This window comes from Megalobrama amblycephala, linkage group LG21, assembly GCF_018812025.1.
Source record: "Megalobrama amblycephala isolate DHTTF-2021 linkage group LG21, ASM1881202v1, whole genome shotgun sequence".
Taxonomy (NCBI): Eukaryota; Metazoa; Chordata; class Actinopteri; order Cypriniformes; family Xenocyprididae; genus Megalobrama; species Megalobrama amblycephala.
The window spans coordinates 21,341,862-21,411,698 of NC_063064.1; the positions used below are offsets into that span (position 1 = coordinate 21,341,862).

Consider the following 69,837-nt stretch of genomic DNA (forward strand, 5'->3'; position numbering starts at 1 on the left):
ACACAGGCCAGGTTTTGAGGTCAACAGATAGCAGCGCCTTACATCAATGCAGCATACACACGCAACTCTTCCAACGCTCGTAAGCAAAGCTCCCAACATGAAAATATTTATGTAAGACATTCCATCAGTTTGCCTTGCAGCAATACCTCCAGAGGCAAATAACAGTTTGAACGAACACAGAGCGCTCAGATAACTAAAACGCCATCAGGCCACAATGACATCTTTATGTCTTGTATATAAAAACGGCTCTGCTGCACTGACCGTGCGTACATATTAAGATCAACACACATCCGTATGCGTATGCAGGCCAGGAGTCCGTCCTGGGTAAACCGTTTTGTTTGCAGAGAGCGAGCGAGCGTGTGCGTGCAGTAGGACAGGTGTGTGGGGCAGGTGCATGCAGTTGTCCCTGTGCTGTCATAGTGCTTTCACCTGCCACCCAGCAAACATCACAGTTACAAACCAGCGAGTCACTCCTATTCATGGGAAATGAAGCACCGCTCTTCCTGATAATGCATTTCAACAACTTCAAATAGTATGAGCTGTCAGATTACCAGTGCCAGTCTTTTTGACGCTTTGTAACTGTAGCGAATCCAAAACAAGTGAGCATGAATCAAAGTCTTTGTATAAACTTAAATTATTTTATTGAATGGAAATGATTTGGACAAATACAGAGACATGAAATGTATAAAAAAAAAATTGCACTGAACTCAAGTTTAATAAAAAATATCATGCATGAATTTTGGCGTCAGTAAAATGTGACATATTAAAGTTGATATGTCCACACGCATAGTGGACAGAATGTAAAAAATGAAAAAGATTGGTGGCTATTTACTGATACTGTCCTTTTCTTCACATCAGATAAAAATACAGATCATCACTTGAAAAAAAAAACAAAAAAAAACATTGAGGTATAAAAAAGAAAAAATTTTAAATTACAAAAAGTAGCATGGCTTTGGTTTAAATGTCCAATCACTAGTTTTAATAATACATAATGACAGGACTTCAATACTCTTTGGTAAACTGGAGTGCATTTAAAACTCAGTCCCTGTACAACAAAAGAAGTAATAAAGGAGACGGAGAATAAAAAAACAATGTGTTGAAAAGAAAAAACATCAGTAAAAACAAGCGATGAACCTTGCGCATGCAGGTTACAACCCACTAAAACCAACTAAAAAAAAAACAACAACAGTCAACTGTGGTCCATTACGACTCTCTCAAAGTGTGTTTCTAGAGAAATTGGCAGACGCCACCTGTTATCAGAGATGTGACGGTCAGGGCCAGGGCACCTGTTAGCACACTGCCTCCGCACCACAGAACAGCTGTCTGTCTGTGTGCATATGTTTGCGTGTGTGTGTGCGTGTATATGTGTGTGTGTGTGTGTGTGTCATGCTGAGAGACATACCCTACCATAGTGAGCCCACCCCCAACCTGACAGCAGCTGTCCCTGCTTCAGGACTCCTAGCTGAACAGCTATTATACTTTTAACATTCATAATTCCTTCATTTGAAGTATTTTGGTTAGAAATGGCATTCTGGAAATGTATCGACCATGTTTTGTTTGAGAAGTCCGCTTAAATGTCGCGTCATCCTTCTCCCGTTGCATACTGCGTCTATGCGCGGGTGTTGGGAGAAGAAGCACACGGTCATTATTATCTCACAAAGCACCGAGTCTTAGAGTACAATAAAATGGCTCCCGGTGTTCTCAGGCTGTAGAGGGACAGCAGCCGGCCGTGCTGTGTTTCTGCAGCAAGGACATGCGGCTGAAGGTGCGCGAGCAGGTGCTGCACTGGTATTTCTTCACGTCTGCGTGGGTCTGCAGGTGCGCGCGCAGGTTAGAACGGTCTGCGAAGGCACGGTTACAGTGTGTGCAGGAGAACGGACGCTCACCTGAGGGGGGAAAAAGAACAACTAGTAAAAACTACTGCTAAATATGCACTTGTAATCGTAAATGTCTGTTCTAAAAGTACATAGCTTTGTGAAAGTAGTCACATGGTAAACTGATTGAATCAACCACAAGCACACAAAATAAGTGGCTACTCAGCAAGGATGGTGATAACAAGTGCATTCTTGATCAACTTATCTTTGCTTATCTCTGCTCTCACACTAGTGATTGATAAGATTGTCCTATTGTTTCTTTGTTAAAAAGATGTCAACACAATGAGTGATCAATGGAAAGCAATTCTACTCGCGTGACTTGAGTGAATCACTAAACCAACAGTGTTGCATTAATGAGATTGTTGAGAAAAAAAGATTTCAGACTTACAAAAGATATTTACATATGCATTTCTTTTTTAAATATATGCAGCATAAACCATATTTGGTGCTAGTATCACAACATTTTAGGTGAGTGAACATTTTGTGAGTTTTACCTGTATGTGTGCGAATGTGTCCTCTTAACAGCCAGGGTCGGGAGAAGGCCTTTCCACAGGTGGGACAGACACATGGTAGTGTGTGAGAGCGGATGTGCATCTTTAGGGCACCGAGACTGTTGTATTCTTTAGGACAGTGCTTGCAGAAGAAGGCCGGTCGAGTGACAGGGACGGTGGCCTCGCTCTTGTCCTCTCTCTGTCCTGCCCTGTTCTTGTTGTTGCGTCTCGGCCTGCTGGTCTGTTGGGGGTGGTAGGTGTCTGAGGAATCTGGACTCGGTGGATCTGATGTACGTCCTTCATCTTCTTCCCCACTGCTGCTGCAGCTGACGCTGGACGGGGAGCTGAGGTCCAGTGGGCCCTGGCTAGTGGAAAGGGTGGATGTGGGATCGTGCAGGGAAGGTACCAAGCTGACATCCCAAACCAGTCCAGTGGTCAAGCAAGTCACTGGGAAGTCGTTGCTGACTGCTGGAAGTTCTGCTAGTGGGTATCTGTCTGGCAAAGTATCTGATGGGTGAGAGATGAAGAGAAAATAAGTAAAATCATAATAGACGTGATTTTTTTTAGACTTGGTATTTTACAATATAAGTGTTAGCCAGTGAAAAGCACAGGACACTCAGTTGCAACAGAAGTAGAAACTCAAAAAACACATGTGCATCTCGTATGCAACCAGATACAGGGAAGAAAGGGCGCTGTGTATAGATTGAAATTCCACAAGGGAAAAATGATCGAAATCCCGTTTTTGTATTCAAACGTTAGATTTCTATGTACATGAATATGTCCGATGACACAAATGCAATCCCCAGTTACTCTAAGAATAATTTAGGTTTCCGTTTTACATACTTTACGTTTCGAAATTAAAAAGAAAAGGGAGCAAAACTCACCGTTCTGACATTCCAGCTCACTGTAGTTTGGCCTCTTGCTGGTGAAATACTTTTTTACCAGGAAAGACCGAGGCATTTTGAACTCTTAAGTTTTAACAATCCAGTCCAATTATTTAAAATTCGCTGAAACGCTCCGCTTCAGATATAATCCTTAATATGTAGCGTCCTCGCCAATCCGCAGTTCTTCTTGTAACGTTAACACTGAACTGGACTACAATTAGTGAGTCTGTACTTATTTAAAATAGTCTGTCAGACTAAGTGGGTATACGTCCATTTGGACCCGCCCAAAAGAACAGCCTACAGCCATCGCTGTCGTCAGTGTTTCATTTAATTACCCAGCACTTGACTGCTGCCTAGGTGTGAATGTTCCAAAGCGCACTTCGCAGGTAATACACATAGGTGAATTGTTTAGTTCGTGCCTATCAAGATCAGGTAAATTAGCCATTCTAAATGCATTGTTTACTTCGCGGCTCCAAGCCAGTGTGTGTAAAAAGCCAGATCATTCATTTAAATTTAAGCTTTTGTGAAGGAACTGTTTGCCATTTCCAAAGTATGCATAATGAAGGATAATAGAATTAGCGTGTGCACCATAAATCTGTAGTCTATCAAAACACATATATGCCAGACCTGGTTTGTACAGATGTAGCGTTTAAGATAAGCTGTCGTCACGTTTTATTTTATCGTTAAGACCATTATATATCATACACTAAAATGTATGTGTTCTGGAGATGTTTTATTACCTAATATTGATGAGCTGACAAGTGCACGATGCACTTTTCAACAGATGTCAGGACGAGCCTGCAGTTAATTTGGTGTGTGAAAGTACAACTTTGATTATGGCTCCACCTTGTGGTAATAACATATAGTTATTTTGCGTTGTTTTAATGTTTTAAGTTTTTTTGATGAAGTACACTAAACGCAAAAATCTTAGCAGGCTCAAATATAGGCCTGTCATATTCTATTTAAATTATTTAATGTGACTTATTTCACTTTATTTTAAGATTAAATCTTTGAGTTTTTAGTCACTATCAATCATATTTGCATAAACCACGTTCGTTTTAATTATATTCAAGAATCATTTTAATTGTGTCCATATTTTTTTTATTTAAAAAGTGTTTAATCTTTCTACTATTCATAGAAAAGTCGTAATATTAATTAGAGGCCATACCCTGATAACAGTGCTGTAAAAAAAAAAAAAAGTTTGTGTGTTTGAGTGATTATCAAAATTAGTGGAAATGTTTACCATTTACTGTAATTAAAGGTGCATTTATTATATCATGCGGAAAGATTGATTAAAATGTTACACCATTGTCACTATTGACTCTTAATACATCTTTTTTCATACAGTGTAACGTTAAGTGTATAGTGACTCAGTTTTTAGTGTTCCACAGAAGAAAGCCAGCCATGTTGGTTAAGAAAAACATGAAGGTAAATTTCTCTGGCTGAACAATCGCTTTAAAATGTCTCCTTCATTAATTCCCACTGTCCGTTGCTGCGGCACATTCTGCAGTTTTCAAATTTTGTTGATTGATACGCCCCTCAACATGTTCAACTCTTTTCCTCCACAGCTGAACTGAAATCAGTTTAACTTCCAGTCGACGCTTGAGTTTTATAGTTTAATGTTAAAAACTGTTCCAAGGTCAGCTTTGGATGAAAAACGGATAATACGCCCAGTTAAATTCTGGCTCCACCTCTCGGTTTGTGTACGAATCTTATTGGACTAGCCCACAGCAGTGGGCGGAGCTACCTCTCAGGGCTTTTTTTGTTTTTATTATCAGCTGTTCGTTGGGATCTGTACTGCGGTGCTATAATTTGCATGGAATAAAAGCAAAAATAAACAAAACAAAAGAGCATATATTCTACACCTCTACCTCGGATTAAACTACCAAAGATTTATTTTTAACGAATTAGACGTCGGGAAATCGGTTGCTCTATAAAGAAGCAGGTATGTTTTACTTACCTATTTTAGCTATGTGAGAAAATCATTCGCAAATTGTTTTGTTTGTATGTATACAAATTTGTATGTATGCATACATGCTCGAACCATATTTCTTAATCATAATCTAGCCATATAACGCCGTTTACTGGTTCGTGATGTTTACAGTATTTGTCATATACATTTATTCTACAGCATATTTTTAGTTAGTGTGTATTTGTAGCCCATTGCACAAAATGTGAAATGATTTCCCCCTGTGTTTTCCTTGACTAGCGAAAAAGAGCAAAACAAACACACCAAAAACCATCCACATACAGTTAACGTTATTTGATAAATGCTGCCAAATGAACCCTAGCTGCGTTAAAAAATAAAAAATAAAACCTTGCAATTAAACCATTTCCACATGATGCAGATGCTGTGCTTTCAGAGAAAATGTAGGTATTGTTTTAATGGCACACCCCCCAGCTGGAGAACGACAGATGGACACCAACAATGGAGTTGGTCTCCAACAATGCACTCCCAAAATTCAGTTCATCTATCTTGGCCATATGAACAAATATCCCCAGAAATGGGTCTTAAATAGCAGTCACATTTAGAAAATGTCTTTGTTGATAACTAAACTGATGACTAAAACCACAGTGTTTACTGAATGTTTTGAATTTCTAAGTATGCATGGATGGGGAAACCCATTGTGTTTAGAAGTGCTTATTTCTTTCTTTTTAAATTCATCCCTACTTTATGCCAGGCCTGAAAAAATATGCTCTGATTTCAGAATAAAGCTTGACCTCAATATGAGTTATGAGTTTAAAATAGCTCGTAGCCTGATCCTGTCAGGTGTGGTTCCTAACCAAGCCTTGATTAGGGGATATAATTCAAAACAGAGACTATATCAAAGTGTTTGCACTTATAGTTTAATTTTTCCTTTACCAAAGGTCATTCTGCTGAGATCTGAGTTCTGCCAGCGAAGAAGTGTGAGACTCATACAATCAAACGTAATTTATAACCATGCTTCAACGGCTCACAAACCTGCTCTTTGGAAGCGTGAATGAAACAACTCAGGAACCAACTGTACCAAAACCAGGGTCTCCGGAAGTGGATGAGGAGGGCTGGCTTCTGGTCAGCGCAGCGGGTGAGTACAGAGACACAAATGTCTCGTATTTATATGAAGAAACATCCTAGCGTACATTTAAAATAACATGCATTAACATGGAGTCATTTGCATTCACAAAGAGATATGCAAAAATCTCTGTCATTAGTTACTGTGTTTTTTGTACATTCAATTATAGTGTTGTTTTGGACAAAACATTCTTCAAAACACCTCTAACTTTTTTTAGCACAAATAAGAGTTGTCTGTGTGATTGTGCCCATTAAACCTATAAAGCCTACTCTATCATATTTAATACAAAAGTCCTCTAAATGATCAACATTATGGAAACTTTACTGAAAACATCTCCCTTCAGGCCATTTTACTTTTTGGTTATATCCTCCTGACACCCAGATATGGAGTTTTGTCCTCTGTAGAGGACATTACATTTCTCTGAGACCGTAAATGTCACAGTTTTAAGTCTGGATGTCTTGTAAAGGCCACATTCAGGGCTTTTCAGAGATAAGAAAATGTTGGAAGTTTCACCATGAACACTCCCTCTCCTTGGTCTTTAAAAATGGCTGACATAAATTTAGTGATCAAATGTAACACCCTTATGGATATATTATAATATTTGACTAATATGACTAATTTTCAAATTGTTTGTCATAAATAAACATCTCAGGAAAATGTTTTGGGGTTTCGAATCAAAATATCAAAATACTAATATTTTGATAATAATCCCCAAAAAATTTGTATTTTAATAATTTATTAATAATAATCAAAATACTTTCTGTTACAAAACAGGACATTGATTTCATACATGTTCACTGTTTATTTCGTAGTTTAGGAGACACAACAAGTGAATAGGGAAAGAAATTATATATCAATATTCCTATGAAATACATTATTATGAAAATCTTGCCAATTATTACTCCAGTTATTACACTTCGTTTTTAATTATATATTGCCCCAAGAACACATGAATATACAAATTAGATACAGTGTATAGATACATTGTATATAATGGGGAAATATGTTTATGGCCATTTTACACATATATTGCATAAAGCAAAATGGTATAGAGAGAATCATCTTTATAAAAAGTGTGGTATAAAAAATCCTGAAACCTAAAAATGTATTGGCGATTTTTAAAAAAAATCCCATTGTTTTTGCCTTTTCATGTCTATTCACGTCTAGTCCTGGTGTCCTCTACAGAGGACATAGCATAACATATGAATAAAATATAATTTTTCAAAAACGTTATTTTCCCATTTTTTTCTTATGTAATTACATGAAAAAAAAATACTAAAGTCACAAAACTTTTTTTTTTCTGGTAGTCAGGAGGATATAAATATCTGCAGCTGCAGCAAATTGCATTCTTCTGCATAGTTTGGGGCTCTGAATAACACTGAGGAGTTTTTTTTTGTGTGTGAGATCCATATTCTCATCTCCTATATCATACTATATCTGTATATGATTATTTCATATATCAGGCTTTACAAGGTTTCATGGTAACTGTATTATTCTTTTCTGTAGATGGAGAGACATCCTCTGAACCCAATGAGGTTCAGTTGAAGATAGTAAGAACCCTGTCAAGCACTGAGAAAAGTGCTGCCAGCTTGGTCAGTGATGCAAGGTAAAACCAATACATCTGCTCAGAGATTGCAGTCAGTATCTCTGTGCTTCTGCTGTGAGGTTGCATTAACATTGACATTGACTGTAAGTATTGGATTCACTTAAAATGGTGTTTTGTTCTCTTTCTAAAGCATCGCAGAGCCAGAGGTCCCTGTTGCTCGAGGCAGTGGTCGAGTATCTCAGCGGTTGGTCTCTCAGTCTGGGGCTCTGGTCAAAGTCACACAGGTGGGCCGGATACAGCGGGCTCAGGCTCGGGCCAACCGCCACAATCTCGGCCGCAAATGCATTCAGCGCCAGAACCACATCCGTCAACGTGTTCCTCAACATTACTCTCGCAAACAGCGTGTGATCCTCCACCAGCCTGGCCGTCGCAATTTTAGTCACTAAAGATGCAGAGAGAGTCAACAAGCACGCAAGCACATGCAAGTACTTTGGTTCAAAATAAAAGCTTGATATAAAAATGTTTGAACCATTTTTTTTGTTATTTACAATGTAGGGTATAATAAACTCAGTGGCAGCTAAAATTATGCCTCCAAAAATTATTAGAAAATCTTTTTTACTTTCTAGTGTACTAGACTGTCATGCAGCAATAAAATTAAATGAAGGACTTTTGAATTCGTACGTGTTCTTTCATTGTAACGTTATTTATCTTATATAGATCATGTAGTGAAATCACTTTATTGTGGTGAAGACAATAAAGCAATGAGGTGCACAGTTATCTAGATCATTTCAGCCAGTTTACCTCATTGAAGGATTAGTCCACTTTTAAATACACTTTTCCTGATAAATTTACTCACCCCCATGTCAAGATGTTCATGTCTTTCTTTCGTCAGTCGAAAAGAAATGAAGGTTTTTGAGGAAAACATTCCAGGATTTTTCTCCTTACAGTGGATTTCAATGACTACCAACAGATTGAAGGTCAAAATTACAGTTTCAGTGCAGCTTCAAGGGCTTTAAACGATACCAGATGAGTAATAAGGGTCTTATCTAGCGAATCGATTGGTCATTTTCGAAAAAAATACAACCGTTTATGCTTTATAAACAAAATATCGCCTTGAACGTACTTTCCGCTTCCGCATTCTTCATAACGCTTACGCTGAATGTTCTACGCCTTCACTATTCTACTTACGGAAAGAACGCGGCGCCCGTTTCGTTTTTTTCCGTAACTTGAATAGGGAAGGCGTAGGACATTCAGCGTAAGCGTTATGAAGAATGCGGAAGCGGAAAGTACATTCAAGGCGATATTTTGTTTATAAAGCATAAACGGTTGTATTATTTTCGAAAATGACCGATCGATTCGCTAGATAAGACCCTTATTACTCATCTGGTATCGTTTAAAGCCCTTGAAGCTGCACTGAAACTGTAATTTTGACCTTCAATCTGTTGGTAGCCAATGAAATCCACTGTAAGGAGAAAAATCCTGAAATGTTTTCCTCAAAAACCTTCATTTCTTTTCGACTGACGAAAGAAAGACATGAACATCTTGGATGTCATGGGGGTGAGTAAATTTATCAGGAAAAGTGTATTTAAAAGTGGACTAATCCTTTAAGACAGATACTTACTTTTCAACTTATTCATAATAAATATACTCTGTTTCTAAGTTCGTGTACAAAGTATGTCATTGTCATGCAGTGCGCTATAATAACCACTAAGGGGCGCCCTTTTCTGCCTTTCTGTGGTCAAGATGTCCATAGTGTGGAAGAATGTCAACTCTATGAGGCATGACTGTCTCCAAGTGTGTATTACAAAGTAAAAGATCATATTCTTTCCCCACTCTACAATGAATACTATTTACACTGTTATGAGCTTTAGACGTTTTTAGTTCAACATTATAATATGTTGACATGTAGTTCTTGTATTAATCCCTATAGTTTACCAATTGTCATATATTCTCAACTATTTGTACCGGACATTTTCATATGATTTATGCTCTTAGAAATAATATGAATTTACATTCTTTTAGGGCTACAAGATACTTTGACTGCTTGTTGATCTTTTTCATGTTTTCCACACGATGAATATAATGTGGAACTAACAACGTTAGTGTGCTAAATGGTTTGCTGGATGTGAAATATTTAAGTTATTTTCCTTGTTTTTCAATCAGAATAGAGTATAAAGTTTGCAGCTCATTGGTTACTCTGGATTGTTTCTTTGTTTCTCGGCAAGGACATCATAGCCCTGCAGCATAAACATCACAGATTTCACAGAATGCAGGTGCTGTCATGTGAACTGGTCATTTGAGTGCATCCAAGACATAATCAAACCTGTAGCAGACCAAGATGGTGTTGCTACAGTATCCACTATCCACTTGAAGGACATTTGTTTCCATCTATGTGCAAAATCATTGTTGTGTCAACAATGCAGAATCACATGTTGCTAAATGTTTCATAATTATCTTGTACTACTAAAGTGCAAGTCTTAATAAGTAGGGAAATTATATAAAGGTCATCTTTACCAGTTACATAAAAATCTGTTAAAAGGACATGCTATCAGGCAAATCTAGTGAGCGCCTTCTTGCATTAACACACCTTAATACTTAAACATCGCCTGATCTGATGGGCTGCATGATAAATGTCAACTTATTTCAACTATGCCATGTGGCGTCTGTAGTCTGTTTTTTTTTTTCTCAGGGTGAATGTTCCCTGCAGTTTTATCTGTCAGAAAGTGATCAGAGAGCATAAAGCAGGTGATGCAATGCATGACTTAAGATGTTAACTCAGAGTTCAAAAGGGTTCATGTTTCTACATATAAGGAGGCCGTTTTTTTTGTTGTTGCTGAAACATGTCTGAAGATTTATAAAATGAATCCATTTGTTCATGGAAAATTTCTGGGGTTTGCAGAACTGTAATTTGCATGCATTTTTTTACATAGTCAAATAAAATATCATATTTATGTCATATTATAATGCTCTTCCCGACAGGGCAGAATGGGTTAAGATCATTCCATAAGAATATCAGAAAAAAAGAGGTAAACTGAAAATTAAAACCGTTTAGTTAGTGCTCTTTTTTGCAACAAATTTTAATTCAGGGTAATGAAGTGCCAAAAGATGAATATTTTAAGGAATATTATGCAAGATTTTCAAATTAACTTATGTTATAGTTCTCAGCTGGAGGAACTATGAGGAAGCAAAACATATTTTCCAGCAATTTGAACAGATGGAATGTTGAATAGTTTGAACAACAGCTGCCTTAGTTTATTTCTTTAATCCAGTAGTAGAGACTTTAAAAGTCTCCTTTTTGGGCAGTTTAAAATATATTCATCATGAACGTGGATTGTTATACTTAAAAAGAAATATATTTAATAAACCTTTTTATTTAGAATTATGTTTTTTTCTACATTTCTACATGCTTTCTTATATTTTCAGTTAAATTAAGACATTTCTTTTGTGGACACAGAAGTATAAATGTTGCATTCACGTCTATCTCATATCTCCTTGCATACTGAACTGATCTGTAGTCATCAAATTCTTACCTTTTATAATGACTAATACAAAGTTTTTGACAAGCTACAAAACAAGTTCATCAAGTGTTCAGACACTCAGACATTCAAGATCTGGTGCTTTCAACCCGAGTATATGAATACAAAAGCATGTGCATGTGCAGACTTTTGAATAGGTGCTCAAAATGTATTTTCTTTTCAATTGTCTTTAAATCAAGTGCACATTTCTGGCTTGCTTAGCATTTTTAAAGGCGTCAAAGGTGTATCCCAAAAGTACACTTGGTCTCATAGAGGTGTATTACATGTATTTCACTCATTTATCGTTTCTTTAAAATCAAGTCTACCAATAAGTGGGACCTGAAGCATCAACAAGGCCAACACACTACTGTCCGTTAAAGATGAAAACAACCATGTTCTCAGATAAAGTAACTTACTTTATTATTGTTTGTATATTTTAACATTTATTCATTTCTAAGTGAGCAACGTATAACAGTTAATAAAGAAATCTGCAATCTTTACATTGCAAAAAAAAAAAAAAAAAAAAAAACACTGCATATATGGTAAATACTATATGGCTGTAATATTGTTGTTATTGTTTTAAAAATGCATATTATGTTTATTATTAATGATTGTGCACCTCCAAAACCAGAAATAAAGTATTAATTAATAATTGGTTTGCTATATAGGTTATTGGAACACTTAAAAAACAAAATATAATCTGTATTGGTCATTCTAAAAAAATCTCAATAATCTTATAGATCAATGCAAATGTCTAAAAATCAATACATTTACTATATAAATAAACCACTGCATACAAAACAATTGGTATTACACTTTTTGTATTACTCATTTCCCGGTTTGCACAGATGGACATCTTTAGTGTCACATGTCATCAAAGAAATATCCATGACATCACGACTGCAGATAACCGACTCCTCTCTGTCTTGATAAGGCGACTTCTGAAGCAAACACTCATCATTTAACATGGAACTGGACAAGGAACAACAGGAGAGCTACTTTATTGTAGTGAGGAGAACCAAGAAGGGCTTATCTCGCGGGGCGATTGGGCGCGCGGATGCGGAGACAGCAGCAGGAGAACTCATAGGAATGGTTTATGGAGGAAGTGGCAGTGCTAGGAGCAGTGGCGCGGTGAAGAAACAGGACACATACCCGCTCTCACGCCATCAAGCTCAGCTACTTTTGTTCGTTTCTCCTGCCAGCAGGCGACTGGAACTCCTGAGCAACGTCCAGCTCTTCAGTGCAATTTGTGACCTTGCTCAGGATGATCTTGTAGTGGTCAAACACAAGAAGGACTTTCAACCATGCCTGGTCAAAAATCTGATTCAGATAGGCAAGAAGGACAAACCAGGAGTCTTGCAAATGCTGGGATTTGAGCTGGACTTGGTGGTGAGGAAAGGCATCTTTTGCTGCCGTTTTGTCCTCCATTAATTCATATGCTAAAATATTGAATGAAATGACAGTAATGATTAATTAGTATATATATTTTATTATTGTATATAAATTATTATTTAAAAATAAATTATACTAAAGTAATATTCATTATTGGACACTAAAATTGTTCAGACATTACACACAATTTTTATACAAAAATTTGCACACAAAAAAAGAGGAAATGTTTGCGTGTAGTTTTACTTTAATGGGAAAATCCCTTATCAAAATCTGAATCAACATGATGTGACTGTGTACTTTTACATAATCTGAACATGCACTTTTCAACTGTGACGTAACTGTCAACCTCTTGAACGCATAGACAAAATACTTGAAATGCAAAGAAAATAGTCACGTGAAAGGCGTAAAGAATCCACTTGATCTGCTGACATGCAGTTGAATTTCTTCACAGGACACTGAGCGGGATATTTTGACGAAGAAGACTGTCCCTCTTCCCTTCTTCAGTGCAGCTGACATTGTCCAGGTGGCTCCGTCACATTTAAACACCAGGCAGCCGCTGAGAGTCAGCACTGATTTGGGTCAGTTGCTCACCTTTTTAGCCCTTAAAAACATTGAAAGTCTTAAAGGGATATAGTTCACCCAAAAATGAAAATTTGATGTTTATCTGCTTAACCCCAGGGCATCCAAGATGTAGGTGACTTTGTTTCTTCAGTAGAACACAAATTATGATTTTTAACTCCAACCGTTGCGGGTCTGTCAGTCGTATAATGCATGTCAATGGGAACTTTGTCTATAAGAGTAAAAAAACATGCACAGACAAATCCAAGTTAAACCCTGCGGCTCGTGACGACATGTTGAAAAATGATATAAATACTATTCGGTTTCTCGCACAAACCGATCGTTTCGTGTCTTAGGACATCAATGTGTCGTCACGAGCCGCAGGGTTTAATTTGGATTTGTCTGTGCATGTTTTTTTTTTACTCTTATAGACAAAGTTCCCATTGACACGCATTATACGACTGACAGACGGCAACGGTTGGAGTTAAAATCATCATTTGTGTTCTACTGAAGAAACAAAGTCACCTACATCTTGGATGCCCTGAGGGTAAGCAGATAAACATCAAATTTTCATTTTTGGGTGAACTATCCCTTTAAGGATTTTGGATCAGGGTGCTGTTGTAGATTAAAAGAGATGACTAGACTGCGGAAAAGATTGTTATCTTAAACCGGAAGGACCGTCAGTCTCAAATCTTGAACAATTCATAGCATCTATCATGCTTTATACCAAGATTTAATGGGGTCATTCATATGACTTGAGGAATGTCAGGTGATGATATCTGCAGTAATATGATTTACATGTTTTCCCCTTTTAAGGTTTGAACAGGAAAGCAGTGTCACGCATATATTCCATGCCAGCTCTCAACTCACGCAATGCAAAAAAAGGAAGTATCTTATCCAACAAGGATATGGCTAACTCCATTAAGGCCTTGTCCCATTATTCTTTGGAGGTGGGGTCCATGGCAGAGGTCATATCTTTGAATGGACTGAAAGTGTATGGGGTGATCAGATGGATTGGAGTTCCAGTTGGAAAGAAACATTACTGGGCAGGACTTGAGCTGGTGAGCATCTATATTTTTTTTCTTTCAATACAGAGCATGTGGCGATTATGTTGTGTTTTGTGCAAACAAATAAAAAAAAAATCTCTCAAATCCTTTCAGGACACTGAAGCGACGACTTGTTCGGATGGGACGCTTGGTACGAAACGGTATTTCACCTGTGAAGGAAACAAAGCCTTGTTTGTGCCACTGACCAACTGCAAACCAGACAGTAGATTTCTGTTCAATCCGAATGAGAATGAGAAACCACTTGAACCTCCTTCAGGTGAGGCCATTCAATCCACTTCTAGAAACAGTCTGAATGTTAAAGAATTTTTTTTTTTTACATTAAAAAAAAAAGTACTTTTTTTCCCTCTTAGTCATACTCCTGGAAGATTTGGATGAAGATGTTCCCCCTGTTGCCGAGCAAGATGTTTTGTCTCATCTGGTGGGCAGAATGAGGGGAATCCAAGGTCACTTCAACTCCTGCTATCTAGATGCCACTCTCTTTAGGTAAGCATCTCAAGAAATGTATGTTATTTCACGTTTCATTTTTTTTTTGTTTGCATGTGCTGATGCATTTTCTTTTTTCTCTCTGCTTTTACAGTCTCTTCACGTCATCCACAGGTTTCAACAGAATGTTTAACAGATCAGCAGATAGTGAGGAAGGCATTTCACACATTTTAAGACGGGACATTGTGAACTGTTTACGCCGGTAAATCTCTAAAACCCCTTGATGTATGTGTGATAGTACATAAGAAAGTGACATAACAAAACTAATGCACAGCCATATTTGTAGAGCTTGAGTAAACACTCTTCATATGGGCATGTGTGTTTATAGTCATCAGGGTACTCGCAGTTCATTTCATATGACCTCTGCCTCTCTCGACAGATCGGGCTTTGTTCCAGCTGAGAGTGTGATGAAGTTTCGTAAACAGCTGGGCTGCAAATCTTTTGCTACAGAGGAGAAAGGTATTACTTGTCACATAGCGGCCATTACTTTTTTGATGTTGAGCTGCACGTTTTTCATCTATGGCTTAGAGGGAACGTTACACTGAGCACTAAAATATTTTACCTGCTATTTCCTTCAGATCCAGAGGAGTTCATCACCCTACTGCTAAAGGATGTTTTACACATAGAGCCATTGCTCAAAATCAGGTTTGTGTCATTTGCACTGCTTGTCCGTCACTCCAGATTTGTTTATTTGAGAAACATTACTCTGTTTTGACATTTTACACAACTCGTGAATGAATATGTTTTGCACACAGGGGTTAAAAAGTATTTTTAATACTTAAAAATACACTTAATAATATACATAGTTCTATCATGAAACTCTAGATGGCGCAGGCTGATGGGTCTTAAAGGGTTAGTTCACTCAAAAATTAAAATTCTGTCATTTATTACTTACCCTCATGTCGTTCCACACCGGTAAGACCTTCGTTCATCTTCGGAACACAAATTAAGATATTTTAGTTGAAATCCGATGGCTCCGTGAGGCCTGCATAGGGAGCAATGTCATTTCCCCTCTCAAGATCCATAAATGTACTAAAAACATATTTAAATCAGTTCATGTGAGTACAGTGGTTCAATATTAATATTATAAAGCAACAAGAATATTTTTTGTGCACCAAAAAAAAAACAAAATAACGTTATTTAGTGATGGCCGATTTCAAAACACTGCTTCATTAAGCTTCGGAGCGTTATGAATCTTTTGTGTCGAATCATGATTCGGATCGTGTGTCAAACCGACAAACTGCTGAAATCACGTGACTTTGGCGCTCCGAACCGCTGATTCGACACAAAAGATTCATAACGCTCTGAAGCTTAATGAAGCAGTGTTTTGAAATCGGCCATCACTAAATAACGTTATTTTGTTTTTTTTTTGGTGCACAAAAAATATTCTTGTTGCTTTATAATATTAATATTGAACCACTGTACTCACATGAACTGATTTAAATATGTTTTTAGTACATTAAAGGATTTTGAGAGAGGAAATGTCATTGCTCCCTATGCAGGCCTCACTGAGCCATCGGATTTCACCAAAAATATCTTAATTTGTGTTCCGAAGATGAACGAAGGTCTTACAGGTGTGGAACGCCATGAGGGTGAGTAATTAATGACATTATTTTCATTTTTGGGTAAACTAACCCTTTAATGCCAGCTGATGATAATTACAGCATTAGAAATTATGCTGAAAATGTAGCTTTGCCATCACAGAAATAAATTACATTTTAAAAAATCTTATTTATATATCACAATATTGCCTTTTTACTGTATTTTGTATCAAATAAATGCAGCCATGGTGAGATTAAGAGACTTTCAAAAACAAAAAAGAATTCACTGACCCCATTCTCCCAGATCTCTTTTAAACGGTGATGTAGATTGTGTGTAAACAAGCTTAAACTGTATATTTTAACACCTGTGTGTTGTTTTTAGGTCACATGGAGAGTTGTCACAGGATGCCTATACACATCAGATCATTGTAGAGAAGAATCAGGTGGGAGCCGTGCCTTCAGTTCAACAGCTGCTTGAGATGTCTTTAGTATCAAGTGATCTGAAGTTTGAAGAGGTTTGTTAATTTCTAAATTAGATTATTATTTAATATATTACAGTTTGCATACCTAGTAGAGATATATTGTAAACAGAAGTATGCATTATTAATCAAACATTTTTTACTTTAGATTCCATCTTGCCTTATAGTTCAGATGCCACGATTTGGAAAGAAGTTCAAGATGTTCCCTAAAATCATTCCCTCAACAGAACTGGACATCACAGATGTCTTGCATTGTTGTGAGTTTAACAAGCATACTACCAAATGAAATCTCCTCCTGATAACATTTGTTTTGTGGAAGCAGATATTGGACTGTTGCAGATAGAATATCTCTTATGCCTCTCCTGTTTTCTCTGGCAGCTCCTCGGGAATGTTTTCTGTGTGGTCATGTAGCTGAATATGAGTGTGACCAGTGCCTGATGGACCATAAGCTCCAGCCAGGCAAAATTAAGCAGTATTGCTCTACCTGCAACACACAGGTAGTGAACCTAATGCTAAAATACTTTGAATTTCAATAGTTCTGTGATATAATGTATTTTACATGCTCAAATTTCCTCCACATGCCTTCTCCCACTAACAAACCCAATGTATTTGCTCTTTCTACAGGTTCACACTCATCCCTCCAGACAGGAACACACTCCTCACAAACTTACAGTTCCAGATCATCTTCCAGAAGATGCATCAGTACAGAGGCACCAGATGCAACTCTTTGCAGTTCTCTGTATAAACACCAGCCATTATGTGTCTTTTGTCAAATATGGGCCTGACCCACGGTCCTGGATCTTCTTTGACAGCATGGCTGACCGATGCGGTATGTATATATATATATATGCTAAATCTCCAACGTATTCAAATGTAGGCTGCGTCCGAAGCTGAAAAATACTGACTCTGCACCTTCATACCTTCATCTGATCAATTTTTGAAGGCAGCATAGATGTATCCTTCGCTACCTTTGATTTCCCACTAACAGTACGTTCCATTCCATGAAAGTTAAAGGGATAGTTCACCCAAAAATTAAATTTCTGTCATCATTTACGCACCCTCAAGTTGTTCGAAACTTGTATGAATTTCTTTCGTCTACTGAACACAAAAAAAGATATTTTGTAGAATGTCAGTAACCAAACAGGTAATGGGGCCCCCATTGACTTCCATAGTATTTTCCATACTATGGAAGTCAATCATTCTTCTCTCTTTTGCACATATCAGCTCAGAGAGGCATTTCTTTTAAATAAAAATGAAAAAATATTTGAATAGTGGGAGTAAAGTATTTAAAGGTGCTAAAGAGGATGTTTTGTTTTATACATTTTTGCAATATTACTTGAAACTGTCTTTACTAACTGATGAAAGACTATTTATTAGGTGCACTGAAAGGAATAATATTAATATACATCATCTGTGCACGAGGTAGGGCCTTAAAAACATCAGCCAATCGTTTACACGATCATCGCGTAAACGATTGGCCCTCTGGCTTGTCAATCACTGCCGTGACGTTCCTTGTGAGAGACGTGCGCGGATTGGCCCTCTGGCTTGTCAATCACTGCCATGACGTTCCTTGTGAGAGACTAGCGCGGCTGCGCGCTCCAGTAACTTTCCACACTCCACAGGCGCCGCATGCGATGTTTTTGTCAGGAGACAGGAGTAACAATGGCAGATTATGAGTTACCTGCGGTGAGTCCGACATAATGAATCCACTAACACGATACAACAAATGCCGGTGGTAAACACTCGTGTTTTCCAATACTCATGCACGAGTTTTGGGAGGCGTTCCCTCGAAAGGAGGGGGGGTTGTTCTTACGCATGCGCTCATTTCAAAAACTCAGTAACAGTCTTTGGTTTCTCAGTCGACGAAAAGATCCTCTTTATCACCTTTAACGGGCAAGGTTAGGAATAGGTATAGGGGAGGGCTTTAGGGATAGTGACAAGTAATGTCCCAATGAGGCAGGATCCATTTATGATTTTAATAAATATAATCATATACACTGAATATGTTGTTGTTATTATTGCATACTGTTTTATAATATACTACAATACACTGAGGTGCAAATAGTATCTGCCACTATTTGCATCAAGTATACAGTAAATCTAACAACTACTTTTACTTTGTGCAAAGAAAATACTGCTTTTTTAACTTTTTGTTGCTATTTACACTTAGCTAAATAGTGATGGATCTACCCACTGCCAAAAAATAAATATGGCGTCTGAAAGTGCATTTTGTGGTCAGTTTGTATGTAAATGTACATTTCAACTTTTTCCACTTTTGATGTCATTTCTAGTGAGAAATTAAATATTCACTTAGTTATAACCAAAGCTTTTGTTGTACATCTTTAAACCGTTATGCTACCCCGAAATCAGCTTCATGAAGTATCTTCATGCTTACCTTCATACCTTCAACGCTGCCTGCAAAGCAGCAAAGCAAAAAGTCAGCTGCCTAAGTTTTCGGACGCAGCTGTAATTTCTCTATATGTTATTTGCACAGAATCACTCCACTGAGGTTTCACAAAACCTCCATTACTGACCAGATAAACCCAGATAAAATGCTGTTTATCACTGACATAGGTGTTTGAATTTAGTTAATCCCTGACTATCTTATTTTTATCCTTAGGTGATGATAACAATGGCTACAACGTTCCCGTGATCAGGTCCTGTCCTGAGGTTGGAGACTTCCTTTCCCAGTCTGAGGAGGAGATCTCCACAGCAGATCTGAGTCAGTGCAGTGAGCTGGTGCGCAGACTGCTGTGTGATTCATACATGTGTCTGTATCAGAGAACAGACAATCACCCTCAGCATCATCAATGAGCAGAGACATCTGTGATATCTTTGGACTACTGTGTCCTTTCTGTATCTCTTGTGCCATTACATCATGAGAGCGGACACATGAAGGATGTTTTCTTTGCTCTGTTCTTGATCAAATTGTTCTAATGATTTATAATGGAAGTTTATTTATAAATAAAAGGGCTGTACACTAAGACATTTTATCTGGAAGAGATATACATTTACATACAATCAACAATATAATCTAATTTGATTTGACAATTAGTACCAGGATGCCATATTTATGATTACATGTTTATTTTTACTTTATTAGCATATTCTATTTTTATTGACAATTATTAATTATTCTATTTTTATTGACAATTATAAGTTGTAGGATGTTTATATTTGTATTAAACCATTGTTGTACCAAACTCACATGTCTGTCTTGATGATAAATCTTCATTTTATCCATAGTAAATGTTATGTTATGCAGAGTTTGAACTGTTACTGAATTTTTACTCAGTAGGTCATATTTTTATATTCATTGTATAGATTGCAGAAATAAATTACCTATAAAAAAAGTTTTACAGATGAAGTTAGGAATTAATACAATCTAGGGAAATATTACAAGTATTACAGTGGGATTTAATGTATTGTGAGGCCTAGCGGAAGAGAAGTGGCGATGATGCCCTCTAATGGAAACTTCCCAGCATTAACTCTCCAATAGCGGTGTTTACAAAGACTTGATTACCACGTTCTACACTGTGACGTCTGATTCTCGAACGAATCGTTCTTTTGAATTGGTTCTTTTCAATGAATCGTTTGAGTCGATTCATTTGTGAGTAGATATACAAGGTTGTAAGTTTAAGTTTTAATAAAAGTTTGGTTATTAAATAAATATCAATGTACAAACAACAGCATTTGTTTTTAGGGCCAGTTCTTGCAGAATCCAGTCTTTATATTAAGTGGCCTTAACTACTATGTACTAACATTAAATAAGACTATGGATTCACAGTGTAACTACACGTTCTGGAAAATTTCCACATTTACTGCTAATGATTTTGAGGTATGGTTAGGTTTAGGGTATTGCAAATGTTAATTAAATGCACATACTTTAAATGTTATTACCATGCACCAACATGCATGTACATAATAAGTAAGTAGGCCTATCTATCAAAAGGTTAAGTACATATTTGATAAGGCCATCTAATATAAAATATGACCAAGAATCATGTTCCTGGTCATTGCCCTTTAAATTGTAAACTGTGAATGCTATCATGTTTAAGTTATAGCGTGCTTTTAACATGGCTGTTGCCTAAAGACACAAAGATCATAAATAACACGTGATTGTGAAATGCAAGTTTCCGCCTTTGTACATCTGTTGCCTGGACAGAGATAGGCCTACTGCAGGTTTAAGATAAATGTGGCCATTGGAAAGCAAGGGATCATACTTGTTAGTGAGCACACACACATACATGAATATGTGGTTTATGGGGACTCTCTATAGGCGTAATGGTTTTTATACTGTACAAACAGTATATTCAATCTCCCTACACTAACTCTACCCCTAAACCTACCCATCACAGAAAACCTTCTGCATTAGTGCATTTCAAAAAACAACGTTTAGTATGCTTTTTTAAGCCATTTGATGTTCTAGGACACAGGAAGTGTCCTCATAAACCATGTTTACGTTGAAATATCTGTCATTATACACATTTGTGTCCTCATAAACCACAAGAACACACACTAAATACCAATAGGAGAGTCACTGAAACCAATACTTCTAAAAGAACTGATTTGATAAAATGAACACAATTTCTAAAGTCAGTGTATAGAAGTGTTAACTCTGTAAAAACTGATGGTTGAACTTGTTAAACCAATAAATGATGTGCCAAAGTTTTCTTGATGCCTTATCACTGTAATATTCTAGAGTATAAAAGGTAAATAATAGCTTGTCATGTGACAGTCAACTTCATGTCCACAAAGGAAGGCTTTGTAGCTACTGGTATTTTGTTAATCAAATGTTAAAAATATATTGCTAGTACCATTGTTGTTGTTGTTATTATTATTATTGACAATACTAATTGTTTTAACAAGCCTCTCTTCACTTGGTACCACGTGGCTCTTACCACCATAGTAAATTAGGGGTGACGTCACAGAGCGGAGCTGTATGGGAGGAGCCAGGGGCAGGAATAACGCCTTTTTTATCCTTTTAAACGCGTCTGACATGCGCAGTACTTTAAATTTCGGGCTTGGTCTGTTACACAACTGTGTCTTTCTTCATTCTGCCTACAGCTCCTCGCCGGCATTTTACTTTAACAGGCTTCTAACTGTGTTATTTTAAAATAAGACCCATAGAAATGAGTGGGGACCATTCCCACAACGATTCCCAGGTAAAGTGTTTGTGATTTAACGTTGTCAGTTATTTTAATTCTTTCTTGATGGTTTGTAGTCACTAGCTCGGCTGTTTAAATTCCATCCGCAGCGGCAGTTTTTCCCCAGCATGCTAAGCTAACAGGCACCAGAAGTCGGCTTTGAATGTAATAATTTTGTATTTTCAGCCCTTGCTGTCTTTTGCCGCTTTTTTTACATTAACGTTCACTAACAAATGCTTCATTTTGGGAATAAAAACTTTAAACAGTCCCCTGTCCTCCGCAGCGGTGGTGTTTAAACGCTGTTTTATGAACAGGCTTGTTAGCTTAAACGCTAACCCTCCGACTAGCATCAAGTTGAAAGTTAGCAGCCTATTGACATGGCACGTTTTAACATTAACTTATACACCACTGTTTTTCCGCAGATCGAGTCGGGATCCAGATATAATGGTGAGTGGGACTTGTCTAATCACCACATTGTGATAAAACCACATACGTTTTGTACATCTAACGTGATCGCTCAGCAGCTTGACGACCAGTTAGTTTTAAGGACAGAAATGGCGTCCCAGAGACTAAGTCCCCTCTCGCTCTCTGACAAGCGCCTATTGTTCACATTGAGCCCTTTAAAATCGTATTTATACTGCTTTTAAATCAACAAAAAACGGCGATTTTGAAAGAGAAAGAGATTATTTGCCAGTTAACGTAGCTTGATCGTTTTTGGAGTTCGAAAAATGGTCTAATGGGGCTTGTGAAAGTGAGGGTTTGGGGGTTGAGGACTTAGTCTCTGCGCCATTTTCTTTTTCTCTGTCTAGCGGTCTGAGTGTAGTGAACGTTAAGTGCACATCGACGTGATTATGGAGGAGAAGGATTGAGAAACGTGTGTGACCTGTTTCGGATCCTCGCACGAAAATTAATACTCAACCTCAAATACACTTTTATTCGACGGGAAATCATGGAAAATGCACGTTTACTAATAAAACATTAACTGGAATTATGCAAGTATGTAGTATCTATGAAATTCATCTTTTATGAGATATAATGTAATCTATTCTGGGTCAAATAAACAATTACAACAAGATTTAATAAACTTAAATGAGCCAGTACTGTGGGATTTTGTTTTTTGGACCTAAAACTGATTTCACACAACTGTCATTGGTGATATTTGGTCATATTTGTTCAAAACGTGGCCAGCCAGAGATGACTAAAGTCCCTGCTTTTATTGTAGCTTTAGTTTTTTGACCCTTTTTTATTTTATTTTTTATTTTTTATAAATAACATCCAAAAAAAAAAAAAAAATCATAGGCTAATGAGGTTATTTCCTTTTGCTATACAGTTTAAAACTTTAGCATGCCATGACAGGAAATCCCACAGCACTGTGGCACCCTCATTTTTTTGTGATGCAATGCATTATGAGGGTGCCACCTTTTAAGTGTTTATTTAATGGATATAAATGAAAACTCATGATTTTATAATGTATGTTTGTGTACACGTATGTGATTTGCAGGGTTGTTATGCACTTTATTTTACTGTTAACTTTATTAGGAACATTTATGCTCCTGTCTATTATAAGTGCAAGAGATGTTAGTAGTATAATTTATTCTCTATATATTAGTTCAAACATAATTCCAGTTCAGACCTGAATTTCTAAACAAAACTGCAGCTGAACTTCATCAGTCATCATGCATTATCATTGTACTTTGATAATGAACTTTGTGTTCCACTGGGAAATAATAGATTCAACAATGAGGGTAGGTAAATGAATCTGACACAGCGGTTTTTTTTTTTGTTTTTGTTTTTTTTTTTCTCCAAAACTACAGTAATTATGCAACTCGGCTCTCATATGCTATTTATTTATTATTTTTTATGTTACACTTAAAGTCCACACAGTCCATACTCTGAATGTGCATGATGCTTCTGGTAATCAATTTTGCTACTCACTATAAGAGCATTTAAGATTTTTAACTCATTGCTGAGCTGATGCACGAACTGCCTGTTTACATTATGCCATTCCATTGAGTGTCCACCAAGTGCTTGTCAGGGTTTGGGGATGTATTAAAAACCCATGCTCAGTCCTGGAAGCAATAAAATTAGACCATGTATTTAATAAAACAGTGACACAATGTGTAGAAACGTGCTTTTTTTTTTTTTTTTTTTTTTTTTTTTCCTTCAGATTTTGTGTCTGCCCATACTTAACTACATTTCATACCATAAACAATGTAATATAACTGGCTTTTTTTTTTTTAATCGCACATGAGAAATGTGTATTGACCCACCAATCTTAAAAATATGTAGGGACTGTTTTTGCATTAGCTTAGCATGTACTCAATCGAATTATGTTTGCGGGTAATTTTAGAATATAAAGCTTTTGTTTGGTTCACTTGCATTTGTTTTATTCAAAAGGCTTATTTCAGTCATACAGACTCGGACTTCATTACTGTGGATTTTGCTCTTTGTTTTGAAGCTCCAGCATGTAACAATTCTGCTGACAATGAACTTGTCCACTAGAGGGTGGAGTTCACAAATAAGTTTTTCCACAGTCCCAGATGTGCATGTTTTGCTGAAGGGCAAAACGAACATGGTGAATGGTTGGCCCATAGCTTGCTTTTTTTAAATATATATATATTTCCATTATTTGTTGGTAAAATCATAAAAAAAAATTTTTTACACATAATTTTATTTTAGTTTTAAACGAAGGCTAAAAAGGAAGCCCTACACTTATTGAGGAGTAATATGCCTGAACAGGAGTTCATGTAAGGATGCATATCTAGATGTAGAGGAAGGTTTGTCGCATTTGGTAATGTGCTCATGCGTGCTGTAGAAGATAAAGGATTTGATTTCACGTCCTAACTGAGCACTCCTGTCCCTCTTAATGCTTGAATGCACCCTACTGTAACATGAGGTACATTGTTTCTCTGTGCTCTTAAAGGATGACATTTGAGTTTGTTTGGATTCTGAAGCCCCGTACAATTCCCGTTCATTCTTTTAGTCCTCGCGATAGAAAGGGAGATCGTTTTGCTTTTGCCTTTTGGGAGGCTTGTTACAAAACACCTCCAGCTTTCTCACTGTCCGATAGTGTCGGTAGGATATGCCTGGCTCTTTTGTAACCTAATCTGGTCTACCAACCTACACATTTCCTAAAGCAATAGTCCTCTCAGAGTAAACAGTCTTAGCTGAACCCTGCGAAGAATGGGGCCTCTATAAACACCATACATAGCTGAGAGTAAAAACTGGACACTTCACCTCAAGAAGTAAAGTGCCAAAATCTACAAGGTGTGACTAATGTGTCTGCAGTAGGTCGGCAAGGACAACCCAAAATGTGTCATGCTGTACTTATTTCAAACCAGTTGTCTGTAAATAGTCTTCAGTGTTTGGCAGGCTCATGCAGGTCACTCTGAAATGGATTTCTCATCCAGGTGTGAGCAAAATAATCCGCCATAATGTTTCCAGATGAAATGCTGTATTATTGTTTGTGAATCCCTATAGCACCAGAACAATTTCAATGTGGAGGTCTGTTTGATTTAATTCTTTTGTACACTTTCTAACTCCCAGTTTTCTGTGCTTTTGAATGTCTTTCCTGTTCCAGGGACATACTTTTGTTGCCAGGTGTTCATTGCCTTTTGAATGTGCTACTTAATCTTTAATTTCTTTGTTGGCAGATTCTCACAAACACAAAGATAAATACAAGGACAAAGAACACAAACATAAGGACCACAAGAAAGACAAAGAACGTGAGAAATCAAAGTACAGCAACAGGTGTGACGTCACTTTTATTCTCTCCTTTGGGTTTCTATGGTAGATATATAGGCGGTTTATAGCCAAGTTTGCTCTTTATGGAGTGTTTGATAAGCAGGGCGTGGCCTTTAGTGTTCAGACCACAGGAAGGAATGTTGGCTTTACTGCAACTTCCTTTGTAAACACTATCATCTACTTGGAGCTGATTTTGTTGATGGACCAGACCGTTATGGCAATTAGATCACAACATGTTTTATTGCATTTTTGCAGCGAACACAGGGACTCCTCGGATAAAAAGCACAGAGATAAAGATAAAGAGAGGCTGAAACTTAAAGATGGATCCTCAGACAAGCAGAAGGACAAACACAAAGAGAAGAAAAAAGAGGAAAGGGTGGGCAGAATCCTCTATAATTTCACATTGCAGCATTTTATCTGAACTGAATCCTCTGGCTATGGAGGAGTTGTAAATAGTCTTTTGTGATTCACACAATATTGAGTGCTGTTATTGACCTCTTTCTGTTCTTTTTTTTTTTTTTTTTTTTTTTTTTCCTCCTCCATTTTCTTCCTCAAAAGTCTTTTGATGGCAAGCCCAAAAAAGAGAGAGAGAACGGATTTGCAAGGTGAGTGAGAATCATAAATGTGATGTACATGATGCAGCTGTAGCTGTATTCTGTAAATGGCTGGTTCAGAAAACAGTCTAAAATGAGCCACTCAAAATAATATCCTACTTGATCAGCAATCTTGGTACAAGTAAACTTCACCCGCCAATATTGGGAGTCATTCAGCTTTCACGTACACCAGTGTTAGCAAACCTTTTAAACCTTGATTGTGGTCCCACCCGTGGTCTTCTGTTTTGTAAAATAGTGTCTATACTGCTTCCTCTGAACACTGAATTTTGTTTCTTAAAAGATCAAGGAGAATTTTTTTCCCCTCATGATCCCTTTAAGATCAATGGCATAGTTGTAGTCACAATTAGAAACATGAATTTAAAGGAGTTCTCAGATAATGAAAACGAAGAAAACAAATAATGCGTTTCTCATCCTTTATACAGCCCTTTTAAGTCTGAACCCGAGAATGATGACTTCTACCACTCTCCTAAACACGAGAAGTCTCTGAAGAGAGAACGCGACGATGACGAGTAAGTGACATTGTGTTCACGGTGTTAACATCTTAAACTTACATGTGATATTAAGAGAATCAAGCAATCTTCTGTAGTCACAAGTGCATTGATCCTCTGTTTAAAATGTTAAGCATTCGAGTTATGGACGGTCGTTATAACTGAAAGGGTTGTGAATGCCAGACATTTTAAATTGTTTTGTTTCCCTTCAGTGCTGAGTTCAAGCCCAAAAAAATTAAAACCGAGGATGACAGAAGCGAAAAGAAGGCAAAGAAACGGAAACAGGAAGAAGAGGTATGTTGAAGGCATTGGCTTATCTCTCCAAGTTAGACTTTCCAATGTTTTCTTAAAAAAAAAATAAAAAAAAAATCTTCTGCTTTGCCATAGGATGTAAAACCCAAAAAGAAGACAAAAGACAAGAAAGGAGAAGTTGCTTCAGATGGCAAGAAAAAAGCAAAAAAGGAGCCAGAAGATAAGTGGAAATGGTTAGTCTCACATCCCCTCATGGTCAAGTAATTGTAGGCTGACTCCTCTTCTTGAGTCTGTTTTGATTTTATTTGGGGATATGGTGCAGATCACAAATGTCCTTGTTCCGGCACTTTGCAGAGCCATTGTGGTTGCCTGTATTGGGATGTTGGTTTACCTCCTTCCATCTCTGTGCTTTTTCATACCATTTAGGTGGGAGGAAGAGAGGTACACAGATGGTGTGAAATGGAAGTTTTTGGAACACAAAGGGCCTGTCTTTGCTCCACCATATGAGCCTCTTCCCAGCAGTATCAAGTTCTATTATGACGGTACGTAGTGTAACGACTCTATAGCAGTGCATGAGGTGGGTAGACCAACGTGTTCTGGAGTTACACTGATTGGATGGCCATCAAAACTGTCAGAGAAGCAGATTATGTAAACTTTAAATGTTTTAAGACTGTTCTGTTTGTTCCATTAGTCTGTTAAAGAAACCCAAACTCAAATTTGGGCCATTATCTTCAATTAATAATTGAAGAATTGATTAGTAATTGGCTCTGTAGTAGAAGGGTTATGATGCTGAGGCTTTAGCAGCTCTTTTTGCAGCTGTTCTGAATCTGCTTTTATGGTCTGTCACCAGGTAAACAGATGAAACTCAGCCCTGAGGCAGAGGAGGTGGCCACCTTCTTTGCAAAAATGTTGGACCATGAGTACACCACCAAGGATATATTTCGGAAAAACTTCTTCAAAGATTGGAGGAAGGTAATGTTGCCATGGAGTCATCCTCCCCCTTGCTTTTTAAAAACTGTGTGACTTAATAATCTTGCATGGTCTTTTCATCTTAGGAAATGACATCTGAAGAGAAATCCAAAATCACAGATCTGAATAAGTGTGACTTTTCTGAAATGAGCGAATATTTCAAAGCTCAATCCGAAGCCAGGAAGGCCATGAGTAAAGAAGAGAAACTGGTAAGATTAAACATCAAAATACCAAAATAATTGTTGGGAAAATTTGGATGTTTTGTCTCGAGTCCAACTTTTTTTTTTTTTTTTTTTTTTTTTTTCACCCACCTTAAGAAAATTAAAGAGGAGAATGAGCGCCTTCTGCAGGAGTATGGCTTCTGTGTCATGGACAATCACAAAGAGCGCATTGCCAACTTTCGTATTGAGCCTCCTGGCCTGTTCCGTGGCAGAGGTGACCATCCCAAAATGGGCATGCTGAAGCGTCGTATCCGACCTGAGGACATCATTGTTAACTGCAGCAAGTAAGGAGCATTCATCACCGCCTAACATCAGCCCATCTGCTGTGAAAAAATTGTTTAATCCTATGCTTCTCATTCTAGGGACTCAAAACATCCTAAACCACCTCCCGGCACGAAGTGGAAGGAGGTACGTCATGACAACAAGGTGACATGGCTGGTGTCCTGGACTGAGAATATCCAAGGCTCTATTAAATACATCATGCTGAACCCCAGTTCAAGGATCAAGGTAAATTAGTATTTACCTTTTAAGATTGTGAAATTATGTTTTTCTATTAGGCAGCCATTACTCCAGCAATCACTGTCACATGATCCTTCAAGTGACATTTCTTTCAATGTTGAAAACCGTTGTGCTGCATGTTTTTGTGTAAACCGTGATGTATTTCTTTTTTCCAGAATTTTTGGAATTAAAAAGAGTATTCAGAACAGCAGAAAAGCAGAACAGCATTTATTTGAAATGATCTTTTTAAAAAAAAAATGTAGGTCTTTACCGCCACTTATCAATTTAATGCATCCTTTCTGAATAAAAGTATGAATTTCCTTAAACTGATCCCAAACTTTTGAACAGTAGTGTATATATATTGGTATTATGTCAGTCTTTTTTTAAAATTTCTTGGTTAAATTTGAAACGTATAATGAGAATGTACAACATGAATCCATTTTCCAAACCGTGTTTTTGTCTTACCCTGAATCATTATGGTACACTTATATTAAGTGTTTATATTCGGACCATTTCAGACCGGACTGGTAGGACCCGCCGCAGAGTATCACAGTAACTGCGTGACTCGCCACTGACATACATGGTGAAAAGTAGCTCCGGCTATAATGTTCTTCCGCAAGACACGTGCAGTTCTGTTTATTAACCGCTAGAGGGCCAAAAATTGCAGACTGCAGCTTTAAATCACCAAAATGACAGATTTTTAAGCCTTTTTAATATCGGCCATAATGTGAAGAAAAAATTGACTATGTCGGTATTTTTACCAGAATTATAATATCAGTGCATCTCTTGTTGTATTTCTTGCAGGGAGAGAAGGATTGGCAAAAATACGAAACAGCCCGTCGGTTGAAAAAGTGTGTGGAGCGGATCCGTGCACAATACCGCGAAGACTGGAAATCAAAAGAGATGAGGATCAGACAACGTGCCGTTGCTCTTTACTTCATTGACAAGGTTTGCATTGCTTGGATCAGTGTAATATCCTTCACTTCAAGCTCATGACCCTGAAAGCATGTGATGAATAGGTTAATTCAGAATTACTCTATAAAGGCTCTTAAAGCATTTGGTTCACTTAAAAATGTTTCTGTCAATGGTTGTACATTTATTGTGAGGCTAGTAATCTTTTTGCGCTAAAGCAGAAGTTGAAAAGCAGAACGCTGTTATGCATCTCCTTGTTTCTATGTGGTGTAGCTGGCTCTGAGAGCAGGTAATGAAAAGGAGGAAGGAGAGACGGCTGACACAGTGGGCTGCTGCTCACTTAGAGTGGAACATCTATCTCTCCATCAAGAGCTGGACGGCCAGGAGTTTGTCGTGGAGTTCGACTTCCTCGGTAAAGACTCCATTAGATACTACAACAAAGTACCTGTTGAGAAGAGGGTAAGTTGTTTTGGGGTTTTCCCCCTCTCTTTCTTTGCATTATATTTTCTAGATTCTGAACGATGCTTTAAGGCATATGCACACCTCTGAAGGTAAATATTAGGTGAGCTATAAGGCAGGCATCCTTCACAGATAAAGCGAATCTTGGAAGGTATTGGAAAAAGCTCAATCTGTCCAAGATGGGGCAAAATAAATGTTCATTTATAAATACTTGATATTGAAAAGATTACGCAGCACTCTTGTGTAGTGAGCAGATTGCTGATGTAGAGCGTTCCAAATCAGTCATTTATGAGGTTCCTTTCAGTTAGGATGCTGCCTGAGGCAACTCATTAGGTTTTGGAACTGAGCTAATATATACAAAACTCTGCAGCCTGTGCCCTTAAACCAAGAAGTACAGTTGTATCATTCTCCAGCAACTTTACAGGTTACTAATCGCATGCAATAATATTCTAATTGCAGTTTTAAAGCTTGTCACGGTCTAGCACCTTGGTATTGAACTGGATTGATTCAGTTTTATGCCGATGTGCACACTCTTTGGACCTCCGTTGCCAAGATATTAACTAAGTTTTGATTTGTCCTCCATGGACATTAGATGTTTTCTAGGTGCCCCTAGACTTTGGTGTGCTTTCTTTCAGTGTCTGATGTTTTTGTGTCCCACATATTTTCAAAATTTAATTAAAATCCTATTTTCTTGTTGTTAAATCAATGTTGATTGTGTCTGCAGTCATCAATTCATGCCAGTTGCTGTTTCCAATGCACTTCTTTTTTTTTTTTAATTTTGTTGTCTGTCAAATCTTTGTTTCATCTGTTTATGTAGTTCTTGTTGGTATTTCTTTTTAGTTTATTTCTTTTTCTTTTTTTTTTGGTTGGTCTTTTGTACATAGCAAGTGTCCTTGGGTTTGTGAAAGGCGCTTTATAAATCAAATGTGTTCTTCACCAATTTACTGTGCCGTGTACAAATGAAAACTCCTTATCTGAGTGTTATTGATTAGCACAGTCGTGTGTTGGTTCTGCCTTCTTTGTGTTTAAAAAAAAAAAAAAAAAAAAATCCCATTTAAAATGTTACAGGTTTTCAAAAATCTCCAGCTGTTCATGGAGGACAAGGAGCCAGAGGATGACCTCTTCGATCGTCTCAATGTAAGCTGTTGTTTTCACGTTATTTATTGCTTGGAATACCAAGTAAATTGCTTATGCTAAATGCATCAAATTAAGACCAATGTACTCAATTGTAAAATGACTGCACTCTTTTGCAGACCTCCATTTTGAACAAGCATCTTCAGGAGTTGATGGATGGACTTACGGCTAAAGTGTTCCGTACTTACAACGCCTCCATCACACTACAGCAACAGCTGAAAGAACTCACAAACTGTACGTTTCATTCACTGTATATAAAGAGTGGGATTGGGGCAGGTTACTGGAAATGGAGTCAATCATGTTATGTATGATATGCGACTTGACTAGGGTTTTTTTTTTTTTTTTTAAGCTGAAGAGAACGTTCCTGCGAAGATCCTCTCCTACAATCGGGCTAACCGAGCAGTAGCCATCCTGTGTAACCACCAGAGGGCACCACCCAAGACATTTGAGAAGTCCATGCTAAATCTTCAGACAAAGGTATGAGACATTTGTGACCTTGTCCTCATTGTCCTTATGCTGGAATTTATTTATTTTTTTGTTAGTGCAGGGTCTGTTTGACCATCTAAATGTTTGCCTTTCCTGCATTCACTTGTTCATTAAAACCAGATTGAAGCAAAGAAGGATCAGCTTGCCGATGCTAAAAGAGAACTGAAAAGTGCCAAGGCTGACGCCAAAGTACGCAGAGATGAGAAATCCAAGAAGTGAGTGTCAAAATATTTGCTTGAAGGGCGCCCAACTAAATTTGGCCCCTCTGACACTCATTGTGCATTTGTATGTGATTGTATGCTGCTTTAATGTTGATGGTTTTGGCAACCCAGGGCCGTGGAGACCAAGAAGAAACTCGTGCAGAGGGTCGAGGAGCAGCTGATGAAGCTGGAGGTACAGGCCACCGACCGGGAGGAAAACAAGCAGATTGCCCTGGGTACCTCCAAGCTCAACTACCTGGACCCACGTATCTCAGTAGCCTGGTGAGATGATGTTTCATTGCTTGCACAGAAAGAGTCTTTTGGATTTATGCCCCTTTTTAATTTTGATGTGGTGTTTATTTCCTTCCAGGTGCAAGAAGTTTGGCATCCCGATAGAAAAGATCTACAACAAAACTCAGCGTGAGAAATTTGCCTGGGCTATTGACATGGCTGATAAAGACTTTGAATTTTGAATCCTCTTTGTGGTTTTACTTTTCCCTTCCACCCCTTTTTTTTTTTTTTTTTTTTTTTTTTTTTTTTTAAATAGATACTTTTAGTCTAAGTGATTTCCAGCAGGTTGTGAACCTGGCAAGGGAAAGATGTGAAGCAAGCATAGTGTCGAGAGGAGGCCTAAATGTCATGATTTGGGTGACTGATCTTTTAATAATTTTTTTTAGGCTGTGACCTGTAATCTTGTAGGCTTTATTGGGTCGATCTTTTAAGAATGAAGTATGGAGAGCCTGTACACAAGGTTGCATGGTCTTTAAGCCCATGAACTGGAAAATCAGTGGCTTGACCTTTTGAACACTTTTACTGTCTCACTCCCCTTCCATCTCTGGACAAAGGGGCCCGAGGATGTCTGAACTATGAACTTGCGTGGTCCTATAGCTACTGTATTCAGCTACAAATTGCTTTGTGGATCGTTTCATTTTTAGTTTTGCTGTATTTTTAGCCCTCCTGTATTAATAATGAATTCTATATTTTAATAGAAGATTAAAAAAAAAAAAAGAATTGCTTAAGTACACCCACACGCCTTTTTAGGAGAAGAAATGTGTACACCAGGTGTGGTATTTTATGGGAAATATGACCATGTAAAGCTGTGTGTTTGAGTGTTACATGAACTGTTCGCTTTTAAACTGGAGTTGGAACTCTTGTGTAAACTATATACAGACCAGAAAGTAGGATGCTTGGATGAGCTGCAGGGGACTACAGTTTCAACTATTATTTTTCTTAAACATGCAGAATGTGAATTTTTTTTTTTTTTTTTTTTTTTTTTTTTACAGCGCATATATCAGGGTCTTGTTTCCAGTGTAAATGTGAACCAATTCTCTCTTTTCTCTCCCCCCACCTTTTTTGTCTTCTGTATCATACAGCTTGTGTCTTCATGGCTTTGAGTCTCCACCTAGTTTTTAACTTGATGTGTAATGACTGTTCCCGTAAGATTAAAAAAAAAAAAAACTCCTGTATCTGTTACTTGAAGATATCACTATTAGGATGTATTATTTCAGGGTATGGTGGAATGTTTTTTTTTTTTTCTTCTGAAGGGTATGTGAGGGAAATCAACTTTGCCAAAAACAAAAATCTGTGTTCTGATTTTCAGCTGTTTTATTTTGTAATTGTCAAGATTTAAGGATAGACTTATTTTAACATCAACTTGAACAGAATCTTTATATTGTTTTTCCACTCCAGTCTGGAAAGAAATGTTAGTGACAGCCATGTAACCTTTTCCAACTTATTGAGCTCATGCCATAACATCTGATCACTTTTTTTCTTTTTTTTTTTTTTTTTTCTTTTGCTCAATTGTAGGTTATTTAAAAATAAAACCCTACAACATGACTTGTGTGTTGTTTTCAAAGAAACTTGCTTGGTTTTAGCTTCTTAAAATATGAACATCTTGTTTTATCCTCAGTTTTCTTAACAGTTGAGATTTTGTGAGAATTCAATGTTTTAAGATGTTTTCTGCTCAGAATAATGGGTTGAAGAACTTCCTGTGTTCCCAGAACCGCGTGAAACAAGCACCAAGTCTTGCTTTGAGAACAGGCCTCAGGAAGAACTCGGAGGGGGAGCGTAAAAAGACCCTGCCTGTTTGTCTTGGAAGAACGGCCTGTATGATGTATTAGCCAAGCTGTAGTCTTAGGCAAGGTTTCATTCCTTTTGAAAAGTGCACCCGGGACCTCTCTGTGACTCTTGTGCTCAGCAAAGTATTCTAATCATTTATTCCCTTGGTTTCTTTTCCCCAGATGGTTTCTTCTCCTGTTTCATCTTTAATGAAACTGATTGAAGCAACGGTGTGTTGATCATTTTCATGCGCTTAATTTTAGCTGCAATTGTGCATCTGCTTTACTATGTTGGAACTTTTGTTGGAATAGATCTTAGCCATTTCAATGGCATGAAATGCATTCAAGACACCAGTTTTTAAATTTGACATTCTCCATTTATTACCAAAAGATTTGTAATGTGTAGAAAGGATAACACTCCAGTGCACTGTGTTCTTTTAGACAGACCTGCACAATGGGAACGGATGGGAAGGTAATACTGTTAAGTCCAGATATTATCTTTACGTGTTAACTTTTAAAAGAGAAACCACATTGGATATAAATGCAAATAATAAGGGATGAAAAGCACCTGTTATTCACTTTGGATGGTCTGAACTTAGCAGCATATAAATGATGCATAATGTGTGTGTATATATATATACTATATATATATATATATATATATATTTATATTGTAGCCCAACTCAAACACAGGGAATATCCAGTTAGCAGAGCACTTGATTTGACTGTCTGTGAGAACTGTAATACCCCTCGGATTGTAAGCACACCGTTTTAAACTTTCTCCACCATAAATTAAAATTTCTTCGTTTTTTTTTTTTTTTTAAGCTTTTCACATATATATAATAGTCTTGCTAATGCTTATAAAAACACCTCCGAAGATATAGCAGCAGTTCTGTTGGGATTCAAATCCCCAATTTATACACACATCAACACAGTTGCTGAAAGCTTGTTTGTGCAGCCAGTCATAGAAATAGAAAGGTGACGTTTAAGGCAATGTCTGGCCAATTTGTTGTGTGTGCAGACAGACACCACTAAAGCGAGTTATAGTGCATGATTTGTCACTAACTGCTCGATGTTGTGTGGAAAAATAAGCCATGGAGAACTTATTTGATCTGGACAATGAAGAAGGAAAACTGGTTGGAAAATCCCAACAAATATCATAAAACCCAAGGCATTGCAGAAGTGCTGATCATCTGACATATTACGAAGTATCACAATATCTAACTGACATTCCTAACGTCCAGTACACCCTCGATAGTGCAGTTTCAAGCATATACATCATAGTTTCCTACACAGAATTTACCTAAATCAAATCAGACCTACATTTGTAGCGGCTACTCTCTGGATTGGCCGTCTTCCAAAAACTCAAGTCCATTGACCATCACAAATGTGTTACAATCTCATCTGCTGTCATATTTAAAGAAAACAAGAAATGTAATGTTCCAGATGAATACGGGATCCTCTGCCTCTTCGTCTTGTGGAGTGAAGTCCTTAAACTTTCAGAAGCTCTCCTCTCAGACAGTCCCTGTAGGGGAAAAAAAGATATGTAAGAACAGCCCAAACACAACGAACAGCATCACACCATGAACTCCACAAGAGAGCCGAGAGTCCAGCACTTTGCTACACACAATTTTCATTATTTATTCACGTTAAGACACACTTTGAGTAACTCTATAATTCATTAGCTCTGCCTTCACTAATGCCAAAAATAGCCTTTTAAATAAAGCACATAAACGTGCGTGCCACTGACTAATTTAAAATACTGTATCACAAATCAGTTGATCAAAAGGCCAAATGCTGTTAATATGCACATAATTTAATTCACATTTCCCAATTAAACTAATTTTAAAATTTGCACTACTTTGATTACCTTAAACAATGTAATGTGATGTGACAATCCAAGAGTAGTAGACAGCAGTTGAAGACTCAGTCAGTCTCAACAAGTCAGTTGCTAGAAAAACTACAATGGGTCTCTTGGGAAAATGCTCAAAATTAGCTTTTTTATTTTTCTCAAATAAACTGATTAATGGTCCATCAATGGTCTGCAGCTATTACCTTGATTGACTGTCTTGTGCTTGATGCCCCCTCAAACTCTGGTTCCCCATTGGTTGCTGATGCTCCTCATCCTTTATCTCCCAGTAATCTTGTTCTCCTGCAGTTGATTTGTCCAATTCTGCCAGAGCCTCCTTTGATTTTTTCTTTATCGGCAACTTTGGAGCTTCAGAATCTAGACTCTGAAAAATACTTTTCTGTTCTGGCCGTAGATCACGTTTAACTTGCTCAGTTTCAAGCCCCACAAGGTTATCTGGTTGATGTGGTTCAGTGTTACCTATGTCAGATATACGCTCTTCAGCCTCCACCGGTATGTGCCGATAGCTTTCATGCCATTCTGAAGATTTGTTTTTATGGCTGGGACCACTGTCATTGATCAAGTTCTCCAACGGCTTGCTGATTAGCTGCTTGCTGTTGGTCTTGTACAAACTCTCTTCACTGTTCAACGCAATTACATTTATCTTCATAGGGCTCACGGTTGACTCTTCAGGATAGTCGCTGTTCTTTTCCCATTGGTCCACTTCTTGTATGTACTGTCGTAAAAGCGGCATGCCTTCTTTAGCCTGGTTAGTGTTATCGTTTGTGAAGGTATGTAGTGTGTTAACAAGGTTGCTATGCTCGTTCTTGTCCGACTTGTAAAATGCATTTGTTATTCCGCTATGCTGTTCAGAAACCCTTCCTTCGTTTTCTTTTTGTGTTATGTTTCTGTGCAACCTTTCTTTATCAAAATGTGATTGCTTGGAGTCTTTGTCTAAGGCAGGTAAGTGCTTGGGGTCATGTTCCTTGTAGTGGACGGCAGTAAAGTCTGTGGACTGGACCTGAGGTGCTCCCAGCAGGGTTTCTGGAGAATGTTGCTCCTGATGAGCAGAAAGGGATGGAGAGGAGTGCTGACTCGGTTCCTCCAGAAGACGCGAACTTGCTGCAGGATTAGACTGGAGGGAGCTCTGGGGCAAGTTACTAAACGATCCCCCCAAAGCAGACTGGGAGTCTGTCAAAGTACGTACATGGTATGGTTGACCTTGGGGAGCAAGAAACTGCTTTTGTTCTGGGAATGAGTTATGTATAAAGCTTTGCTTCAGAGTGCCTGGTTGCTCAGGTAATATCTTGCCCTTTCCAAGGGATGGATCCATGAGACTTCCAGGCTTTGGGACCAGGCTATGGGTAAGGGGTGCTGTGAATTCTTTAGTTCGCATGTTGCTGCTGCTGCTACAAATGACAGTAGTGTCAGAGTTGCTTTTGCTGGTGTGATCTAAGATGTTTCCCTCCCTTTTAGTGCAAATAGTATTGTGGCTGGTGCTTTTATAAGTGCTTCCATTGTTATATTTGCTGGTGGTGGCGAAGCTGCTGTTACTGCTTTCTTTCGCGATACTGGATGCTTTCTGTTGGCCATAAATGGAAGTTGGACTGATGTTAGATTTGCTGGTGCAATTTGTGTTCCTGTCATTGACTTGACAGTCAATTTTCCTGACTATGTTCGTCAGATTCATAATGCTGCCCTCACTGTAACTGCTGTTTTGACTCTTGGGAGTGCCAGGCAAGCAGCTAATACTAGTCTTGATGGATGAGCTGATGCCAGTCTCACCTTTTCCAGTGTGTCCATGATTGCTCACGCTACCTCCTCGGCCTGCAATGTTGCAATTCTCAGCTGTCCGACAAGATAATTCATTTCCAGTTTCCTTAGTGATGACAGCATGATGGATGTTTACCTGTGGCACCTGGACCACTGGATGCTGCTGCTGCTTAAGGGATGTGGTCTGGGTCACACTAGGCTGACTAACTATGACCCCTCCTTTCCAACCCATTACATTTCCTTTTGGTATCTGATGTATATAGTTAGAACTCAAAGAGCCAGACTGGACAGAAACACAGTGTTGGGAAATGTGGTGATAGGACTGATTCTGTGACGTTTTCGGCGTGGCTTGGAATACAGTGTTGAACATCTTTCTACGCGTGTCCTCGATTTCCTCAGGAGACCAACTAATCCCTTGCTTTAGCCTTTGGGCCGTGAACCAGAGCTTGATCTGCTCCTCTGGGAAGCCAGAGACCACCGTCAAGTAACAGAGCTCTGCTTTGGTAGGGTAAGGAAACTTACCAAAGGACGTCTTAAGAAAACTGCTTAAATCCATGGCTGGATCATAGGTGGGGATGCTACTTAGGGGGATCATGACCTTTGGGAGATCAACGTTTGAATCAGGTGATGACGGATTAGAGTTCCACAGAGGACCACGGTTATGCATCCCTGGTATTCCATGCGTGTTTAGGACTTTATGGGCCGGAGGGGCAGTAGTGCCACCGATGATATGTGATGTTGTTATGGGTAAGGTCCTTAATGAAGTGCCATTGGTTACAGTTGCGGGCTTTTCACTGCTAGGCTCGGCCCGGTGTACCTCAACAGTATGGGAGACGACAATTTTTTTGTGCCCCCCTTTGGTCATTTTCATTATGGGTGTCTTGGTAATGGATATTCCAGATTCACTGGAATCCTCTTCTGTAAACAGGGTTTGCTCCACTGTGATAGCTCCATCTCGTTTGGTAACCTGCAAGGATACTCTCTTGTGTGTGGTATGGAGTTCAGGATGTGATTTTGCGTTATGTAAAGCGAGACCTTCAAACTTCACCGCTGAAACCTTGCAAGACAGGCAGTAAAAGTTTGGTTGAGCATGAAACTCCATGTGACAGTTGTCCATATGGTGAAGAAAAAGGTTCAAGTCTCCGGACTCAAAGCAGCACAGAGGGCAGCTATATGTTCCCCTTTCCCAGCATGAAGTCTTCGGTTCGGCTTTCAAGAGATCATGGAATCGTTGTGTATTCTCATCTTTTGAAGAGATACTGAGGATGCTGTCTTCAGGTATTGTGGGTAGGAGCTCAGGTAAGCATCCTAGTATGATGTCCTCCCGCAAGTGCTTGTTTTTTGATGGAATCATACAGGGAACGGTGGATTTCCTCTTGCTGGCCATAGTGTAGGATTGTGCAGATGAGTAAAGAGTCAGAAACAAATACTGGAATTGTATGAAGTTGAGGTGTCATCAGCCAGCCGTGATGAACCAGCAATTGGTAAAATCTTCAGCTATCAGGACTTCCCATTGTAAAAGGGAGCAAAGTAACAACTCCCTGTGAACCTAAGGAGAGAAAACATGACATTTTTGTATAAAACACTGATAAAAAATAGAAATTAATGTCAGCATGGGATATGCATCACAACATTTATCCTAAATGAGAGACAGGTTATTGAAATGCTCTCACCAACCACTGTTAAATGTTTATTATAATAGAATCACTAATATGAAGTACATTTTTTTCTCTTTGCCTAGTAGAGCTAAATACAGTTCATTATTGAGAGCAGAAACATTGTACTGATGCGGTGAAATGAAATCTCTTTTTTTGTGAGCGAAGAAAATGAACAAAATGTACTTGTAAGAAGTTTTCATTATAAGGGAACTAAAATAAACAGATACCAAGATACGTTTCTTGTTATAAATATACTCCAAAAATGTTTGTTTCCAAAAATGTGACAGTTTATATTCTTGCATAGCACATCAAACCCAGATCTCTGTGATTTCTACATACGTTCACTCACACACACCCTTTAAATCTTTTTGCTGCACTTTTCCACACATTACACTTCAGGCAGTGGGGGAGCATTTCAGGATAAAGTTCATACGTGGTTCACATTTTTCCGCCTATTATGTTTTTAAATATGTAAATATCTTGTAATGATTCTTACATCGACCATATGTAGTTGATTTATAGGTTTGAAGCTTAAAATATAAGAGCAAAGTAATTATGGTGTGTAACTGTAAACTTATATAAAAAAAAAAAATAATGCCGCTAGCTAAAGATTTATGAAAGTATGTGTTGTCTTCATCTTGGAAGCTGATAGCAGAGCACATAAATTAGTTTATCTTGTTTGAGCAGTTTTATTATTTTAGCTAAAAACTAGCTGGTGAATAAATCTAGTAATATAATACTTGATTTTCCATGCATTACACATCTGCAAAAGATTCTAATTAAGCCACCCAAGACTTCTGTTTGGTGTTTAGCTCTAAATTTCCTTGACCTTCTCTTTCATCAGACTACAAATACATTTTGGATGAAAACAATGTGGTGTCCATGTGTATATATTTTTTTCAATATGGCCAGCTGTCTTTTAAAAAAGAAGAAGGTTAAAACCATTCAGAAGTAAAAAACATTGCCCAAAATACACAGTGCACCCAGACATGGCAGTGACGTACTCTTTTGCAACTGACTCTTTTATTTCTCATGACGGCTGCCTTCCTGCCAGAAAAATAAATAAATAAATAAACATAAAACTAGGTCACCAGCATCTTATGCTGTAATCCTGGTTCCCTGCATCCAGACGTGGGCATTTACTGTATGTTCAGCCTGCTTATGAGTCCATGATACTCAGATTTCATCAATGGATGTTAACCCCTGACATGAATCAGGGTTACTGAAATTTTGCCAGACGGCTCTGAATAGAAACTATATAGGAAGTTGCATAATAATATTAACAATATTCATAAATGTGTGTGTAAAAATCTTTGGACCGAATAGAATAAAAAAGCTCTGTTTGTTATTAAAATCTGTGAAGCATATCTTACACACACAAGTTTTATATTTGTTATAGAGCTCTTGTTGAGTTCAAATCATGTGGAGTTTGTCTGAACGAATGAGGGCACCAACTATTCTCTCAGATGGTAACAAAAATCTGCTCGCCAGATTCTTCTAATATAAACCATAAAGTGCTAGTTAACTACAACAGACACATTAATATCTAGATAAAGCTTTGAACCACTAGCCTGATTAGCACCGGACAAGTAGGAGATGCTTCAAAAATGTTATATAAAAAACAGGTCACTCTTCAAAGAATGGGATGCTTTATCTGGCAACCGAGACGTGCGATTAGACACAGGACAAGAGGTTTCCAGACAGTGAGCTATTGAAAAGGGAACTCAGAAAGAGAGGCCTCGTGTTTCAGCACCAGGGTGAACCAGTCTCACACAAAACAGTCTATCCTGCTACTGTGCGTCTCAGTACTTTCGTAGCTTTAGCAGTGAAACCGGAGGCCTTTTTATCCCAGCAACCTGTGGAGTCAAGGCATGCAGCAGATCTGGTTGAAAATTAGCACAACAACACTGACCTACATTCACGTCTTTGAACAGTTTGAAACTAAAATATTACATCATGTTACATGTTTCACATTTAATAAGTCTGGCTTTGCTAGATAGTGATGCACAGTATTAAATGCAGTGTGAGGGCAAAGGCCTGGCAATACAGGCCTTACATAATAAAAGATCCTCTCTCATTATTGATTAAAGGCCGAAGCATCCCAGACTGGACGTCCTTTATTACATGGGACGACTCTGAATAAGCCTGCAAAGATATCAATAGATTCTCAGCATGAACATCTTTTACAAGGCAGTTGAAATAAAATCTCTATTTTTCTGTGCAGCAACAAAATGTGCTCAAAAGAATTTTTTCATGATAAGGGGTCTAAAATAAACAGAATGTTATAAACAGTCACATTTTTGAAGCTGCGATTATGTTTGTATTCTTTCTTTACATACCATATTGCACCCACTTCTCTTTTATTTGATCATATGCTCACACACACGCACACACACACCCCTAAATCCTCTTCTTTTTGGTGCACTCCTCCACACACTACACTTCAGGCAGTGCGGGAGCATTTTAGGATAAAGTTCATCTGCGGTTCACATTTTTCCTCCTGTTCTGCTTAAACAATTATGTAAATATCTTGCATTGACTGTTAATTTGAGTATCGACCATATGTAGTAAAGTCATTTCTGTATATGTATATATGTATATGTATGTATGCATGTATATATACAGTCAAACCAAAAATTATTCAGACGTTTTTGATCAGTTTGGTATATTTTTACTAGTGGGTCCAGGACACTATAGTTCATTTATGTAAGTGAGGATAGCAAAATAACGTAAACTGTGACATATTATACCCAAAACTTCTTCATACAGTGGACTACCAGTAAAATATATCAAATTTTGGAACCAAAAATTATTCAGACACTTTGACCTGACCATGTTTTGCTTCAGTGTTATCTGACATAATTAAGATTAATTTTTTCTGACACAGTTTAACTTTGAGATCTTGTCATATTTCATTACCATTTTATAGTGAATAAACTGTATTAATGAATGAAATGTTCAAGGTGTCTGAATAAATTTTGGTTTGACTACATATATATATATCCCTCTTCAAACTCAAAAATTGGCAGAAGATTTGTGCGAGTAACGTGCACTGATTAAACCTCTCAGACTTCTGCTTTGCTTTTAGCTCTGAATTTTCATGAGCTTCTCTTTCATCAGACTATAAATACATTTTGGATAAAAACAATGTGGTGTCCATGTGTATATATTTTTTCCAATGGTTCCAGCTGTCTTTTAAATAAAGGAGGAAACCATTCAGGAATTTAAAAAAAAAAAAAAAAAAAAAAAAAAAAAAAAACTAAAATGACGGCCCAAAATACACAGTGCTCCCAGACACGACCATGACGTCCTCTTTTATTTCTTAGACTGGATCTGCTTTATTACACAAGGCTGAGCTGAATAAGCTCGTAAAGATATCAGTCAATTTTAGCATGAACATCTTTCATAAGTGCTGCATGAATGTGACTTTTGTTTAACGCCAAGAAGCCATAACAAAGGTCAGTGAGCACATGCTGTAATAATTATATTTCTATAAGTACAAGGAAAAAAGCAGGTCATCATAAGAGTCTGTCGTGACCATTTTTCTTCATTCTACACAATGGCGCTCCCATTTACGAGGGAAATATGACACTAAGCCGGAAGCCATATGCAGTGCCCTCAATGCTCGCATGCCATTGAAATATTTCCTGAATGTGTGTGCCAGTACATAAGATGGGCATGTGACTACATGCCATCATTGTACGATGCTGTTTGCAAGATATATCAGTGACGGCGTCAAACACGTCCACATTAATTATGTAGAGATCGAAGCACCACTGAGGCATCCAACAGTTCACCTTCATTATAGGATGCGACTCATTAGCAAAATGCCACCAACACAAGCGTTTGTACCATCAGCTATTTCTGGGCTGCCCGTGTTTATGTTTAAATCCAGTCAATGAACCTTATGCGAGTACTACAGAAAGCTGGGTGCCATCAGAAGTGCCCACTTTGCCCCCCTTACCTCAGTGACTGCTGCACGGACTCTTGGGAGGCCAGTCTGTGCTGCCACTCATGTGTTAACATTGCCATAGCAACCCCTCTCCTTTCCCTTTCCTTGCCCACAACACACAGAGGGGACTAAATCCTCTATTCTTCACCAAAAAAAAAAAAAAAAAACACACACACACACACTTGGGGGACATTTTTGTAGCCCTCCAACCCAAAAGAAACAAAACTCCAAATATTTTATTTGACTGTGCAATTTGTTTATGCCAATATACAAATTGGAAACAAATGAGGATCCGTCCCTTTTTCCGCTCTCTAGTCATGGCAGGTTTTTTTTTTTTTTTCACTAAGAGAGCACCCCAGAATTTTACAAAAGGCGGTATTTGCATTTCAGAATTACTTTGTGACACAAAAATCTGCCATTAAAAGCACGGAAAAGATTCAGAAATTCGCATGTAAAATAAGTACTTTGTACGCCTTCAAATAGGAGAGAAATAATCATTGATGTGATGCGCTGAGTTTGATCACCGGTGCGACACACTCATTAGTTACAAAAAAGAAAGATGGCGGAGCACCATGAATTGTACTGAGTCAAGTGCCAGGTCTCGGCGAATGCCAGACTCCTCCATACAAAACCGCGCTGGAACAGCTGAAATACTTGTATGGCCGACACTCCGCCGTTAAGCCAAAAGTTTGTCTCAAAAAGTACTGAGGTTAATACGGGCTTTACGGGGAGGTTTTGGGGGATATACTCCTATTGTGGAGCTCATTTCTGTCTGTTACTCCACGACATTCATCCACTCTTTAGATTTACAAATTTAATAAGGTAATGTGAGATATCACAGAAGGGCATTTTTGTTATTACATGCACAGTGAGCTTTTCATTATAAATAATTTAATCATTTTGACTGCTTTTATAGCACGGATAGAGGACATAGAGCCTCCATAATTATAATTCTGCTTAGAAATCCAGTTGGCATTAGGCAGACAATTCTCTTCTCTTAATTCAAAGAATATTACATAAACCGACAGCTTTTACTGAAATCAACATACAATAAAGTGCACATGAGCGACTTAATATTTAGTCCTTCATTTTGTGCAGTCATGCTGTTCTAATTGGACACAATAAGAACGGAGCAAACTGTGCATGTGTACAAATCACATTTTTCTTTAAGATTTTCTGTAGTTACAAATACTTTGGGAAGGTCACGTTCTAAATAGTTTACTGTTTTAATTGCTCAAATTCAGGATGAAATGCAATATTGCCTAGCCTGATTACAACACTGCAGCAGACGTTCACCCAAACCACATTGCATGCTAAAGGACCTACAGAAAGCATGCATCCTACACTTCTAATACATTTTACAATGTTATTCAGCACGCTAACTTTAAAAAGTAGTGTACTTTAGCGTAAAGTGCTGTTTACTGAACAGATGCTTGCGGCAGAGAGTTGAGATGAAATACTCCGAGAGCCTATCATTCAAAATAATGATTTATAATGTGTGGTATCAAAGCCAGGGTTATGATCTGGAGTTAAATCTGAGTTTGAGTACATTCTGTACCCATTAACAGTTGATAGCGCGTGCTTGTCCAGATCTGCGCCAGCTTTAAACTACAGGAACCCCCGAAGCGTTCGTCATCGTAAAGATCACTTTTGGAAATCGATTATGTGCCAATATTTCCGTGCTCATCGCCGGTGATCAATCCGAGCCACGGTTCCCATTTTGACCCCCGTTTGAAGTAGAAATCTGACGCGTGACGCTCCGAAATGGACAGACTATAGTAACATCACATAGGCACGTTGTAGCGTGCGAATAATTAAATTGGAAGCAGACGAGAACACTGAGTAACAAACTGTAACAAACTGGTAAGTTAACCCTTTCGCTTCGTATTGAGACACTAGTAACCTCCATCCGGCTAGACGTTTCTCGGGAGTTTGAGTGTCTAGCGCGGCGCAATATTTTGGCTATTACCAAAAATTTTAACTAAGCACTCCCATCTACTGTCGCCATTTTATACATAGAGGCGACTTCACGCGCCGCATATGAGTAGAATAACAAGGCACGCTTCTCTCTACTAGAACTACTTTTGAGGACTGTTCGCGTCACCTAAATAAATCGCTTTCACTTCTTTGAAAAGTCAAAGTTCCCTACCTTTTCGTCGGCTCTGCTGAATGCGAATGGAAATCCGTTATTGATACAGAAATGAATAACATTTAGGTTTCTCTCCGCTCCGGGTCTCAGGGGAACAGGAGGGGCCGAGACCTCTCCTCAGATGAACCCTGTGAACTAGCGTGAACCCGTCGGGTCACCGCGATAAGGAGCATCTACTGCTTTATGGCACACTGATTATGTGCCCGGCTGACATGGGCGCTGCTGGAGTGGCGAGAAGGGAAAGAAATGTACGCCAGGCGCTCTCAAATAAGGGCACGTGATTAAAGCGCGTCACCCAAACCCAAAATCCTGATCCTACCCCTCTCTGTTCTAGGACGGGCTGAGCAGACACACTGAAGGGAGTGACTCATGCGCAAATGTCTAATATAGCCAGAAATATGGAGCAGCGCTTTCGGTCAGTAGGTCGTATAAGGACGAGGGGGGAAAACAACCTAGCCTACTATACCGATCACGAGCATGTGCCTACTACATACAGGCTACTACAAATGCATGTTTGCAACAACCCCATGAACATACCAAATATTGCGCGCAATATTACAATAGAAAGAGAAAAGGAAAAAGAAGAAAAAAAAAAAAAGATCAGAATCTCTATAGCCACACGACCAAACTAGAAATTGTTGCGCTACATGTTAGGCTATACATAGCCTATTATTATTAGAGTAATATAATATAATATAATAGCATGTAATATAATATAATATAATATAATATAATATAATATAATATAATATAATATAATATAATATAATATAGGATCTCCATTGATACACAACCATGGCTGGGGAAAATTAATGCAATATAATACATATTATTAGAATCAAATGGAATAGAATAGAATAGAATAGAATAGAATAGAATAGAATAGAATAGCCAGAAATTGGAAATGGTTGTGTGACATGCAATACATATTATTGTTAAAATAGAATAAAATATTATATCTAATGTTACACAACCATGGCTGGGAGGAAATTATTTTGCAACATGCAGCAGAATACATAATTATTATTGGTATTATCAATAGAATAGAATGGAAACATCTATATTTCCACACAACCATGATTTTGTGCAACATGCAATTAAATACAGATATTATTATTATTATCAATATTAACCTATTATTGTTAGAATAGAAAATGCCACAATTACCAATTATTATACTGTTATTATCTTCAAGTAATAATCTCCAGACATTTTTATACATTACTCAATATTTTTATTACTAGTGATAATAAATATGCACAGCTGCATGCAAATGTGTCCTTGGTTATGCCATATTTACCAGTCTATGAACAGTTTCAGAAACACTGATTACAATATATTTTGAGAGGGTCATATAAGGTGTAAGTAAATCTGAGAGTTCCCACAGCCTACTGTTGTGCTCTCCAAACTGATAACGACTCAACCAGAGTGCAACAAACACCAGCCTGTCTATTATCAACAGGTTGTGTGATACTCAGTCCTTGTATGTGGGCGCATATAAAATACATATAGGGTTTCAAAGTCTTTACTTTTCTTTTCTTAGGACGTGGTGGTAGACCTGCTATCCAGGGGCTCCCCCTCACGCCACAGTTGCAATTACACCTTCAGATGTGCAGCTTTTTTTTGACAGTACAGGCAGAGATGAATCTGATTGGATAAACCCCGAAAACACCTACTGTCCATTACAAGACGGTTGCCATGCGGTTTGTGCTTTTTCTTCATTAAGGCCTTGGCTTTCATTTTTCAGTGTGAATGCATGGTGGACATTGCTTAGCTTTTTATAAATATTATATAGAGGTCTCTGGGGTTAGTTGTCACAATGACTATATCTCAGGAATATGGTTTTGAGCCAAAAATCCAATGGCATAAATGTGTTTTCTCTCACAGTGGTTTAGAAAACATCTTAAATTAGAATTTTTCAAACAAATTTTGTCCACCGAACTACAATATTTGTCATGAATATACTTTTTTGCTATAGCGGTTGAATAATCAAGTGAACATTAAATCACACTACCATACAATCAAGAAAGTGTCAACTATATTATGAAATAAACTATATAATTGAAAGGCCGTGATAACTCTGTTCTCAGTACTAGGGTAGTTTCATAAGTGTCACGTTGGGGAAGTATTTTAAATGTTATAAATGCATACAATTTATTAATTACAATATTTAATTATGCATACAAAATAATGGTTTGGTATTTTACATTAATCTTAATTGTTAAAGCCTGTTTAATATCAGACTGACATCTTACTCAATATAGTGACAACAACCCTTTTTGACAAAAAGTCAAAGTGTGTTAAATAAACTGTATTTTTCATGTAATATGTGTGTGTGTGTGTGTGACAGCTAGCCCCATTCTGCTCTATGCTGTAATCAAAGGCCTGATAACAGCAATCATTTTATATGTAGCTTTAAAATAAAATGACAGATCATTAGTTATTATTAAACATTATTATTGTTGTAATTAATAATAAAGCGTGAAATATATTTAGTAATAAGTAACACTGCTGCTGAATATCTCAATTATCAAGTAAAAATAACGAGCTATTCCAACAAGAATGTTTGTTATGGATGAGGGCTGCTTAGACATGCTACCATAACCTCAGCTGATTTTATATTAGCTGTTTATATGGAGTATTATTGCCTGTATTTTATGAGGCCATAGTTTCACAACAGCACGCCATCGTGAAAATTTCACATTCAACAACACGAGGAGAATCACACCACGCCGCCTTAGTTTGCCTCCGAATTCAAACTCTTGGCCAATAGGCGCAGTGCAGATTGTCCAATGGCGTTCCTACTTGGCGGGCACGTGACGCAACAACTCGACTGGCAACAACGTAGCGACCAATGGTCGTCTTGACGGTGGGATGGGTCCTTTGAAAGTACAGGATACAGGTGTTAGATTGTAATATTCATTTTAGGAAACGTTACTGTAATTGGTAAACTTTCAGTTATGGCTCTTTCCCAGTGTCTTGAGGATTCGCCGGGCTGGCGGACACCGAGGACAGGCCAGGATCTGAACGTTAAAGAACTTTACAATGAGAGACACCGACTCGCTCTGGAGGAGCTGGTCGCTGGTGGAGTCGATCCCTTTATGGGATTCCTGCAGAAAGAGAGAATCCCTAACTTTCTCTCCGACGACGAGATCCGGCGGATTTCTCGCGCTGCTGTAGTGCCCAAATCACTCTCTTCAATCGGAGATGATTCTCATTTGGACCAATCCGGCACTCTGGACTGTTCGTCTGTCACTTATTTCCCCGAGGTCTCTGATATTGAGCCTCCGGTTTTAGAGATGGGCTGGCCAGCGTTCACTACAGGGTCGTTCCGAGGAGTAACGCGTGCAGTCGCCTACTTCCAGCCGAGTTATGGAGAGTGCATTTATAGTTGCAAAGAAGCGGCCAGGAGGATGATAAAAAATGCAAAGGAGGTATTTGCTTGGGCCGTAATGTTTAAAAAAAAAAAAAAAAAAAAAAAAAAAAAAAATATATATATATATATATATATATATATATATATATATATATATATATATATATATATATATATATATATATATATATATATATAATATATATATACAGCTATGGAAAAAAATAAGAGACCACTTAACATTGATTTCTGAACTTGGAGTGGTCTCTTAATTTGTTCCATAGCTGTATATATATATATATATATATATATATAGGTATAGATTAGATGAGGCACTATGATACTGTCACTTAATTCATCTGTAGCAATAATTAATCTGTTCTACCTTGTGCTGAAACTTAATACATTTCTAAACCAGCTTTACAAGAATAGTGCCTCAATGTCAAAGCAACATTTAACACCGATACTTGAATACATCTATATGAAAAGCTTTAACATATATAGCCTAATCATTAAAACTATGAAGTATATTTTTTGTTACTAGTATTCATTCTGAAATTACTAGTATGTAAATCAATAGTGATTAATATCATTTTGAACTTCACTATTCAATAGATAATAGTACTTATTCCAGATTACTATCAGTTCAGTTAGTCACATGTTTACTACTAGTCATTATCCTAATAGTGACTAGTAAATATTCCAATGTAATTTTTGCAACTATTATGTGTTCCATTTGCTGTTTTTACTAGTAAATATTTAGTTACTATTATATATTCCATTTTTCTTAGTTCTTATTGAATAGGCACTAGTACTTATTTTGTAGTGTCCTTACTAAAACAATGGTAGCTAATGAATAGCTACTAGTGAAATGGGGAAAAGATGCTTGTCTCTGTTGGAATGATTAATTAAAAATACTTAAATGACAAAAATAGATACTAGTAATTTCTAAATGTTCAAATGTCTTGTCATAACATCTTAGTTTATTTTTTATTTAGTTGGGAAATTAATTTATTCTCAGATTTCCCTGTTTAAACTTTTAAGAGGATTAAAATAATATAAAAACCAAGCAATGTAATGATTTTAATGATCATCATCATCATCATCAAAAAAAAAAAAAAATCTCTTATTTCAGTTGTATTAGTCAAAAGATCAGTTTTTCAGATGAGGGAAGGGTAATTGTGTGCTCTGGATCTCCAGTGTGGAATGGTAAGAATGTGCTATCACACTGAACTGTTACCTCTAAGGGTCTGAACCTGGAGTTGCCACAACAGGCTCTTCAGCCCTTTGAAAGGGGTTTTGAGCTGAATGTATTGAGGTTATACCTGCAGGTAGTCTGGATCTGTTCCAGCTTGCATGTACTTAAAGGCCAAATGTAATAAGAAATCATCAAGGTGTGTAGCCAGCGGCTGTTCGGTTATGACAATCATACAAATGAGCTAGAACATCGAGTTCACTGATGTGGAAGGTCTAAAGCTGTTTATTCCATAGCTGTCACCATCATGTTTAGCCAAAAAGAATAGTATAAAGAATAGTAATGCTTTGTTAATATCTCATTAATCAGATGTGATTTTTAATCCTTAGGTGATTGCCATTGTGACAGACTCCTTGACAGATCTAGATATCTTCCATGACCTGCAGGAAGCTTGCACACGCCGCAGAGTTCCTGTGTATATTCTTTTAGACCAGTCTTCTGTCCCCTCATTCTTACAGATGTGTAAAAACCTTCGCGTACACCTTGATGAACTGCTGGTATGAGTTCACAACTTAATGCAATGTCATTTTGAAATGTTATTATCTGTTAAATATTGTTGTTTTTTATATTTAATATATCTTGACTTTTTTAAAATTACTTCTTTTTTTTTCTTAAAGCAAATGAAAGTACGATCCATAACAGGCTCTACCTACTACATGAGATCAGGTGCTCGGATCACTGGAAAAGTTCATGAGCGTTTCATGCTGATTGATGGGAACAGAGTGGCTACAGGTTCATACAGGTATTAGGACCCCTTTTCCACAGATCTTAAAGGGATAGTTCACCAAAAAATGAAAATACATGTTGTTCCAAACATGTATGACTTAATTTCTTCTGTGCAGCATAAAAGAAGATATTTCTAAAATGTCTTGGCGCTGGAAGACCAGTATTGTTTTGGTATTTTGTGTGGGTGTTACCTTTCAGACAATGTAGAATGATTATAAAGAAATTATCATGAAACATTTTGCAGTAAATTAATCAATTCTCACTTTGTAAATGTCAGACAATCGGTACATAATAGTACAGTTCTGTTTATACGTTTTCTATTTATTTTGGCACATTCTTTTATCTACAGGTTTAACTGGACAGATGGCAAACTCAACAGCAGCAACCTTATCGAGTTATCTGGCCAGATAACTGAGAAATTTGATGAAGAGTTCCGCATCCTCTATGCTCAGTCCCTACCGCTGCCACCGAATACAAGAGCTCCCTCTAGTGCCAGAAGCAGCAGTTTATATGACCATCTTGTCCTCAAACCACCTGGAACGCCTCCCTCCTACTTGGCACGAACAACAAAGCCTCAACCAGAATGTCTGACGAGCACTCCAGCCAGACTTCATACCCCAGAGATCCAACAGATGAATAAAGACATTGAAGATCGAGACAGAAAGAGTAACCCAGTTTCTGATACTTCCACTGTAGGTGAAGACTGGCTCGAGCAAGAACTCAGAGATGAAGCGGTCACCTCGGATGACCCTCCTCGTTTGCCGGTAACGAATGTTACTACTCAGACTCAGACAGTCGATGTGATGATCTCTCCCCCTGTACCTTCCTGCCACATCTCAACACAAACGACCTGCCACACCGTAGACACGAGTGTGCAAACATGCGCTGACAACAACAAGCCTCAGAGCTCAAGCCCTAAATCGCAAACCTCGTCCTGCAGCAATCAGAACAACCCCAGTGATTCGTCAACATGCAATCTTCAAGAGGTGGACTGTCACCCACCTGTCTGTCTTGCCCCTCAAGACGTCAACCTGAGAGAATGCTTCCTCAAGATCACCAAAGAACGACAGCACCACTACAGCTCCATTCGCTCCAAACTCGACCACATGGTGACACTGCTCTCTCACAAGAGGGAACTAGTGGACCTCACCAACCTGACCCTGAGGCCCGGCCTGCACAGAGGACGCAAAGCTCAGCAGGAGGGCAGGCAGGTGCATGGTACACTTGACAATGTTATTATGGGAACATGGCCCAGGTCGAGATGTCTGCAGTAACATGAACTCAGGAGAATGGCGCTTGGTGGTGGATGTATTGGTGTTAGTCTGCTATGTTTTAGTACTGCACTTTTTTAAAAATAAGAACAAATCTTAAAGATTAATCAGAAAAATATTTTGAATGATGTTATGAGAGTACGTTATGTAAAAATGACAAATGTGCAAAGATACTGATTTTTTTCTTCACTTTCAGTCTACTTATTGTTTAAGGTGAGGGAATTATTAGCAGTCATTAAATACTGTAGTCAAATAAGTACTTTTCTTTTCAGTGCTATTTTGAAATCCATAAATGTCTGTATTTGGTTGTCTCTGTTTCTTTCTGGGTTGTTTAAAGTTGTGAAGTTATGAAAATGACATTTTTTTTTAACACTACTACTGTTATATTCATATATATATATATATATATAAACAGTCACTGATGGATATGTGTTTGATGTGTCTTGACTCTTGATTAATGTTGGTGAGAGGAGCAAATCAAAGTTGTACTAAATCGGAAACTTTTGATGCTTTTACTATGCTTGAGGGTTTTGAATATTTATTTCACCAAGGACGTAGATTTAAAAAAAAAAAAAAATGTTAAATTATTCATAGCCTCATTTTAATAAAACAACAAATGAACAATTGTTTGTTGCAGATGTTTATGGGGTTTTGGAACGTAATTTATAAAGGCTCAATTAGTATAGTATATTACATTTAGCTTTCAAATAGGAAGAAATGTTTAAATGTATACATTCTTATATACATTTTTAATATACACTACCATTCAAAAGTTTGAGGGCAATAAGATTTTTTTTGAAAGAATCTGATTGTATTAACCATGAGAGTGAATTCAGGTGAAGCGGGCTATTCATCTAAATGAAGAAGAAGAAAAAAACCTGATCCAATTTCTAAAACATTGGGATTTTAAATAAGTGAAGTAAAATGAATTAATAATGTGTATGATTATGCACTGTAGGTCACTATTCAAATAAGCAAATTTGTGACACTTGTCATGTGAACTCCTTTGTACAAAAGGTCAGATGTACTTGTTTCCACTGAATCACTCAAGAAAATGTATGTACATATTAAAATTCAATTTCCTTACTCAAATAATTATTTTGCTAATCTGAGACCAGACTTGGACCCCACTAGTTAACTAGAATTGAGTGTATCTTGCATACAAGGTTTTCATTCTAACTCCATTGCAAGTTATTTAGGCAGACACAAACAGGAACATTATATATATATATATATATATATATATATATTAAATATATTAAATATAAACAGTAGCCCTTATTTTAGATGAACAACTGTGTGTTCACAATGTTGACAGAAAGAGGAATTCAGGGAATTCTGTCCCCATGTAATACCTGCAATAGTCTTCTGCTAACTGAAGAGGGCGCTATCATCTTGCACCTTGCCAGTAGGCTACTTCACGAGCTTGATGTTTTGGATAACATTGTGGAAAAATGTTTACATAAAATAAAAAGTCATACTTTAGAATCATTTTGCATGCATGTCAAGATGATGGTTTACTGATGCAGAACCAAATCAGAGAAGGTTTTGTAATTTTACAAATAAGGCACTCATATGACTCTCCTTTCAAAAAAAATTTTTAAAAAATAAAAATCTTACTGACCTCAACTTTTGAATGGTATCACTGTAAACCTGAATAAGTTGGCAGAACTTAAAAAAAAAAAAAAAAATGTTAAAAAATTAAAAGTTTAAGTAAGCAGAACTTGCAGATTTTTATTTTGTATTCATACATTTTAATTGTTCTTAACTTGAAATGTTTGAGTATATTAATTCATACATTTAACTTAACCTCAATGTGAACATTTTTATTAGTATTAACATAGCTAGCTATAGCAAGCTAATTCAGAAAATGTTCACTAGCTAATTTGCTAACATATTAACAATAGCATAGCACTTTCTAAATGAATGCAGCAATATAAAGTATAACTTACTTGCTCTCAAACCAAGCCGAATGCACCACTTGTCACCATGATGGTAACTCTCCAAAAACCCACAGAAACTCTTCTAAATTAGCATAACAAAACATTAATCACTACTAAATCTCCCACTTTACATTAATCTTCCACAAAAAACATTCAATAACACTTAATTTTAGCATTTACTCTCCCTTTAGTGTGCCATGGGCAACGCATGCTGGGGAATAGAAATCCCAGCCTAGTTTCAGTTAAACTTAAGTTTGTCTAAATTAAAAGAAATAAGTTCATAAAACTCAAAATGATGAAACAGTTCAGTTTACTTAAAATATATCAGTTCTGTGGACTTGAAATAAAAAGAAAGTGCTAAATACTCATAAAAGTTAATTTGACTGAACTAATTTGTTTAAGTTTGTCCTACTCAAACCAATTAATTATTTTGAGCATAGGGTTTACAGTATTTTTATGTTCTTCCCACACATTTTTAGAGGACCAGTCTATTATCGATTACTGGATCATTTAAAAGCTTTATGCATACTGCCTCAGCTGCCAACATATTGACGAATGACCCTCTTGTGTTGTTTACTGTAAAATCTACAGTGATTATATATAATGGATTGTTATGTGAATTGTAATGACATTTTAGCATGTAAAAGTGCATTTTGAAATTGGATAAACAGGACATAAATATATTCAACATGAAATTCAAGCAACAAAGGCCTGAATTAATACTCAAAACAAATTAACATTCAGATGCTGTTAAATACCTTGAATTATCATACTTTCAAAAGCCACCCCTGAGGTTTACTATTAATAGCTTGATTAAACAGAACAACAAGTGATTGCTGGCGGTTAATTATTTATCTTGTTTTCATGAATGTTTTGAGGCACAGCCACCCCCTCAGGTACCGCTCAACGACTGTCCAATGATCGCAGCCTTAATCACTCCTCTTGAGTAATGAAACCTGCTTGTGGTTTTTTAAAAAGCAGTTGTACTAAAGATACAGTTCACACTTAATCAGAACACTTACAAAGTGTTTTTCTCTGCCTAAACCCAACCATGTAGGCCAATAATTCAATAACTGCTCAAAATTAGATGAATCTATATATTGCATATGGAATTATGATCTTTTGTGCATTACAAAGGCATCTAAAGTTACTACTTTTATGTGTTATCTTTATTTGAATATCTCTACTGATAGTAGGGTTGTTTTTAAAGGGATAGTTCACCCAAAATGAATTTACATGTTGCTTCAAAATGGTATACTAAAAAAAAAACAAAAAACAACAAAACAAATTTACACAGTAAAATACCGTTTTACATTTTAACAGTAATATACTGTAAAAACAATGCATTCTGGGTAATATTTGTTGTTTTGAGAGCTACTTTCTCTAAAAACGACAAATATTACCCAGAATGCATTGTTTTACTTCTGTATATTACAATGCTTTCTGTATATTTCAATGCATTCTGGGTGGTATTATTTGTTGTTTTCGAGAAAGTAGCCTATAGGCCTCTTTTCTTAAAATGACATATTACCCAGAATGCATTGTTTTTAAGGCATATTGCTGTTTCAATGGAAAACGGTATTTTACTGTGTATTTTTTTTTTTTTTTTTTTTACAGTTATTTTTTAGAATGTATGACTTGTTTTTTTTCCTAAGGAATATAAAAGAAGATATTTTGAAGAACTGTTTTTGTCTGTATAATGAAAGTCGAAATACCACTGGACCCCATTGACTTTCATTGTATAGAAATTAAGACATATTTTTTTGTGTGTGTGTTTCACAGAAGAAATAAAGTCAGGTTTGGAATGACATGAGGGTGAATAAATGATTTTTTGTCTGAACAATCCCTTTAACATCTCAACAATCATATACTGAGCATGGATAGAAATGCCTACTGAAATGGATGCAACTCATGGCAAGATTTTTGCTTGGTGGAAAAACTTTCCTCAGGATAAGTGTTGAAAGTGTTGTATGCTATTGGCAAGTTCTCTTACCGTTCTAAGGGGATATGGTGCAAATTTGGCAACACATGGGTGTAAATCCATCCCTAATACAGGTATGTGTCATCCCAATTAAACTAGACTCGCAGGTGGGGACCTTTTGTTACCTGACTGCCCTCGTCAGCTCTTCTGCCCCCTCATTGGGCTCTGGTAAACATCTGACTTTCCATCAAGAGGAGACTAGAACAGTCACCATCTGGAGGAGGGTGTTTGGCCCGAGGATACAAAACAATGACATGAAAATACAAGTCAGGGGAAAACAATGTGATGACGCGTGCCAAAACGGCCCGTCCGCGTCTTTTGTAGTTTACAGGAGAGATTTCGGTTTCAGCGCCCCCGCTCCTATTTTCGGCCTTCAAATGATGATGACACACGGTTGTTTTCAATCCCTGTGGATCCGGCGGAGCGCAGCATGTTCGAGTTGATGGCCTGTGTAAACTTTTCTGCTCGTTCCCTGGTGTGACATGTTCTTGCCCTTCGTTTCGTATCTGCTCCTAGTACTTTTAGAGCTTGCTGGTTCATTTCAGACTGTTTCTTTGGCCCAAAAGAGCAGAGATAAATAATACGTGAGCTATTTGTCAGTGTTTTAGCTTCATGACCTTGATTCACACACTCTCAGCACATGAGTAATACAAGCCACATTATAGTAACTGCTGTCAGTGAAGGTAACCACTGCTACTTCTAGATGTGTCAGCACCACTGCCGAACTGGGCTATTAATAGAAGGCACGGTGTGTCTCAGGTGAAAGCAGTCTTTGTGTCCTGTGGTCTTTGCTGTGTGGGCTGTGCGTATGGCTTGGGGAAGGTGACAGGTGCAGCTCTGTGTTGCGGCCAGCTCATCTGTTTTACTCTTTTGTCCTTTTAATGCAGAAACAATGCAGAGAGTATCTTGGCTAGAAATTGGAGGAAAGCACAATGTACACTGTAAAAAACATTATTTTCATTATTTGTTATCACAACATTTTTAAATAAACTTAGATAATTAATGTAGTTCAGATAACATAATATTTTGAGTTTATGTTGCTTAAACCAATCGCCTTCATTGTATTAACTCAAATTTTTAATTTCAATAAACTCAAAATTTCAAGTTAACCAGGTTTTTAAGTTAAACCAACAATTCTTTTTTACACCATATCAGTCAACATTAGAGATTTATCCCTAATTTAACCTGTTTTTATATTTAATTACCTGTTTCTTTTATCTAACACTCACATTTATATATTACCGGATTGATTCATACAAAGCAGTATGAAAAAACATACAAAATAACTGTACACTTTAAAAAAGAATTGTTGGTTTAACTTGAAAAAGTAAGTTACCTGGTTGACTTAAAATTTTGAGTTCATTGAAATTAAAAATTTGAAGGTGATTGGTTTAATCAACAGAAACTCAAAATATTATGTGATCTGAACTACATTAATTATCTAAGTTGATTTGACAAAAGAAAAAATGTTTGATAACAAATCATGAAATTTACAGTGTACCGTATCAGTTACATTTTGTTATTAAATTTATCAGTATCAGCTGATATTTCCTTTTTAATTCTTAATTTCCCCTATACTTGTATTTAGATTTCTTTCATCTAATGCTCACATTTATAATAAATCAGTTGCATTCATACAAAAAATATAAAAAATAGAGATATATTAATGGTACCATATCGATTATTGGTAAATTTTACGTTTATCAGTATCAGATAATATTTATTTAGTTATAGATATTTTATTGTTTATGTTCTTTCCCCCTATTTTTACATTTAGTTTACCTTTGCTGTTATCGAATACTGACTTAAAGTTAATTTTTAAAATACTAATCATTTATTAACACTGTTAAATGTAATCTTTAGCAAATCTCAAAATGAATACCCATTTTTCACATTACAATGCTGTGATGCTAATTTAATATGTCTGATTTTGTGTTTTATTTTTAATGTGTTTAATGTATTTAATGTATTGGTTATGTATTGGTTATCTGCCATAACATGGAAATAAATCTCGACTTATTGTATCAGCCAACATTTTTATATCCGAGCGTTCCTAATAAAATACAGCATAAGTATTAATAAAAAGTTAAAGACTCAATTACAAAACTACATTATTGAAACATTATTAGCCCCTTAGACAGTTATTATGGCTCATGACCACAAGTTTCAGTTTAAATTTAAAAAAAAAAGATTAAGGTCAATCATGGTTCTTTTATCGTTTTTTTTATTTTTATTGAGATTGAAAAATCTGATTGCATGTGGTTAAAGAGATGCCTGAGAAGAGAGCTGCTGAAAACAGATAAGGCCCCTTTCTGCTTCACTCACTCAACCTCATCCAACGTTTCCTGCTGCCTCATAGTGTCTTTATCTCAACCCATCTCCCAACTCGGATACACCGCAAACCCTCGCACTCTCACGGTTTAACCAGTGGCAGTCGAGGAGGCGTGACTGCTCTACCAGCTCTCTTTCCATCTGCCTCATCAGTTTAAGACAGAGTGTGAAGTTACAGCTGATCCTAAAAGCTGTTAACGCTTTTCGAAAACATCCACTATTAACTGTGACCAAATATAAACAGTTGACATAAATATTCACTTTTAGGATAAGGAAAATCCTTATACATTCATCACATTTCAACTTACTAAAATGAATGGGTAGGAGTTACTGGTGCTTGGCTAGAGCTGTTAAATAACATGTGTACTCTTGGTTATTGATCATCACCTTCTCGGTGTCTGTTTCACAGACTCTCCATCCACTTATTGATTCATGCAAATTGATTTCATATGGATTTTGTGATGTAATCTATTAGCTGCTCATGTGTCTGCTAAAGGCTTTTAAATGACCAGCCAAATTGAGCTGTAGGCCGAATGAGGTCAAGAATAATGACCTGATGATAAACTGCAAAGAGACTGAAAACGAAAAAGACACAGGGAAGGTCTCTTGTTGGCTCAAGATGATTTATATTGCATAAAATAAAACTTGTTTTCAGAGTATATTTGAAGTCTTTTTCTTATTTTTTTCTTTCATTTTAATGATAAATCTTGTCTTGTGTTAAAGAAACAATTCGCCAATTGGGTTTACTACAGTCTACTAATACTCTAATGAGAGTTAGTTGACATGTAGTTGCAAAGTTACTTATAGTTAGTAGAAATAAAGGGTAAACCATTTTTGTTTTAATATCTTGTTTTAATGAATAGTGTTTAATTTGATTTAAAAGTGATAAAGAAATATTTGGGTCTTAAGGGTGACCAAGGTTAAGGATCCTTCATGTTTATTTACTTAAAGGTGCCCTAGAACCAGTTTTTACAAGATGTAATATAAGTCTAAGGTGTCCCCTGAATGTGTCTGTGAAGTTTCAGCTCAAAATACCCCATAGATTTTTTTAAAATTAATTTTTTTAATGGCCTATTTTGGGGCATCATTAACTATGCACCGATTCAGGCTGCGTCCCCTTTAAATCCTCACACTCCCTGCCCCCCGAGCTCTTGACTATAATACAGTGTTTTTACAAAGTTCACACAGCTAATATAACCCTCAAATGGATCTTTACAAGATGTTCGTCATGCATGCTGCATGCATGCTTCGGATCATGTGAGTATTGTATTTATTTGGATGTTTACATTTGATTCTGAATGAATTTGAGGCTGTGATCCGTGGCTAATGGCTAATGCTACACTGTTGGAGAGATTTATAAAGAATGAAGTTGTGTTTATGAATTATACAGATTGCAAGTGTTTAATAATGACAATAGCGACGGCTCTCTTGTCTCCGTGAATACAGTAAGAAACGATGCTAACTTTAACCACATTTAACAGTACATTAGTAACATGCTAACGAAACATTCATAAAGACAATTTACAAATATCACTAAAAATATCATGTTATCATGGATCATGTCAGTTATTATTGCTCCATCTGCCATTTTTCGCTATTGTTCTTGCTTGCTTACCTAGTCTGATGATTCAGCTGTGCACATCCAGATGTTCTGCCCTTGTCTAATGCCTTGAACATGGCCTGGCATATGCAAATATTGGGGGCGTACATATTAATGATCCCAACTGTTACGTAACAGTCGGTGTTATGTTGAGATTCGCCTGTTCTTCGGAGGTCTTTTAAACAAATGAGATTTACATAAGGAGGAAACAATGGTGTTTGAGACTCACTGTATGTCTTTTCCATGTACTGAACTCTTGTTATTTAACTATGCCAAGGTAAATTCAATTTTTGATTCTAGGGCACCTTTAATGTTTCATGTCTACATAAAAAACAATACTAAAATGAATTTCTTATGTAAAATGGTAATATTGTTGAATAACAACAAAGAAGCAGCAACTGTGAACACATTATTAAACAGCCAGCAGCACAATTGCTTTTTATTCTGGCTTGCCTTTTGCAAAATTAACTTTTCTAATATTTATTCATTAAGCTCAGTGGTTTTTATTGTGGTAATCAGTTTCAAATCATACATTGGATTCTTCAGCCAAAAAGCTTTTTGATTAAAGCAGACTATAAACATTTACTGTCCCTTTAACAGCCCAGGGGGTTACATTAGGCTACATGTTTGAAAGATTGAGAACTTAATGCAATCATGAAACAATTAGTCAAAAACACTTGTCTACGGTAGTGTGAACGCTGTCTGAATTATGCAGATGGTGCAGATCTGTATTTCTCCTGTGAGGTGCTATGAACTTGAATTAAACTCAAGGGTATTGTCTGCTCTCCAAACTGGCTGGCCAGAAGAAGAAAACAAATCGTGGTGACGTCTGCTACACATACTTGCGTTTATCATGCTACATTCACTGGCAGTAATGTGTTTAGACGCATGTCAGGACCACTGGTGTTAGGATGGAGGGGGATGGGAAACTTATCTAGTCCTGCAAGATCAGCACAACTTTGATTTCATTGATTGAGTCGACTGCAGAGGACATCTTAACAGTAATATTACACAAAGAAAGGCATGCAGCTCACATTTTCTGCTATATGTCTGCTCTCCTTAAATAACACATACATTTAAAGTATATCTTTAATATTAAATAACCTTAATAAAACTAATATAAAACTAATATAATATAATATAATATAATATAATATAATACACTGAAAAATGTATGTTTTTGAATTATATATAAAATTTCCACCCATTTGAACTACACAGTTTTAACATAAACACACTAATACACTTAATGTGATGTATATTTGTCAGTCATACATAAATTAAACTGGTAAGATTTCTGTAATAGTATTAAATACACAAAAAACAGGTTTATATCTTCAATAAATCTAATTTGTTTTTATCTAATACGTTTTAACTAAGTGAATATTGCTTGCCAGCCATATTTAATGTTTACACTTTTTAAATGAATAAATTTAATTGCTTTCACAAGGAACAGATTTATGGTGATTCTAAACAATTTCAATAAATGCATTTTAAAATATCATTATTTACCAAAAAAAAAAAAAAAAAAAAAATCAAATATGCAAATAGTTCATAATAAACGATACCAGGATTTTTTGAGTACCGAAATCGTCCCCATTTCATTTATGTATGATTAGCAAATATACATCAAATTAAGTTTATTATTTTGTTTATGTTAAAACTATGTAGTCCAAATGGATTTATATTTTATATGCAATTCTAATATAATATAATACCATTTTGTTTTTAACCCAGCATTTTTTAGAGTGTAATTTAAAAACAAGATTTTTAGTTTTGGGTATATACTATAGTCATATTATTTCAATTTATGTCACTTTATTATTTTATTTTTATAATCCTTATGGAGTGATGACACGAAAATTTAAAATGTACATTTAAACCTGAGTGAACGCCTACAATTCTGTTGATATTTACCTAAATTTAATAGGCCTACCTATCACTAATACAAAAGCAAATCTTGAAAAATCCTTGTGTATTATACATCAGGACTTCTATGGAACACCCTGTTGGCCAATGTCAAGCACTTTTGTAATGACTTATGACTCATTATGGAGATGAAAAAGACTGTCTATATATGTAAGTGTTTTAAGTAGCTCATTTGATTTCTATCAGTACGAGTGTGTTGTATATTATGTATACAACAACAGACATCACAGAACATCCTAATCCTGTGACTAACAAACATGCAGTTTTCTCACACCACAGACAGACTTTCTGCAGACTCAGTGCTTTGTTTATCGGCAGTATTTATACACTTCTTCTTTATGGTGGCTTGACAGCAGGGAGTGGCACGCTACTGTTCTCAGTATCACAGTTTGTTGTGGAGGTGACGGAGTGGATCTTTTCCCATACTTGTGTATTTCTTTCTGTCTCCATAACAGAAAGAACTAAGTGCTTGTTTACACTGCACATGCAGTGAGATGGATATTTGCATGAATTTGGTAGTAAAACCAACAGCAGTTACAATAAGAAGGCTCTGCTTTTTTTATCATGGCACACTCACGCACAGAGTCAGAGGTTTTCACTGGCTGACCATGAAGTGCTATGAGTGTGTGACATCTTTAAGAAGTTCTATGCCTATAGAGTTCAAATGCTGTCTCACTGCATTGTACAACCATCCTTTTGCTTTAGAGAGACAGATGAGCTGCTGATGCATAAACAGATAAAATGGCTTGTCACTATGAAGGGGGCCGAGATGCCAGATCCACTCTCACTTGGTTCCTGTGGGAAGGTGGGTTTATTCACCTTTCCACCAGGTATGAAAACAAGGTCAGAGAGCAAGGAAGAGGAGAAACACTGACAGCCCCTCTGTATGACTGCATGGGGACGGAGCATTTGTCAGTTTCTCAGGGATTCTTTGGCTCAGTGGACTTATAGAAAATAAATTCTTTAAACACATTCTCCAAGTTCTTTTCTTTCTTTCTTTTTTTTAAGAAATTGAAACTTCCATGAAGCAAGGACACATTAAACTGATCATAAGTGACAGTGAAGGCTTTTACATTGTTGCAAAATTATTTCTATTTGAAATTAAACTTTTCAACATTATTACTTTAAACTAAAAATCTTCATACTTCATAAAAATCTTACCAACCACAAACTTTTGAACAGTTGTGTATGTATTGTGTTTGATAGCATCCTTGGTGGAAATGACATTTTAAACATTTTTACAATAAAATGGCTTTCTAAAGATAATTCTAGCATTTTATGTATTGCATACATACAGCTAAATAATATTTCAATCGTTTGCACTAACAAAATTACAGTATATATTGATTGGAAATGACACACAATAAAATATATCTTCTCTTAGTTTTTATTAATATTTTTAATTAATTTATTAGTTATTTTTATATTTTCTAGTCTCATTTTAATTTTAGTTCAAATATATCTTATTTTTATTTAAGTTTTAGTATTTATTTTACTACATTACTTTAAAATAAATGAATATAAGAAATGTTGCCTCAGCAGATAGCTGAAATTAACTAAATTTGGGTTTTCATATTTTTTTATTTTATTTCTGTTAGCATTAATTTTGCTTCAAGTAATGAAAATGTTTTAGTTTTGGTTTTAGTTAACTATAATAACCCTGCTATATCTATATTCTACATCTCATATTTGATTGCATGCATGCTTATTACTGATCAAGTACACTCAAAAAAAAAAAAAAAACCTTTATTAAGACCAAAATTGTTGGTTGTCATAGGACGCTACTGCAAGTTAGTCATAATTTTTTTAGAAATTTAAACAAATCATTTTTAAACAAGAAATATTGAAATGGTTTATTTTCCTATTTTTTTTTTTAGATTATCATAGTTTAAAATAAAATAAAATAGACATAAATAATAAAATCTATACATACGTATTTAGAATTTAGCAAACATGAAAGCATAGTAAAACCATTCCAAGGGAGTTTTAATATAACCTTCATATACCAGAAAAGAAAATAAATTAGCCAGTAGTTGAACAAACACTCATCAAAAACTCAGCTTTGTTTGATATGTTTCTGTGTATTGTGGTATCTACTGCAAAATGCGTAAACATATTGCAGTCGCATTACGAGAAACAATAATGCAGATACATGTTTGTGGTTTCCATTTGTAGCTGTGAAATGTTACCTCAAATTAACACATTACTTCCCCATTCTGTTGAAGCACATATAAGCCAGAGAGAGCGTCAAATGCCCTTGGCGGTGAAAGTGCTGACAAGCCAGCTTGACACGAGATGGCGAGGCCTGATAACACCTTTTGAAGCCTGATCCCTATTTGCCACCTGTGGGAAAGCTCGTCTTCTCTGTCCCCCATGTTCTTTGGCCATCATGGTCCTGTCATACTATACGAGCTGGTTTCAAGATCAGCAGAGACAAACATGAGCGGCAAAACACCAGCTATATCCTGAATGGAGGCGTGGAGTGATTTGTGCTCTAAAACAAACACTTCTGATCATTTCTTTACTCAGACTTTGATAATGTCATTTCTGATATTAAAGGGTTAGTTCACCCAAAAATGAAAATTCTGTCATTAATTACTCACCCTCATGTCGTTCCACACCCGTAAGACCTTTGTTCATCTTTGGAACACAAATGAAGATATTTTTGATAAAATCCGATGGCTGATTGAGGCCTCCATTGACAGCAAGATAATAAACAACAACCTTATTGTTATGAAGTGACGAGAATACTTTTTATGAGCCAAAAAACAAAATAATGACTTTATACAACAATATCTAGTGATGGCCGATTTCAAAACACTGCGTCATGAAGTTTTGAAGATTTACAAATCTTTTGTTTTGGAGCGTGAATCAAACTGCCAAAGTCACATGAACCATTGAAATTTCGAAACACTTATGACGTAACAAAGCCTCGTTTACTGAAATCACGTGACTCTGGCAGTTTGATTCACGCTCCAAACCACTGATTCACAACAAAAGATTTGTAAAGCTTCGAAGCTTCATGAAGCATTGAAATCGCCTTTCACTAGATATTGTTGAATAAAATTGTTATTTTGCTTTTTTGGTGCACAAAAAGTATTCTCATCACTTCATAACATTAAGATTGAACCACTGTACTCACATGAACTGTTTTAAATATGTCTTTAGTAGCTTTCTGGGCATCTGAAAGTGTTAATTATCTTGCTGTCAATGGAGGCCTCACTGAGCCATCGGATCTTATCAAAAATATCTTAATTTGTGTTCCAAAGATGAACGAAGGTCTTACAGGTGTGGAATGACATGAAGGTGAGTAATTAATGACAGAATTTTCATTTTTGGGTGAACTAACACTTTAAAGAGACAAAAAGCTAAACATTGAACTGATTCATTATTTGCAGGGTTATTATCATTAACTAAAACCATATAAAAATTCACTATATGAAATAAAACAAACATTAATAAAATATAAAAACGTATTTTATTTCAGCTATTGTTGCCAATACAACATTTCTCATTTTCGTTAACTAAAACTAAAAATTATGAAAAACTAATAGAAAAAAAAATGACTAAATCTTCAACCAAAATTAAAATGAAAACAGAAAATATAAAATTTAAAATATTAACTAAAATTATAAAAGTATATAAATCATAGTAAAATAATTCAAGTAACAGCACTGAGAACTTCCTTCATCCCTGTCCAATTTTGCATTTTGTTGGGAGAACATAAAACTATTTTAGAAACATTTTATGATATTCTGGACTACACACTTGGGATGTGGCAGTTTTAGACAATACAGTAAGGAAGATTGCTACTGTAATTCATGTATCCACCCTTTTGCTTTGTGGCATATGAAAAACCACTGTCATTTACTCCATTACACTATGAATGACTCCACGTTATCCTGCTACATTTGACCCCAGATGAAAGCATGGTGAAATTATTCTATGAAAAATGTCAGTCTTTAATTCCATTGAACACAACACATTGTTGAGCTGATTGGGTAATTCAACTGTTTGGCAGATGTACAGCTACCAGCAAAGCACTGTAAGTCTATAAAAGCTCTACTTTTACATTTAGCATCTAGGTTTAGAAACAAATCTTCGTTAGAAGTCATCAGCAGGACACATCTTTCTCACTGTACATTGTGTCCTGAAATATTCAGGATGCAGCCTTTGCGGCTCCAGACTTACTGCCGTGCACTTTTTGTCAACTCAGTGCTGATGAAATGTTCAGCCTTTAAGTTTGTGGCTTTAAAATAAAAGAGTGCACATGAGGCTTTAACAAAAGCGTGACCCACTGAGTTTTTATGGCCGGTTTAATCTTGTACTTTAGCCAGGCAAAAAGGCAAGTGTATCAGTGGCAGAGGTTTGAGAGGGAGAAGGAAGTGACAGTGTGGGAGGAAGCCTGAATTCTCCTTAGTGGGTCATGTGTATGTTGTGTGCTCATGAAGTGCTGTCATCAGTTCTGACGCACAAGAGACCAGCCAGCATCTGCTTATCTGAGGTTTTCTTCTATAGAAATGTGCAAGACACTTGTTTGCAAAAGTCGGCATAAAACTAAGCTTCCACTTGTAACCTTTTGCCTATAAGAATGCAGTGAAATACTCAGAATAGTTCACCCAAAATGACTTTTTTCCAGCCTCATGTCATTCCAAAACTGTATGACTACTTGTTTTTGTCCTTACCATGAAAGATAGCGGTCTAAAACAACATTGGACCCCACTCGTTTAACAAAAAAACTTTTTTAAAAATATCTTTTTTTTTTATGTTCCATGTTTTATGGAATGAAGTTTGGAAGTATACTGTTGTAGTAAAATCAGTTCCTAGAGCTTACCGAAACTGAGACGATTCATTGATTTTAAGTGCTTGTGAAACGGTAAATCAAAATGAATCACAACACCCCCACCCCACTAACTGTCATAGCTCCAAACGCAGAAACAAGTGGACATCCTGAGCGGAAACCACTAACCCTACCGCCGCATTGCATTCCTTCACTTCATCTCCCCTCACTCTCGAACAAAGTCACTTGACCAGACCCCTATTTAGGAAGTGAAAGAGGAAGCTCCATATATCCCCATCCATCCTCACTGCCACACGGCTGCTGCTGTTCACGTGAAGGGTGAGAGAGATAGAGGACATTGGTATTATCCACACTACAAAACAGCCTGAAAGCAGGAACAGACCAGTTCTGACCAGCCAAGTTCTGCTTGAGAGATCAGGCACTTTTGACTCAGTGTTCGGCCAGAGAATGTTTAGTGGTCTAACTGAACTAAAGTTGCTTAGGTTACTGTACCCTAATTGCGGGCGGATGTGTACTAATAATTAGAAAAGAGAAGAAGCTATAATTCAAAATGTTCTACATGGCGCAAAGTAGCTAGTTCTCATTTTAATATTCATATTATTTTAATTTTATTTTAAAATTTGAATTGTATATTATATAAAATGTATTAAAAATATATAATAATATATAATATATCTTAAATTAAAATGATAATTGAAATAACTACACATTGTACAGTTGCAAAAATGTTTTATACATTTAATATAATATACATTTATATTATTATTTACAATTGTATAATATATTTATTTAATTTGTAATTTTAATATAATATACACTATAGTAATGTATATTATATTAAAATTACAAATGAAATAAATATATTTATATAATTTTAAATAAAAATAATGTAAATGCTAATATACATTTAAAAAAAAATTAAATTAAATAAATTAATACAATTAATCAATATCATTAAATATTATTCAATATTATTATTATATTTTTATCAATAATATTAATATATATTATATTATATAATATAATATTAATAATATAAAATGATCAATGTATTAATATATAATATTATCTTATACAGTTGTATACGGAAGAGGATTAGGGCCAAGCAATAATAAAAAAATAAAACCATCTTGAGATTAAAGTTGTTAAATTTTGAGAAAAATCTCGTTAAATTTCGAGAAAAAAGTCGAAATAAAATGTTGAGAATAAACACATTAAATTACGAGAAAAAACTCGTTAAATTTCAAGAAAAAAGTCGAGATAAAATGTTGAGAATAAAGTCATTACGAATTTGTTCTCATAATTTAACGACTTTTTTCTCGTAATTTAATGACTTTATTCTCATAATTTAATGAGTTTATTCTCATAATTTAACGAGTTTATTCTCAACATTTTATCTCGACTTTTTTCTCGTAATTTAATGCCTTTATTCTCATAATTTAATGAGTTTATTCTCAACATTTTATCTTGACTTTTTTCTCGAAATTTAACGACATTTTTCTCATAATTTAACGAATTTGTTCTCGTAATTTAACGACTTTTTTCTCGTAATTTAATGACTTTATTCTCAACATTTTATCTCGACTTTTTTCTCGAAATTTAACGACATTTTTCTCATAATTTAACGAATTTGTTCTCATAATTTAACGACTTTTTTCTCGTAATTTAATGACTATTCTCAACATTTTATTTTGACTTTTTTCTCGAAATTTAACGACATTTTTCTCATAATTTAACGAATTTGTTCTCGTAATTTAACATCTTTTTTCTCGTAATTTAACGAGTTTATTCTCAACATTTTATTTCGCCTTTTTTCTCGAAATTTAACGAGTTTTTTCTCGAAATTTAACAACTTTAATCTCGAGATGGTTTTATTTTTTTATTATTGCTTGGCCCTAATCCTCTCCCGTATTTGTAAATGTATGTAATATTAAATTTATATATGTAGGCTAATAAACAATGTATAATACATTAAAATTATTAATGAAATAAATATATACATTATAATGATAAAATGCAAATAAATACATTTATAAATTACATTAACATAAACAATAAAATAATAATAATCATTAAACAAAATAAAATATTTTTTCTGCCAAATAATACAGTTCTTAATCATAAATAAAAGTTGTTTACAGCTCCTCAACAGTGTAGCAAGCTGACAAATTTATACAGAACATTAATGATCATAGGTGTGCATTTGCATTGTACAATAAATACTTTGAACCCGGCTCATCCCATCATATTTAGAGTCATATACCCATTTTACAACCAGTTTACAAGCAAAAAAGCCACAGTTGGTCTATTATCAACTTTTTTTGCTCTTTTGTTTGTTCTTGGTCTCTTCCTGTCTCAGTGTTTCTGGTTTCAGTGACCCTCTGATGCCACAGAGAAGCAGACACCTTGGGTAGAGTGCTGACTCAATGGACCCCCCCCCCCCCTCCCCGGGCAAAGGCAGAGTGGGGGAAGGAGGGGACTGCAGGGTTCAGACATTAGCCACAATATCTCATGCGCATAGAGGGAGAGTGGTTGTTAGTGACTTTTACAACTGCACTGCGTATGCTGTTAAAAACGAGTCATTTCTCACCACAAGAAGAGCACCGTAAGAAGAAAAACAAAACACCAATGATGTAACTAATAATCTACATTAAAAAAAAACAAAACATGTGCATTATAGTAATATAAAAAATCAACCCGAGGAATGATGATTACACTCTGAAAAATCTACAGCCAACAGCTTACAGAACAAAAAACTGATCTGAATGAATGTCAGCATGACGAGTGTATCGCTAGAGTCACGTTACCCTAATTTTTATTGATCAGAGTCCACAGTGCTTTCATAACAATCATTCTCACTTATGAAAGACAAGCTCATCCTAAATGGGATGAGCAAGAGACCATAAATCTGTTTTTAGTGAAAAACTGCTTTTGCACCTGTGACCCTGTATTGCACAGGTGGCACGTCATTACAAAGAGGTCAATCTTGCACTAACTGTTAAGGAGCAGTTGACAACAAGGTCGAGGGTTAAAGGCTGTTTTGCCACACATGTTGTTTGGACCCCGAGAAAAGGAGAGTTGTGTAAACCAAAAATAACAAGATCTATTTATGTCAGTGTTGTGAAAGTGAATCAGTTTTACTAATATCATTTGAAATCAGTATTTAGGTTTGCATATTT

At 36.5% G+C, this 69,837-nt stretch overlaps 6 protein-coding genes across 9 annotated transcripts; 4 read left to right on the plus strand and 2 right to left on the minus strand.

Annotated features, from left to right (window-relative positions):
* Window positions 1-616: 616 nt before the first annotated feature.
* snai1a (snail family zinc finger 1a) lies at window positions 617-3,479 on the minus strand. Its single transcript, XM_048172864.1, has 3 exons — window positions 3,250-3,479; window positions 2,369-2,872; window positions 617-1,886 (listed from the first exon to the last, which is right to left on the minus strand). Exons 1-3 carry the CDS (start codon window positions 3,323-3,325, stop codon window positions 1,702-1,704), a joined length of 765 nt encoding a protein of 254 aa, XP_048028821.1. The 5' UTR covers window positions 3,326-3,479; the 3' UTR covers window positions 617-1,701.
* A 33-nt stretch (window positions 3,480-3,512) lies between these two features.
* tp53inp2 (tumor protein p53 inducible nuclear protein 2) lies at window positions 3,513-8,515 on the plus strand. Of its 2 annotated transcripts, none has more exons than XM_048172866.1 (4): window positions 3,513-3,635; window positions 6,118-6,314; window positions 7,809-7,908; window positions 8,039-8,515. In XM_048172866.1, exons 2-4 carry the CDS (start codon window positions 6,191-6,193, stop codon window positions 8,292-8,294), a joined length of 480 nt encoding a protein of 159 aa, XP_048028823.1. In that variant the 5' UTR covers window positions 3,513-3,635; window positions 6,118-6,190; the 3' UTR covers window positions 8,295-8,515. The 2 variants fall into 2 exon arrangements, with proteins under 2 accessions (XP_048028823.1, XP_048028822.1); XM_048172865.1 differs by lacking the exon at window positions 3,513-3,635 and adding an exon at window positions 4,993-5,194.
* Window positions 8,516-9,390: 875 nt separating this feature from the next.
* cyldb (cylindromatosis (turban tumor syndrome), b) lies at window positions 9,391-20,090 on the plus strand. Its single transcript, XM_048173018.1, has 13 exons — window positions 9,391-12,752; window positions 13,207-13,333; window positions 14,130-14,374; window positions 14,474-14,636; window positions 14,731-14,863; window positions 14,958-15,065; window positions 15,243-15,322; window positions 15,442-15,508; window positions 16,787-16,919; window positions 17,032-17,140; window positions 17,262-17,380; window positions 17,508-17,712; window positions 19,504-20,090. The coding sequence occupies exons 1-13, from the start codon at window positions 12,330-12,332 to the stop codon at window positions 19,695-19,697; spliced, it is 2,106 nt and encodes a 701-aa protein (XP_048028975.1). The 5' UTR covers window positions 9,391-12,329; the 3' UTR covers window positions 19,698-20,090.
* A 1,725-nt stretch (window positions 20,091-21,815) lies between these two features.
* On the plus strand, window positions 21,816-33,843 carry top1a (DNA topoisomerase Ia). The gene is made up of 21 exons (XM_048172099.1): window positions 21,816-22,048; window positions 22,453-22,477; window positions 25,684-25,780; window positions 26,030-26,150; window positions 26,333-26,379; window positions 26,811-26,897; window positions 27,089-27,170; window positions 27,264-27,361; window positions 27,555-27,670; window positions 27,979-28,100; window positions 28,184-28,306; window positions 28,415-28,602; window positions 28,681-28,825; window positions 29,621-29,764; window positions 30,002-30,187; window positions 31,256-31,324; window positions 31,441-31,555; window positions 31,671-31,798; window positions 31,928-32,022; window positions 32,140-32,289; window positions 32,378-33,843. Exons 1-21 carry the CDS (start codon window positions 22,016-22,018, stop codon window positions 32,478-32,480), a joined length of 2,274 nt encoding a protein of 757 aa, XP_048028056.1. The 5' UTR covers window positions 21,816-22,015; the 3' UTR covers window positions 32,481-33,843.
* Window positions 33,844-34,419: 576 nt separating this feature from the next.
* Window positions 34,420-45,795, minus strand: zhx3a (zinc fingers and homeoboxes 3a). 3 transcript variants are annotated; one of them, XR_007182084.1, is made up of 4 exons: window positions 45,446-45,795; window positions 36,120-39,235; window positions 35,935-36,015; window positions 34,420-35,589 (listed from the first exon to the last, which is right to left on the minus strand). XR_007182084.1 is itself a non-coding variant. In XM_048172096.1 (3 exons), exons 2-3 carry the CDS (start codon window positions 39,071-39,073, stop codon window positions 35,556-35,558), a joined length of 2,988 nt encoding a protein of 995 aa, XP_048028053.1. In that variant the 5' UTR covers window positions 39,074-39,235; window positions 45,446-45,791; the 3' UTR covers window positions 34,420-35,555. The 3 variants fall into 3 exon arrangements, 1 of the variants encoding a protein (XP_048028053.1); XR_007182083.1 differs by having other exon boundaries at window positions 35,935-36,037; XM_048172096.1 differs by lacking the exon at window positions 35,935-36,015 and having other exon boundaries at window positions 45,446-45,791.
* Window positions 45,796-48,111: 2,316 nt separating this feature from the next.
* Window positions 48,112-52,673, plus strand: fam83d (family with sequence similarity 83 member D). The gene is made up of 5 exons (XM_048172100.1): window positions 48,112-48,334; window positions 48,421-48,879; window positions 50,406-50,573; window positions 50,694-50,818; window positions 51,152-52,673. The coding sequence occupies exons 1-5, from the start codon at window positions 48,320-48,322 to the stop codon at window positions 52,074-52,076; spliced, it is 1,692 nt and encodes a 563-aa protein (XP_048028057.1). The 5' UTR covers window positions 48,112-48,319; the 3' UTR covers window positions 52,077-52,673.
* The last annotated feature ends 17,164 nt before the right edge of the window (window positions 52,674-69,837 follow it).

Bases quoted from the DNA above. Each gene is read 5' to 3' on its own strand.
- zhx3a (XM_048172096.1), bottom strand. From the start codon at position 39,073: ATGGCCAGCAAGAGGAAATCCACCGTTCCCTGTATGATTCCATCAAAA. The intron at 35,590-36,119 runs GTAATAGCTGCA...TTTCCCCTACAG, and splicing joins GCACAAGACAGTCAATCAAG to GGACTGTCTGAGAGGAGAGC.
- cyldb (XM_048173018.1), top strand. From the start codon at position 12,330: ATGGAACTGGACAAGGAACAACAGGAGAGCTACTTTATTGTAGTGAGG. The intron at 15,066-15,242 runs GTAAATCTCTAA...CTCTCTCGACAG, and splicing joins ATTGTGAACTGTTTACGCCG to ATCGGGCTTTGTTCCAGCTG. The intron at 17,713-19,503 runs GTATGTATATAT...TTTTATCCTTAG, and splicing joins CAGCATGGCTGACCGATGCG to GTGATGATAACAATGGCTAC.
- top1a (XM_048172099.1), top strand. From the start codon at position 22,016: ATGAGTGGGGACCATTCCCACAACGATTCCCAG. The intron at 22,049-22,452 runs GTAAAGTGTTTG...GTTTTTCCGCAG, and splicing joins ATTCCCACAACGATTCCCAG to ATCGAGTCGGGATCCAGATA. The intron at 32,023-32,139 runs GTGAGTGTCAAA...TTGGCAACCCAG, and splicing joins AGAGATGAGAAATCCAAGAA to GGCCGTGGAGACCAAGAAGA.
- tp53inp2 (XM_048172866.1), top strand. From the start codon at position 6,191: ATGCTTCAACGGCTCACAAACCTGCTCTTTGGAAGCGTGAATGAAACA. The intron at 6,315-7,808 runs GTGAGTACAGAG...TCTTTTCTGTAG, and splicing joins GCTTCTGGTCAGCGCAGCGG to ATGGAGAGACATCCTCTGAA. The intron at 7,909-8,038 runs GTAAAACCAATA...CTCTTTCTAAAG, and splicing joins AGCTTGGTCAGTGATGCAAG to CATCGCAGAGCCAGAGGTCC.
- snai1a (XM_048172864.1), bottom strand. From the start codon at position 3,325: ATGCCTCGGTCTTTCCTGGTAAAAAAGTATTTCACCAGCAAGAGGCCA. The intron at 2,873-3,249 runs GTGAGTTTTGCT...CTCACCCATCAG, and splicing joins TGAGCTGGAATGTCAGAACG to ATACTTTGCCAGACAGATAC. The intron at 1,887-2,368 runs GTAAAACTCACA...TTCCCCCCTCAG, and splicing joins ACACATTCGCACACATACAG to GTGAGCGTCCGTTCTCCTGC.
- fam83d (XM_048172100.1), top strand. The intron at 50,574-50,693 runs GTATGAGTTCAC...TTTTTCTTAAAG, and splicing joins TACACCTTGATGAACTGCTG to CAAATGAAAGTACGATCCAT. The intron at 50,819-51,151 runs GTATTAGGACCC...TTTTATCTACAG, and splicing joins GTGGCTACAGGTTCATACAG to GTTTAACTGGACAGATGGCA.